Source organism: Antechinus flavipes, chromosome 2 (assembly GCF_016432865.1).
Source record: "Antechinus flavipes isolate AdamAnt ecotype Samford, QLD, Australia chromosome 2, AdamAnt_v2, whole genome shotgun sequence".
In the NCBI taxonomy this organism is placed as follows: domain Eukaryota; kingdom Metazoa; phylum Chordata; class Mammalia; order Dasyuromorphia; family Dasyuridae; genus Antechinus; species Antechinus flavipes.
In genome coordinates this window covers 522,918,184-522,990,272 of record NC_067399.1, presented here as the reverse complement: position 1 = coordinate 522,990,272, position 72,089 = coordinate 522,918,184, and the positions used below count along the sequence as shown (strand labels likewise).

The 72,089-nt window shown below is 36.2% G+C and overlaps 1 protein-coding gene across 5 annotated transcripts; it reads left to right on the top strand.

The window, feature by feature from the left end:
• The first annotated feature begins 27,043 nt into the window (after positions 1–27,043).
• On the top strand, positions 27,044–55,234 carry TNFAIP8L3 (TNF alpha induced protein 8 like 3). 5 transcript variants are annotated; one of them, XM_051980652.1, is made up of 4 exons: positions 27,044–28,119; positions 43,551–43,646; positions 45,219–46,175; positions 53,466–55,234. In XM_051980652.1, the coding sequence occupies exons 3-4, from the start codon at positions 46,148–46,150 to the stop codon at positions 54,026–54,028; spliced, it is 591 nt and encodes a 196-aa protein (XP_051836612.1). In that variant the 5' UTR covers positions 27,044–28,119; positions 43,551–43,646; positions 45,219–46,147; the 3' UTR covers positions 54,029–55,234. The 5 variants fall into 5 exon arrangements, with proteins under 5 accessions (XP_051836612.1, XP_051836611.1, XP_051836614.1 ...); XM_051980651.1 differs by having other exon boundaries at positions 43,548–43,646; XM_051980654.1 differs by lacking the exon at positions 43,551–43,646 and adding an exon at positions 35,488–35,549.
• Positions 55,235–72,089: the final 16,855 nt, after the last annotated feature.

Below are 72,089 nucleotides of genomic sequence, written 5' to 3'. Positions count from 1 at the left end.
AAAGTGAGCAAACAAAAGAAGACTCTAATGATGAAGAAATCTTATGGATTCAGTGACACTCAAGGCAGCAAACCAGAAGAAGAAAATAATTCCATAATACTTACAGCCAAAGCTTCAAACAAAAATACAGATTAACCACAAAATCTACTAGAGTTATTAGTAGAAATGAAGTAAAAGTTGATATTATAAATGAAATGAGAACTCATAAGGAAAGAAATGGAAATGAAATAAGATTTTAAGAACTGAGAGGAGAATGTGTTTAGTAAAAGTAGATATAAAACTTTACTTAATTAATAGCTTACCTGAAAATTAGAATGAACCAGAAAGAATTCAGTGATTCCATGAGACAAGAAATACAAAAATAAAATCAAGATTTTTAAAAAAAGAAAATTAGTGTATTTCCTATCAAAAACAACTAACCTGAAAAACAGATCAAGGATTGAGAATCTAAAATTAACAGGTTATCAGAAAACCACAAATTTTTCAATAAAACTTTTTATTTTCAAAACACATGCATGCATAGTTTTCAACATTCATCCTTGTGAAATCTTGTATTTCAAATATTTTTTCTCCTTCCTTTTCCCCTACTCCCTCCCCTAAATGGCAAATAATCCAATATATGTTAAACATATACAATTCTCCTATACATATTTTCACAATTATCATGCTGCACAAGAAAAATCAGATCAAAAAGGGAAAAATAGAAAGAAACAAAATGCAAGAAAACAACAACAACAACAATAGTGAAAATACTATGTTGTGATCCACACTCAGTCCCCACCATCCTCTCCCTGGGTACAGATGGCTCTCTTCATTACAGGACCATTGAAACTGGCCTGAATCACCTTGCTGTTGAAAAGAGCCACGTTCATCAGAATTGATCATCATATAATCTTATTGTTGCTGTAAAACAACAATTTAAAAATATTCATAGGTGCTAGATGGCATATTTTCAAAAATTATAAATAAAAATTTCTCAGCCCATGAAAATAGACATAATTCACTGATTGCTTCCTTATTTAAAAAAAAAAACTCAAAAGTAAAACTACCAGAAAAGTCAGTCTAAAATATAGGGTTTCCAGATTAAGAGAAAAAGAAAGATAATGAAAACAGACAGGAAAATACAAGTACCAAGAAGTTAGTCAGAATAACAAAATCCTGGGCAGCTTCAAATATAAAAGAGAGAAGGATTGGAAATATGAACTATTCAAAAAGGCAAAAGATAAAGACTTATAAACAAGAATAACATATCCAGGAAAGCTAAATATAATCTTGTGAGGAGATGAGGAAGAGAGGGGTATAATGGGAATTTAGTGAAACAAAGCATTTCTAAGTATTCCTGGTGAACATATCAGAGCTGAATAGAAAAATGCTTACATAGGAGTACAAAAAGCAAAGAACTGTAATCTAAGGGGATAACAACAGTTAAAGAAGTGCTAAAGAAATTACAACATATAAGTAAAATGGAATATTAATGTGCCATAAAATTTTTTGAAAGGGATGATTTCAGTAAATGTGAATGAAATTATGTAGAATGAATTGACTGAGCAGAAAAAAACATTTAATATTATAACAACAGTTTTGTAAAGAAAAATCATTTTGAAAGACTTTAAAACTCCAATTAAAGCAATTACCAGTCAAACTCTAGAAGATCAGAGAGGCCAGTGTGCGGATTCATTTTTGTTTGACTGTTCATATTCCAAGGGCTTTGGTTTTCTTTTTTTCAATTCAAGCAGGGTGGATTTGGAGGAGAGATAATGTTGCCAGAAAAGAAAAGGATCATTGGAGCATATAAAAGAAAATGAACAGAAGAGAACATAAGAAATTTCATTTTATATATGGAACTTGCTCTTTTTTAGGTTTTATAGAGTGAAAAATAAAAGAAAATTTTAAAAGAATTTTTTTAAAAGAATAGGTTTAAGAGGAATGAGACAAAGAAAGTGAAGTACAAGTAAGAGATGATGACAATGGAAAAGAATGTCTGTGTTCACAATCATAGAGGTAGCATAATAATAGGTGATGGTGAGAATATATATTATATTATCTTATAGGCATCTAAGTGATCCAATGGATAATCCACTGGACATGTAGTTCAGGAAGACCTGAGTTCAAATCCAACCTAGGACACTTACTAGTTATTATAACCTTGGGCAACTCACTTAACTCCTCTTTGCCTCATTTTCCTCATCTATAAAATGGGAATAATAATATCATCTACCTCCTATGGTTGTTGTGAAGCTACATAAAACAATATTTGCAAAGTACTATATAAATGCTATTTATCTTGATTATAGAATATGTATGCACATGCACATAAATATATTTATATACATACACAACAAATGAACAATGACTTAAGCCTAGAATTAATTAGGAAAAGAAAAACAAATTGAATTTACTTTGAAAAATTGTAAAAACCTTTGATGACATCAAACTTCTCCCAGAAATAAAGGCTCATTTTATATATATATATATATATATATATCCTACAGAAATTATTCTATGGTTATTAGTCATGGAACACAATAGCCTCTGAAGAACTGAAAATGAACATCAGTCATAATGAAAAGATATCTGGTGGGTATAGGGTTACCCTATACCCACATAATATGGAATGACAAAAGAGAACAGGAGTAAAGGGTATCATCAGAGAAATTCTTAATCCAGATAATAATAATAAAAGTTTGTTGGCCATGAATAAGAGTGAGGGATGCTTCTCTCCTATGTGCTCCATTAATAAATATCCTTATGAGTTAACAGAAATCTAAGATAGCCACCAGCTCATTTCATATCCATGAGAACACAGAATCATTTTGAATATTTGAATAATATCATTCCCTTATTGGATAAAAGATCAGGAAGTAACAAAAGAAGACTTAATCATTGCAAAAATTGTTCTAACTCATTAATACTCCAAGAGTTGCAAACTAACTTTGAGGTTTCACCTCACACAAAACGAATAGGCAAAGATAGTTAAAAAACAAAACGGTGAAATTCAGTTTTTAGTGTGATTATGAAAAAAAAAACTACATTGTTGATGGAGTTGTTAATTGGTACAAACATTTTGTAAAACAACCTGGCAATATACAATAAGACCCATAAAATTTCTCACATCCTTTGACCTAACTGCCAAGACTACATTCTAAAGGTGTTGTTTGAAGGGAGGAAAAAAAGCGAATGGAGCAAAAAATATTCATAGGTGCTATTTCATTTTGTATTTATATCCCCAGCATCTAACACAGTGTCTTGCACATTGTAAGTACTGAATAACTGCTTGTTGAATTGAATCAAATTAAACTGAATTGAGAGTGATTTTATTGTAATAATGAAAAATCAGGAACAATTTCTATGATTGGGAAATGGCTGAAAAAATATATTGTTAGAGCAATATAATAAAATATCATCATGCTATTAAAATAACAAATATGAAAAATGCAGAGAAATATAGAAAGTTGTGATACAAAGCAAAGAAATAAGAAATTGGTGTCATATATATTAAGAATATAAAATCTTGATCAAAAGGAACACATAAGTAAAAGAAATGCTATTATTTTTGTCAAATTATAAATCATTTAACATTCGTTTTATGTATCGGTTTTTCTTATTTTGTTTATCTTTATTCATGGATATTGAGTTCATATTTTGAGACTTTAAGGCTCCACAATTTTGTTGGTGCACGTACTTCCTGTTAACACAGATAATATATGCATGTATGAACAGACCGATACACACAAATATGTAGAATAACTATGAAGACACATGTATTTATATATATACATATACATATATATATGTACACACACACACACACACACACACATATGTGTATAGATGGTATATGTAGGTATCCTTGACAAGTTGGTGGTAATCTCTGAGTATAGCTGTGGCCAAAAAAATCATTAAATTGTAATGAGAATATTTTTTACCATGTTTAACATATATTGGATTACTTGTCATCTAGGGGAGGGGTGGGGGAAAGCAGTAAAAAAATTGGAACACAAGGTTTTACAAGGGTTAATGTTGAAAAATTATCCATGCATTTATTTTGAAAATTAAAAAGCTTTAATAAAAAAAGAAAAGAATAATAACTGAAAAAAAGAATTCAATAAAGTGATCTTAGCAACTGTCAAAAAAATTTTGTAATAAAAGTCTTCAGACCCAGCTAGTTGGTCCTCTGATGATAAGTACAGATTCTATTGCACAATACATACTCTTAGCCTCTTTACCTTAATAAGAAACTGTCATACAAGACCAGAAGAAAGCTGTGCCTCATGGAGACTACATAAATGGCAGATAATTAATTGTGTTTTAATCTAAAAAAATAAATACTTTAGTTGGGGCTTGTGAGTTATGGTTTTGGAGTGGATGTGGGCTCACAGAATATCTTTAACTTGAAGTAACCTTGTCTTGAGATTCCACAAGCAACAGAAAGCATAACACCAGGTGCTGCTGTTGTTGTTGTTGCTGCTGCTGCTACTGCTACTACTACTACCACTACTACCACTACTACTACTACTGCTACTGCTACTATACTACTATTATTACCACCATCATCATCACCTACTACTACTGCTACACTACTACTACTATGACTATTACTACTTCTACTATTAGTACCATTACTACTACTACTACTTCTACTACCAGTACTATACACACATACATGCACACATGTCTAGAGAGAGGGAGAGGGAGAGAGGAAAAGAGGGAGAGAAAGGAGATAGGAGGAAGAGAGACAAACATAGGGAGGAGGGAGAAACAGAGAGAGAGACAGAGAGAGAAAGAGAGAGAGACAGAGAGACAGAGACAGAGAGAAAGAGAGAGAGACAGAGAGATGGAGAGAGACACAGAGAGAGAGAGAAACAGAGACAGAGAGAAAAAAGAGAAGAGAGGAAAGGAAGGGAGAGAGAGAGGGAGGGAGGGAGGGAGGAAGGGAAGAAGGAAGAGAGGAAGGGAGGGAAAGGGAAAGAGAGAATTTTTTAAATGTTTTAAAGAGAAGAGACAGATTTTAAATCAACTTAAAAGATAAATTTCCACAAAGAAAAGAAATTACACTCAGGAAGAAGGAATGAGAAGAACAAAGTCCTTTTCAAAAAAAAAAAAAAAAAAAGGAAAGATCTATATATAAGAAAACTAATGCAATTGGCATAGATTCATAAAAAGACCTGTGTTGGCTATTATGAAATGCAGTTGTAAAACTGAGAGTATAAACAATTGATTTTTTAAAAAATTAGATACCAGGCCAATGATTTTAGAAGTACAGTATTTTTGCCTCAGAAGATACTTTAGGGATCATTCATTTCAACACTCTCATCTTATAAAGGAATGAGGCAATTGGCCCAAGATTACAGAACAAATTAATGGCAAGCCTAATCTTAGAAGCTAAGTCTTCTGACTTTCAGTTCAATGATTCTCCATAATAAAAAAAAACAATATATGATAAGCTATAGGAAGCCATTATAGGTTTCCAGGAAAAAATAATAATATGGTAATAATATTTCAGGAAGATTTTACTAACAGCGGTGGCTGAAGGATGAGTTGGAATAAGAGATTTGTGGTAAAAAGACAAGCTCAGCAGAACTTGTTGCAATAATCTAGATTCAAGGTAATAAAAACCTTGGACAGCATTATGACCGTGAGTATGGAAGAAAGAGGAAAAATGAAGAGAAGAAGAATTAGTGAGACTTGATGATTAACTGACTGGGGAAGGAGAGTAGATAAGTAAAAAATAATTCCAAGCCTGTGAATTTGAAGGATTAGGAGAATATTAGTGTTGCAGACAGTAACAAAGAGCTTAAAAGGCATAGACCCCAACTTCTCCCTTTCAATCCTTAGTGGGCAGGGTGTAATGACAACAGGAAAAGTTGTTTCTAATTCCTAAAGTCATTCCCTTTCCCTGTCAGTATCTTTTACTTTCTTGCATATCATAATTTCCAACAATAACATCTATATTGGAATACAACTTAGATGCCCCACACTTCAGTATAGTGGGAAGAGAACCTCAATACAATTGGAATGAGAACAATTCGGCCCATGGATTATAAAGTCATTAAGGAAAATGAAAAGTGTGGATGATAGACTGTTGGAATCCTTACTAACTACTAACTAATTAGAGTTGATCTAATCTTACAAGAAGATGTTTTGGCCAGAACCTGAAACAAGGTACTAAGTAGAACTAATCAAGACAAGGCTTGTGTTCACACCTTTACTCATTGGAGTTCAATGAGTTCATACCTCCCTTGAAGCTCTTTGGGCCAGAGAGCACTATGGGAGAAAACCCATAATCCCTCTCTCTGGAAGGAGCATAAATAGGCCAATGGGCCAGTCGAAGAAGTTCTTCAGAGTGAAGACGCCACAAGTCTGGATTTCAGCAGAATTACGCCAGAAGCCCTCTCTTCAAGGCAAGACAGATTCAACTTGGTACTGGCTCTGGAGGCTGAAGAAAGCAGAGGCAGAAGCAAAGGACAAAGCGGCAAGAGCTCTTGGAACCAAGCAGAGAGTTAGGCCTCTAAGCTAACCGGGCTATATTGGAGATAATAAAAGATCTGAACTTTGATCACCTGGCTGAGTTTTGAGAAGAAAAAGCTCACCACATTTTGGTGCCCGAACAGGGACCGATTCAGATCCATCTGAACTAGATCACAACATTAAGTTATAGAATATATCCCTTTATTGGCTGAAGGAATTCAGAGGAGAGAGAGATAAGGAAAGGTTAGGGCGATCAAGAATGCTGCTTATAAGAGGTAGCTTTTGACTTGGGCCATGAAGCATGAACAGAATTTGGGTAAGGGGAAAGCAGTATAGGTAAGAGAGAAAAAAAGTGTGCAATTATAAAAGTGGAATCCACAATATATTTGTAGAACTGGATTTTCTCTGGTCTGACTAGGATAGAGTATAGCATGTTCATTGGATATGAATGACAAATAAGGACAGTCATATAGAAAAGGAACTATGTCTGTTTGGATCCAGAGAATAGAATTAAGGGAATGAATTGGTAGAAATTGCAACCAGGTAGAATTTAATTTGGCATTAGCTTCTGAACAGTGAAAGCTATTGAATGGAATGGGTTCGCTTAAGGAATAGTGAATTCTTCAATATTCAAAGTCTTCAAATGAGTTTCCCATCATTGGACAACTACACACAAGGGCTATTTTAAGAGAACGTTTTCAATTTAGTCATGGGGTGGTCTAAAGTATGATGACCGCATATTTAAAATCAGCCAGAGTCAGGAATTCAGGTTAAGGGAAAAATCTTCAATCTTTATTGAAGTGAAGAGGTGAAAAAAGATTGCGATAGCAATATGGGCAGCTGCGACAGGAAGCCAGCTAGCAGAGCCTTCGCAATTGCAAAAATAGACCATTAAAGAATCTATAGGGGATTGGGATTCTTGGTAATTATGAAATGGCAACAATTTTGGGAAGAGAGCAACTGAAAACTTGGAAGGATAAAAGAATGCAATTCTGCTAAAAGGAAATATGATAATGATGTATCTTGTCTTGAAAAGCCAAAAGATCATCCTGTCAGACTCACTGAGACTCAAAACACTGTTTTGCAATGAAAATATCAAAAAAGGGACTTGAATAAAGTCAAGGATCAGGGAGAATCTAGATATCATGCAATGAAAAAGATGTAAATATCGGCTACAACTCTGACTGGAAGTCAATAGCATTAGTATTAGAGAAGGTGAGAATTGTCCTCTGAAATAATATCAGAATGATCGATCTAAAATAAATTTTGGGTTTAGGGTCTTGAAAAAGTCTTTTATGTTTAAGAATTATTGGAATTTGGGAGGTTAGATCAGCAAACTCTTATACTCATTTTCATAGCCAATTCTAAAAGAAATAAAAGGATCTGTATGAAAGTACTTAACATAGTCACCTGTTCCACAAGAGTAGTCTAGGTTAGCCAATTCTGTGGATAAGCTCCTATCTGAAAAGACAGTTTTCTCATAGGGTATGATATGCTCAATCAGGGTCCTTCAGTAAGAAGCAGCTTTATTCTTTTTTATGATTATTGTGAACCTTAATATCAACAAAATCAATTTACAATAATATATTTGAGTATATGAATTTAAACATATAAAAGTGCATAATAACTTGCTAATTACTCCCTCTGACTCATTTAACTACATTTTTGTCCATCCCTATTTATGTGTGTGTGTATATTTATATATATATGTATATATATATATATATGTACACATATACATATAGCTATATATTGACATACATAGTCATAGGATACAGTGTTGGTTTTCTTCTCTACTTCACGTTATTCCATACAGGTCTTTCTAGATTTCTGATCCAAATCTTCCTTTCCTTCCTCAAATCTCCCATGTTACTCTTTCCCCCATCTTCTTAGAGAACTTCATGTCATTCTTTTTAAAGAAAATACAGCCCATTCATCTGTGAAGTCTTCTTATCTCTTGATGTCATTTCCTATTTTTTCTCCCTTTACTTCAAGTCTCTAATGAAGAGGTGGGTGGCCTTTTGATGCCCCTCATCTTTTACTCTTGATCCCATCCCTTTTCTTCTCTTTTACTATCCTCTCTCTCAATCTTCCATCTACCTATTAACTATTTAACAACAAATGTGTCTGCATCTCCCCATTCTTAAAAAAAAATTAAAACTCTCAATTGGCCCTATCATCACCTAAAACTATCATTGTCTATCTCTCCTGCCAAACTCCTTTTAAAAATCTGTTTATATTTATTATACCTACTTTCTATTCTCTCACTTTTCATCTTTTTAATATGGCTTCTAATTTCAGTACTCTATTGAAACTGCTTTACAAAGTTAATAATGATATTTTTTCAAACAAAAAAATTGAAATATTTTATTTTTACATCACCTATATTGCCAAATATATCCCTCCTTTCTCTTCTAGAGAACCATCCCTTATACTAAAGGATAACTCAAGTTCCAAAGTCTGGGGATGTGTTCTGCTCATTGGGACAGATTTAGCTAGGGACTGGAAAGGGAAATCTTGTCAGTTTTTTGTCAATCATTTGAGTCTCTTAGGATTCTATCCTGGCTTTGGGCACTTCTCATTTCTGATTTTAAGAGAAAAGATAAAAAATGCCAACCCCTCTTCAGGTGACTTACAAAAGAGACAGGGAAGAAGGGAACATGAGAGAAGCTAGAAGTCTCCATTATGTCTGTAACCACAGGTGACCCTCTTGATTGAGCTGAGTCACCTTGCTCCTAATGGGAGAGCTGCTATATTCAGTATTACCTCTGATTTTTCTTTTGCTCTAATTTGGATAAATTAGTTTCTTTGCTGCTTCCTAGGTGTGTTCATTGTGGAAATGGTGGGAAGGGAATCAAGTCAAATATATATAGCTTCAGTTATCTTTCTCCCAAATAATAAAACAGCAATCTGAAGTTTAGCATGATGCTGAAAACTACATCTTCTAAACTAATAATATTAAAAATATCAGGCAGATATAATTATAGCTCTATACCTCTCTCTCTGAGGAGAGCAGAGTGGCCTCCCATTTCCCTCTCTTCTAGCTTGAAGAAGCATGGGGATACGAGGAAGAAGTTAAAAATGACCATTTTGCTTCCTTTTGAGTCACACAATATCTCCATGCTACATGTGAGGAGAAACCTTTACTACAGAAGAATTTTTAAAAGAGGAGGAGGTGAGAAAGATAGTTCAGCAAAACTAACCAACACTTTGAGAAAGTTTGACATTATGGGCAATGTCCACACCCATTCTCCCCCTTTGAAGTGAGGGAGGTTCATATTCCTTTTTTTTTTTTTTTTTTTTTTTTGAGATCAAGCCTGCTAGTCATCATTTCGTAGCATTTAGTTTCAGTCATTTTGTTGTTGTTCTTTCCATTCACATTGTGGAGTCACTGCATATATCATTTTCCTGACTTGGTTTATTTCATTTTGCATAAGTTCATATATCTGTCCATTTATCCTATACCCCACAGAGATCAAAGACAAAAAGGTCTAATATGAATAAAAATATTTATAGAGTCAATTTTGGTTAGAGGAATACTTTGGAAATTAAGATCTCCAATAACTGGGAAATGGATAAAAACGATTGTGTGTGTATATACATACACATACATAAATATACACAGAATATATAATGGAATATGACTGTGCTATAAGAAATAGGTTTCAGACAAACCTAAGAACATGTGTGAACTGATGAAAACTGAAGAAAAACCAGGAAAACAATTTCTACTATAACAGCAACACTGTAAAGAAAAATAGCTATGAAAAATTTAAGAATTCTGATCAATGCAGTGACCAACCTTGATTCCAGAGGATTATTGATGAAGCTACTATTACTTTTGACAGAGAAGTGACAAATTCAAGGTGCAGAATTTGACATACATTTTCAGACATATTAAAGGTGAAAATTTACCTCAGCCTAACTATGCATATTTGCTACAAATAATTTTTTCCACTGGAGGAAGGAAACTAGAAGAGGGACAAACTACAGAATTGCCCACCCCCAAAGAAAGAAAATATGATCATTGAAATATTTTTCAGAGAAGAGAACAGAAGAAAGTCCAGAAGGAAACACAGGCAAGTAGGACAGCTCTGAAAGTTACGGGCTGAATTTATTCTTAAAAGGATAACCAAGCTGTACATGACATAGTATAAATATATAAGTAAAATTCTATTTTTCTGTTTGAATATGGAAGTGCTCGTTTAGCTTTGGTGTTTGTTAAGTTCAGAATAAAACTATAAAATCAAAATTGCGCTTTAAAAAAGCAATCTGTAAATGTACATTCCATGCTTCTTTGTATTTATTTCTCATAAAGCCATCATATTCCATTACATTCATGTGCCACCATTGTTTAGACATTCCTCAAGAGATAACTACTTTGTTTCCAGTTCTTTGTTACTTTAAAAAACTGTTGTCATAAATACTTTGATATATATGAGACATTTCTTTTTGATCTTGTACTTCCTTTGGGTGTTGGCTTAGGAGAAGAATCTCTAAGTAAAAGGACATACATTTTAGTCACCTTATTAGGACTATTCAAAATGCTTTCCAAACTAGTTGTACCAGTTTAGAGTCCCACTAATAGTGCATTTGTGGACATGTTTTTCTGCTACCTTTCCAATGTTAACTAATCCCATTATTTATCATTTTTGCCAATTTGTTGGTATAAAATGAAAGCTCAGATTTGTTTTGATGTGTATTTCTCTTATCGTGAGTTATTTAAAGCATTCTTTCATATGGTCGTTATTAGTTTTCAATTATTCTCTTAAAAACTATTTATACCCTTTGCCCAATTATCTTTTGGAGAATAGCTTTTGGTCTTAGATACTTTCAAACATGAATTATATAAGATTTGTTATCAGTTATATTTGACATTTTCTCATCACTAGACTACTTCCCTTTTTATCCCAATTGTACCAAGTTTATTGGTGCAAAAGCTTTTCAAATTTCATTTTCTCAAAATTATCTACTTAATCTTTTGTGATCACCTCTGTCCCTTGTTGACTGAGAAATCTTAAATCCAATATGTGCAAAACAAAATTCATTATCTTTCTCCCAAAACTCAGACCTCTTTTGAACTTCCCTGCTTCTGTTGAATCACCACCATCCTTCTAGTCACCCAAATTCATAACATTTGTGTCATCTTAGACTGCTTACTCTCTATCAGCCTTTATGTTCAAAACTCTCCCCTTTCCAATCCATCATCCACATTGTTGTCAGTGACCAAGTCACCCCACTGCTTCCAGTGGCTCCCTATCATTCTAAAGTCAGCCCCACTATTTAACATGTGAGAAATCATATTCTAGTTCCAACCTTCCTTTTTAGGCTTATTTGTTACTGTTGTTCAACTTTTCATGATTATTGAGAATTTTCTTAGCAAAAATACTAGAACAAACTGTTCTAGTTCTAGACAAACTCTCTAAAACAGTTTGTCATTTCTTCCTCCAGATCATTTTACAGATTAGGAAATTGAGGCAAACAGAAATAAGTGACAAGCCTAGGGGTCTCACAGCTAGTAAGTATCTGAGGCTGGATTTGAATTCAGGTTTTCCTGACTCCAGGCCTGGAACCCCACCCACTGCCTATTATACGTTACTGCCCTTCAAGAACTATAGGAGTAATATAAACTGTCTTTGCTATTCCTTAAACATGACATTTCCTCTTCCACCTTTGTACCTCTGTCTGGGTACTTCATGCCAGGAATACTCTCAGTCCTCTTTTTTCTTACAATCTTTAGTTCCCCCTTCAGAGCTCAGCTCAAATATCACCTCTTGTACAAAGCCTTTTCTGATTTCCCCAACTACTAATGTCTCCTCCTGACTTTATTTTGCATGTACTTTTGTATTTTGCACATACAAGGAATATAAAGTTCTTGAAGTCAGGGACTGTTTCATATTTGTCTTTGCATCTCTAGTGCCTAGAAAGTGGTAGCATGTAATAGGTATTTAATAATGTCTTTTTAATTGATTGAATCTTCACATTTATCACTATGTATATATTTTTATAGTATTATAGTATATATCTATAGTGTAATATTTAGTGTCACATCATATATGTAGTATCTTATATATTACTATATGTCATCTCATATAATAGATAGTATATATAATGTTATGTGTATTATGTATTAATAGATAAACTGTGTTGCTATGCCACAATCTATTTAGCTCTTACTCAATTATTGAAAGTTGCTGTTATTTTCAATGTTTTTCAATAACAAATAATGCTATTATAAATATCTTTGAGCACACTGCAACAATTCAATCATCCTTGATGTCACTGATGTGTGTTCTCTAATGGCACAAATTGTGCTACATATATGCTTGCTCACCCCATGACATTATCACATCCTTTCACAAATCTTCCTCACAAATAATCTTCCCCACATGCTGGAAGCCCACCTTGAGGTTTTTTTTTTTAATGAATCGTGGATTATCACTGTAGTAGTTCTGCTGTTGATTTATCCTTCACTCAGGCTACATGGGCTATTAGCCTCCTTTTTATAAGCATGCATTTCTTTGACAATATCTTGTATCAGAATTGTGCTGGTAAAGTTTAACAACCAATTCTCAAAAAAAAAAAAAAACCACACCCTCAACATAATACACTTTTGAATTTTATTTGCATTATTAACATTTTTCCCATCACTTTCTTTATACAATCAACAAATAAATCAAGCCCTGATTTGGATTGTTTTTTTTTTTTTTAATTTCTGAAATTTTAACAGCCATCTCTCACTGGAAGTATATGCTGGCTCCAGCACACCTGTTCCTTTTATGCCATTTTTTTTTTATGTGGAATTCTCTACAAGTATATATATATATACACTATAGATTCTTAAAATCTACTATATGTATCTCCACTACCCTTTGGGTCACTTATAATTTGGATTCTTCGGAGACCATGTTTACTTTCATGGTCTGTGGCTTTATAGTGTTATCAGAAAAAATCCATGTATTAAAAAAGAATCAAGGGATTTCTATGACAAGAAGTTTAGAATCAATGAAAGTACTGCATAATTTCCTGAATGCAACATAGTCGACTTTCTTATTAATCTAGATCCCAGCTCATCATCTGTCTGTAATGCCTATCGATGACATTTGTTCTGATTAATTCAATAGTCTGCTCGATTTATTGCATCCTATAATCTAGACAATATGGTTCATCCATTTTGTTTTTCTGAGTGAATTTTAGGGCAATCTCTTTAGGCCGTGGATGTTCTTGAGGAGTTCACAGAGTATTATGGGATTAGATGCAATTAGCACAATGTTATCTGCAAACAGATCTCTCTATGGAACCTCACCATTTATAGGAGATCTCTGTTCCATTTTCTGTCTGCAAACTATTCTTTGAACATAGATATGAACATATGTATGGGATAAATGTATATATGGATAGCATAGGCTATACTGGCCCCCACTGTCTGAAGGCCATGTATGTCCCATTTCATTCCTCCTTCAGAATTTGCAGGTACCCTTAAGGAAGTTGGTTGTCTAGGTTATCTGCAAATGGCTCCAATCTCCAATTGTAGGAAGAAGACACCCCCCTCCCCCACCTTGCATCTCAGTTCCATTCAGCCACTAACAGCTGAAGTGGCTTTTACAATGAAAGGTATAATCACAGATATTCAAATTCACTGCCCTAATACAGGTACAATGTCCCTGTCCCTTTTGTATCCCCTCAATCTCTAGGAAGGGACGGGGATTAGATTCATAGTTTAGCCCAATTCCTGTGGAGCATTGTCCCAGTTTCAATTCCCAAAGTTTCTTCATTTCCACTCCCAGGCACCCTAGCTTCTCAGGGATTCCATGCTAGATTGTCTGACTTCACCATTCCAGCTGCAATTCTGGCTTCAGGATCCTTATCATGGCTCAAATTCTCATACCCAGTGGAGTTTGTTGCTTGCACCTGAATCTGAGAAAGAAAAATAAAACAGAACAGAAACAAATGCTCCCAGTCCCATTTCTGAGCTGACAGAAGTGAGAAGTCCTTCTCCTTTTACCCAGCATGATGCCCATGCTAGGGGTGAACTGGGATCTTCCATCTTTGAATGCTGCAGGAAAAACAGGCAAAAAGAACAATTGTCCCATTCTTGCCAGTTAAAGACCCTGCCTGTTGCAGTTACACAGTCAATCAAAGGAAGCTCCTCCCACCCACTCATCTGGTAGGGGAAAAAGAGCATGATGAGAGATCTGAGCATGCAAAGTACTTTATAATTATTATCTCATTTAATCCTCACAACAACCTTCAGAGATAAGTGCTATTATCACCAGTTTATAAATGGGGAAACTGAGGTGGAGAATGATTAGGTGAATTGCCCAGAATCACACAAATTAGTATCTGAAGCCATATTTGATCTCAGGTCTTCCTTATTCCAAAACCAATATTTCATTGGTTGTATCACCTAAAAGCTTCAATATCTTTAACATTGTTTAAATATCACAATGGAGATTGTTACTTATTGCCATGTTTACATTACTATATTATTGCTTTTTAGCAACTGAATCAATCTGTTAGCCTACATTAAACACTTTTATTCAACTAAAACTCCTAAGTTTTTCACACTTCAACTGCTGCTAAGTCATTTTGTCCACACCCTGCACTTATGGAATTCATTTGTCAGCAAATGAACTATATATTTGTCCCTGACAAATTTTGTTTTGTTCAGCCTATCAAGATAATTTTGTATCTTAATGTTTGCAATTTATCACATTAGGTGTTAGATGATATAATAGATGGAACACTCAGAATCAGGAAATCCTATGTATGAATCCTGCCTCAGATATTTATTTGTTGTATCTTGCTGGGCAAATTAACCTATCTCCATTTCTACATCTATTAAATGGGCTTGATAATATCTTATAGGGCAGTTTGTGAGGAGCAAATGAGATAATATATGTAAAGTATTTTTTGCAAACTTTAAGCCGCAGTTTCTTATATCTTAAGATATAAGATATTTATATCTTTCTTATACCAAACATAACACAAGAAAAGGAGTTGATTGCCTTATCTAACAGTTACTATTATTCCCATTTAGTGTCATTATTATTCCTTTGTATATTATTTGTATATTGTATATTATTGTATATTATTCCTTTGTATATTATTATTCCTACTTTGTATCATTGGCAGATTTGGTAAGAAGGCCATCAAAATCTTTCATTTAAGTCAGATATAAAAATGTTGAACATTAAAAGAGTTAAAGATAGAACTCTATAGTTCTCCAAAAGACTTGGCCTCCAGGTTAATTGACCATTATTGAATGAAATTTTTGAAAAGTTAATATTTGTAAAATGTATAATATGTATACAAGCATCTAAAAGCTGCTTAATAAATACTTGTTTCCTTTTCTCTTCCCCTATTAACCTCAATTAATACTAACCTTTTAGTATAGTTGCTCATCCAGGTATATAATCCAACTAAAAAGTATGATCAATCCAACTAAAAAGTGTGGACAATTAAAAAGCAGTCCATATTTTGCCATCTTTTCAATACGAATATTGTGGATGACTTTGTCATATACACTGTTGAAATCAAAATAGGCCAAGGGTCTTTTTTTAATAAATAGTATTTTATTTTTTCCAATTACATGCAAAAATAGTTCTTAACATTTATTTTTTATAAGATTTTGAATTCCAAATTTTGCAATCTGATATAGGTTATACATATGCAATTATGTTAAACATATTTCCATATTATTCATATTGTGAAAGAAGAAATGGAAGAAAAAATTAAAAAAAAAAAACAAAAGAAAACAACCCAAAAAAGGAGGAAACAGCACATCTTCATTCATATTCCAAAGTTCTTTCTCTGGACAAGGATGACATTGTCCATCACAAATCTTTTGGAATTGTAGTAGATCATCATAGGTGATCCATCATAGAAGAGCAAAGTCTATAGTAGTTGGTCATCAACTATTTTACTGTTCCTGTGTACAATATTCTCCTGGTCTCTTCTCTGCTCACTTCACTCAGCATTAGTTCATGTAAGTCTTTCCAGGCTTTTCTGAAATGCCCCCCCTGCTCAGTATTTCTTATAACACAATTGTTTTCCATTACATTCATATAGCACAACTTGTTCAACCATTCCCCAATTGATGGACATCTCAATTTCCAATTCTTTGCCATCAGAAAAGAGCTGTTTTAGGGGGAAAAAATTTTTTTTAATCCACAGGCACCATTTTATAAGACAGTGCAGTGGAAGAGATGTACTTTTTGTGGGTCTTCCTAGTAGTCTCAGATATATTCTGGTCCAGGGATTTTGATGGTTTCTTATTGTGATACTCATTTGACACAGAGATTGGTTTCTGAGTAGCAAAATTTCAGGAAAAAACCAAACTAAAACAAAACATCATGTTTCAGCTCAGTAGCTGAGATAAGGTTTTTAGTGTACTTGGAAATGAACTAACTTCAGGCAGTTTTCTAAATGCCTTGAGAGAAATATGAAATGCTATGAAAAAACAAATCATTGTCTCATCCTAAGTCATCCAACTTAGGGATTCCAAATAAACATTACCAAAAATTCAAGATCTGTGGTCAGCAAAATTCTATATAAAACAAATAGCCCATTGAGAAAAATTGTTAATGTAAATTTCACCCATAGAATTGTGTAGAATTTCCCCTAATGTTAAGTATTAAAATCAAGGCCAAAGGTTGCTAGAGATTCAACAATCAGTTTCTGAGGTAAAATGTGATCTAACCTTAAAAAACAAAATCAATAAAATGACTGTCATAGTTTATTAAGATTAAAAACTTTGAGCTACCAAAAGTGATAACCTAAGACTAGTGCCACTTGACTCTTAAATCACATTAATTATTTAGGAACTTTTTCTTTTAAAACCTTATACAGAACAATTTGTTTTGAGAACAACTTTAAACTGTACATAAGTTCAGTGTGCTAGTGTGTGTACTTCTTTGGTTTACTACTTTGTTATCTTTCAAAATTTAATGTTGATATTGAAATAGTATAGAAAGCATGAAATATATTTGCCTTATTTCTGAATAAATATGCAGGAAAAACAGATGTGTTAACATTGGTTACATTGCTATTTTGCAGAAATGTAATCAGCCTTTAGTAGGAAAAAAGTTAAACATTAAAAAGATTCAAAGATATTTAATGGTGTTAATAAGTACAGAGTGAACAATCAAGCACATTTCAAGATTTTATTTAAGTGCCACATGTTAACTGTTCATTAATAGGCCATAAATTATCACTTCATATAGTGTGATGTTACATGAAGGTTGGTTATGACTTAAATAATAAACCTGGAACAATCATTAAAAGTAGCTAAGGAAATAGTTGAATATGTGTGTATCGTTGGATGTTTGTATTTATATGGTCAGTTATAATTGCAAAATTTAAAAAATTGTGGGGTACATATCACAGAATTTACACCCCATGTAAAATACCATTTTGATTTTTGACTTATTGATATTCATGAGTACTGAGTACTACAAAATTTATTAATAAAATGCACAAATTGCTACAAAAAAAAGAAAAGAAAAGAGCTGTTTTAAATATGTTTGTACATGTAGATCCTTAGATGATGAGTCTTAACTGAATTTGTATCATGGATCCCTTTGACAGTCTGTTGATGCCCATGGTTCCCTTCTCAGAATAAGCTTTTTAAATTTACAAAATAAAACACATTAGAATATTTTTAATTGACAATAGCTTTTTTATTTTCAACATACATGCAAAAATAATTTTCAACATTTACCTTTGCAAAATCTTCTGTTTCAAAAGTTTCTTCCTCCCTTCCCTCCAACTGCCCTCCCCTAGACAGCAAGTGATCCAATATATGTTAAACAAATACATTAGATTAAAAGGTAAAACAATTATAATGAAATACAGTTATCAAAATATTTTAAGCTAAATTCACAGGAGCAGCTAAGTGATGCAGTGGATAGAATACTGGTCCTGGAATCAAGAGGACCTGAGTTCAAATCCAGTATTAGATATTTGACAGATATTAGCTATATGACCCTAGAAAAGTCACTTAACTCTAATTGCATCACCAAAAAACAAAAAACAAAATGTAAGATAGGAACAAATCATAAGATAAGAACTCCTGAAAGATGTTATTCCCCTGATAAATATGTAGGTAATCTAGTATAATATTTTTAGTATTTATATCCCAATATAGTTGTAGAACTCAACTAAGACAATAATCATTAAGAGTTTACCTGTGGACTATCACCATCTTATCCAGCCATGGTCTCTAACTCTTCAAATCTTCACTGCTATAGGGCTTCAGCTTTGTTTCTCAGTGTGTTCTCCTTATCCCAGGCTTTAATCTTAGATGCTGGGGGTACTATTCAGGTTCAAGCAGCAGTCTGGTGTTGTCTTCAATGGATTTAACATGCACAAGTTTTATTAATCTAATCAGATCAGATTTTAATAGAATTAGAAATAAAATTAGTAACGCTAGAATTTTAAAAATATCTTTTATACTTATGTGTGTATGTATAATATGTATGTATACATATTGTGCATTTGGACTGGGCTTTAGATTCATTGATAAAGGGAACCTTTCCTCTTGATGAGGACATTCCTCATTAACTAGCTCTGCAACTTAAAGAATTAGAGAGTATATAAATATAGCTCCAAAGCTACCATTGATCTTTTCATCTCAAATCTAATGGATTCTTCTAGATACTGATTCTTCTGGGTTTCTCTGTTACAATCTGAAATCGTCAATCATGCTCTTTTCTTGGATATTCTCTACTCCTTTTTGTGAAACTTTTCTCCAGCACTTCTGTCTGACTGATCCTTCCCAGTCTCCTTTTTAGAATCTTCTCCCAGATTCCACCCACTAACCAAAGGTATCCCCTAAAGGATTATCATAAGATGTCTTCTCTTCTATCTTTTTATGTTATCCCATCTTTCTTGGCAATTTTATCAGTTCCCATGGGTTCAATTATCATCTCTATGCAGATGATTCTCAAATTTGTATAGCCCATCCTTCGACATCCACCCTTGCATCACAAATTGCCTTTTAGAAATTTCAAACAGAATGATCCAGTAGACATCTTGATCTTAAAATATAAGAGAGGAATATAATACCACCCACAGAGGGATAAAGCGAGCCTCTTTAGAGATTGCTTCAATCATGCACAACCAGTTTGCAGCAGTCAAAAAGAAAACATACAAGTACTCTCTCAATGAAGGTGCACCATGTCTTCAAACAATAGTTCCTTTGTTTGACTTTTGAACCAACATTAGTGTTTTTGAAACAAAGACATAAAAGCAAAAATGGCCAGCTGTGGAACATGTTCTGGACAGCATCTTAGGCCCACTGTGCTAATTCAGAGCTAATTTAACTGTATTATCCACTTTGAAAGCTATCTGTGTCTCTAGAAGAACATATTGACTTTTTGGGGAGTGGTTGGAACAACTCTATCTCTTCCTCTCCTACTAAATATGATGATATTGAACATGATATCAGGAAGTATATGGGGAGATTTCCATCCATTCAATGAAATCAGTAAATATCTATCCAGCACTTATTATGTTCAAGGCATTGTGCAAGGCATTGAAAGTATAAAGAAAAATGCAGCAGTATTTGCTCTCACTCTAGAAGCTCCCATTTGATGGAGGCAAATATATTATGTACACATATAAAGATAGTATGGTGGTGGTAGAAGAGAATTAAGATTAGAAATCATTGATAACAGCAGGATCTGAAGAGATTCCACAGGGGAGAGAACAATTTAGCTCAGGCTTGAAGCAAAACAATGCTTCTGAGAGGCAGAGTTGAGAAGGGTAGATCCTATAAAACATGGAAGTCAATCTCTGTGAATCCACAGAGGCAGGAAGTGGAGTTTTAAGAGTATGAGGAACAGTTAGCAAAAAGTTCAGTTTGGCTGGAACATAGGGTTCTCAAAAGGACCATATAAATTTATATCCTTCTCTGTTAACTTATGTAAGCCCCCTCCCTGACTAGTGGGTCACAGAATAGGGCTTATTTTTGAAAAACCTATCATTAACATAAATGTCGTCACTTATATAACAATGACCTTGTTGGATGCTAATCCTTTTCTAGGCTTTCTCTGGAGAAAGAAGAATGAGTTCAGTTTTTTTCTATCACATTAAGCAACATATTCTCTAAGAAAAGAGAGGGAGGGAGAACCTATCTCTGTGCCCTGTCTCCAAGACTGTCTCCTGGATACTATTATCCCTTTGGAATCAGCATAAAGTGGAGAAATGTTGTAACTATACAAAAAAAAAAAAAAATAATGCTTCCAGATTTTTCTTCAACTACTTTCAGAGACTGGAATCTGGTGTAGAAGCAGGGACAGTTTTGTCAAGGTAAAAACAAAAAAAGCTGCGCATCAATAGGTTGTCAAAAATGAGGACTATCCTAGTTAAACTGGCTTCTCCTTAGATTTGTACTTCACCGTGGTGCTGGATCTGGTTAGGTAAAGCTGGGTTCCAAACTGCCTTCAGACACTTAATAGCTGTGGGCCTGTTCAAGTCACTTAACTTCTGCCTGCCTCATCTGGAAAAGCAGGGCAGTAATAGCACTTCCCTCCCAGGTTTGTTGTGAGGATTAAAAGTTATTTGTAAAGTGTCTAGCATTGTTTCCACAGTGTAGGGTAGAGGATCATAGATCTTAAATTGGAAGGGACTTCAGTCCATATAATCCAATATAATCCAATACTTGCCTTTTACAAATGAAGAAAAGGACACGTAGGGATATCAAGTGATTTGCCCAGTGTTCTGAATTAAGCATCGGCTACATGATTGGTAAATCAGCTCTTCTGACTCAAAAGCCCATATTCTCTCCACTATATTCAGTAAGCTGCCCTCTTTCTAGTATGTAAATCCTCTTCCTAGGATTAATGGATCCTAGGAATAGACTAATTGTAAAAAGAAAAAAGAAACCTCTTTTACATATATGCAACTTCTGAAACTGTTGATGAATCATAACAACCACCTTTCTATGCCACAAGTGGAAGAGATAGGGCAAGTTAAAATGGAGATGATTTGGATAAATTAGATATTATTATGTTAGGAAGATTGGTTCTTGTTTATTATTGTGTTTTTAAATACAGACATATTTACAAAAGACATTTCTCTTGCTTGGTTGCTGTTTTCCTTTAGAATATGATTTAGTCTCGGTTTAAAAAAGTAATATTTAGAAATATGAGTGCTTCTATTAGTGAATTGTGAACTGATACAACCATCCTGGATAACAATTTAGAACTTTGCTTCCAGGGCTACAAAACTGTGCAATACTTTGAATCAACAATACAACTACCAGCTCTGTATCCCAAAAAGAGGAAAGAAAAAGGATCTATCCATTCAAAAATACTTATAGTAACTCTTGGTGTGGGAGCAAAAAATTGGAAATTGAGGGGATACCCATTAATTGGGGAGTGGCTAAAGAAGTTGCAATATAGATTATGAAGAAATTACTAGAGCTGTAAGATGGCAAGGGGAATCATTTTAGAAAAGCCTGCGAAGACCTACATGAATTGATGCAAAATAAAGTGAGCAGAATCAGGAGAACATTGTACACAATAACAACAATGTTGTAATGAAAACCAAATGTGAAAGACTTAGATGTTCTGTTCAATACAATGATCCAACACAACTGTAAATGACTCATGATGAAAAATACTGTCCACCTCTAGAGAGAGAACTGATAAACTCTTGAGTGCAAATTAAAGCATACTTTTTTTCATGTTCTTTATTTTTCTTTTTGTATGCCTGTATATTTATTTTGAAACATAGCTAATATAGGAATGTTTTATATGATTTTACATATATAATTAATATCATATTGTTTTCTTTCTCAAGAGGTAAGAGAAGAGTAGGAAGGAAAAAATTTGTAACATAACATTTTTTAAAGTGAATGTTAATTAATTTTAATCCAATTGGGAAATATTTAAAGAAATGAAAATATTTTTAAAATTAAAAATAACATCTTAGGATTTAAAGATCTAGGATCTAAAGAGACCTCACCACCTGGACTTGAGCAGTTTTCAGAAGGATGTTGACTGTTATCTCACTCAGTGATTCTTGCACACTAATTCAATTTATTGCACACAGATTTTTCCATGGTGAGGGTACTGATAAAGTATTTTCTTCTAATGTTTCTTGTCCCTTTGCATAATTGAAACACACATACACATGTCAATGACTATTTCCTTTTTGCCTAGCTCTCTCAGGACAACAGACTGTGAAAGTCACATAGAAAACTCCATTAACAGCCTTATGTGGCTAGGATTTGGGTTCTTAGCTCAGTTCTGGTTGTCATTATGCCTCTACCCAGTTACACTGAAATTAGTGATTATAGCATTTACAAATTGAGGGGGAAAATGGGCATAAATTAACTAAAGACTCACTTATTAGATTTCTCAAGATCCCTTGGCCAAGTTCCACAGTGCCTAGCACAGTGTCTTACACCATAATAAGTGCTCAGTAAATATACAATGATTGATTTCTATTTCAGTAAATATGCTCTTCTATTATTTTCTTTACCTTGGTATGCATTCCAGTAAATGTGATTCCCTGTTGGTTCATTCACTGCTACATTTTAAATTAATGTCTCTATGACATTTCTGAATCTCCTACACCCTTCAGCTCAGATTAACATGTTCTTTTCTGAAATGCAACAAAATCCACAAAAGGTTAGGGGAAAGGGTCTCAACAATAAAAGAAAGTTTTGTGAGCTGACAAATATTTGAGGAACGCTAGTGAAAAGTGCTTTGCAAATTATAAAGTATTTGCATGTTTTCTTAATGATTAGTACTATGAACCTGACACATAACAAGGGTTTCATAAATGCTTGGTGACTGAATAATGTACTCTACAGGTGTATTGAAGCTGAAAGCCCCATGTGCAATCAAGCTACCTAGAAAGCCATAATCAAAACAATCTGGGTTCAAATCCTTTTTTGGCTGTGTGAGTTTGGATTATCAGAGCTTTAGTTTCTTTATCTGTAAAAAGTGAATAACTGAATGAAAAAGCATTTATTGAGTACTTATATGCAAAGCACAGTGCTAAACATAAAAGTATTTGCTTTAAAGAAACTTCTTTTCTAAAAGGGAAGACCACGAATATTAGCTATTTTGTTTAGGAAGGATGATCAATGAAGTCACTGGGAATAGAATGACACCCCTTTTCCAAGAGTAGTATTAAGGAGATTCTGGTAAACAAGAGGATCAGACAGTATTCTAAGCATGGAGATAACAGGGGAGGGAGCAAGAATAAAATAAAGCTTAGAGTAGAAGGGAGGGTGAACCACAGTAAACCAACAATAAAGAACTAGGTAAGGTATTCACCAATGGTTGATGGAGGGAGAAAGTAAGTGGGGGGAGGATATTTATAAAGCAAAAATGATATAATATATGTCCCAGGCATATAAATATCTATTTACTGTGTAGTTGAGGCACAAATGAGATGTTTGTAGAGCATTCTGTCAACTTTAAAATGCTATAATAAATGACAGTTAATATTATTATCCGAGTTGGGACTGTCTTTTACCTCTCTTTTTATCCCCAGTACTTATCATAGTGTTGAAGTTGGGAAGAGAAGACCCCAAAAGTTTGGGATCATAGATTGGTGTTGCAAGGTGTCTCAAAAGAATTTGCAGACTTGAATCCATCTTTTAGTCAAGAGGCAAAGTTTATTGTAATTGTAACGCCATTACAAAAGCAGGCTTGAATTTCCAAAAGAAATTAGCAGAGAAACAGAAGCAAAAAGACACTTTATCCAGCTTTTTATCATAGATATGCTAATTCTATGGCTCATAGGTAGAAGTGGTCTCCAGAATTTGGTTGTGATTGATCAGATTATTATTTATCAGATTATCAATCAGCAATGAATTGAGAAGTGGTTTTATGAGTTTGATCTATGGGACTATCCTGAGGCCAGAAGCTATCTGACTAAGGAGTGATCAGAACTCCTGACAGATTGAGTATGGAAGTTTCCTGAGGCAGACTCCAAAGCCAAAACGATCTAGAATCATTGACTTTATCGCCAGAATAGAAGCCCCTCCCTAAAATCAGGGGACTTCAAAATCATATTACATCGATAGTGCCCAGCATAGGGTGGCTACTAAATATTTATTGATGGTCTGATAGATGGAAAACAAATTTCAATTATTTGAAAATTCACCTAATAGAGCCTTTAACTAGCAATTCTGGCAATCTAAACAATTTACAATTTACAATTTACAAAACATGCCATCAAATTAATAAATTTAGTTATTGAAAGATAAGAGTCTAGGATGCCAACCCCCAAGAGAAAAACACAGTGACACAGCAAGACTGGAAAGATTAGTGAGAGATTGGGGAGTGGGACAAAGCAATATATCTGAGAAATTCCTATTTTAATTAATTATTCAAGCTAATTAAATTATTGTATTCAAAGTTCAGTAGATTCTACCCAAAGGAGAGTTATGAGGCCTGGGCAGGACTCCAATTATCCTATCTTAGTTTCTTACTTTATCTTTCCTAACTCTTTTCACATTCAGACACTTCTGAAAAATGATTCCTTTCTGAGGCCAGGAAGAGTGATGAGATTTGAGGGAAACCTGAAACCTTCCCTTCCAAATTATCACAGTGATTAAAATTTGTTGGCTTACAATATTAAAGACTCTTTTAAAAATATACTTCTTTTTTCAGCACTGGCAATACTTTGTTTTCATATTCCAGGATCACCATGTTGAGGATTTGTTTGTTAAATTACCTAGGAAATTTCACAACAAGACTTTGGCATCAAGTGAATTTTAATGAAGGGAAAGGGAGCAGGAAAGGCCTGGCGGAAGTTTCAAGGAAAAAGACTTCCTTAAATTAAGGAAGAACTTTCTAATAATTGGAGCTGTCCAAAGAGAGATGGATTGAAGGATGAGGTATTTAAATACAGGATGAGTCAATTAGGGGTGTTTTCCAAGATATTTCAGCATAAGATAAGAGATTGGACTAAAGTTATAAAATCATTTTCAATTTTATAATCCTGTGATACTGATGATGATAATAATAAATAGCATTAAGTAGTACTTTAAGTTTGCAAAGCATTTTAAGTGGAGAAGCAAGGCAGTAAGTATTTACTAAGCACCTAAGCCAGGGCAGACACTGGGCTAAATAATATCATCTCATTTGATCTGTAACAACAAATTTTATACAATGATTACCTCCATATTATATTTGAGTAAACAAAGGCTAGGTGATTTGCTAAGGTTCACCCAGATAGAAAGTACCAGAGGCTAGATTCCAACCTAGATATTACTTTTTTAAAAATAAGGTTTTTTTTAATTTTTCAAAATACATGTAAAGATAGTTTTCAACATTCACCCCTGCAAAATCTTATATTACAAATTTTTCTTCTTCTCTACCTCTTCCACCTTCCCCTAGACAGCAAGTAATCCAATATAGGGTAAACATATGCAATTCTTCTAAACATATTTCCACATTTATGAAATATAAGTTCACATATTATCTCATTTAGTCTTCACAACTATCCTGTGAAGCAGGTGCTATTACTATCATTTTGTGGATGAGGAAACTGATGATGATGAGAAAGTTTAAAGAATATGTCCAGCATCGCAGAGCTTTTAAGTATCTGAAGTAGGATTTATTTCCACAGATTGAGGAGAAATGGTGCAAATAATTTGAAAGAGGAAAATATAAAAGTCATTTGTTTGGCTTTGGGGTGCATTATATGTTTCCATTTTCTAATTACATTTTTGTTAAGGTCAATAAACAATTTAGTTTGCATCCCTAAGCATACTGATAGCCATTTGCAATTTTCAGGCTCTAAGCAATCAGCAAATAATTTTTTTACTATGCTGACATAGACTCTCTTGCAAAATGTGTTCGGTTCAAAAAACAGTGTGGTGCACACTTTTAGAAATATCCTTTAAGAAGAACATTTCAAAAGCAAACTTTGTTTTCTCTCACCATAGAGTCCCCAAGAAAAAAATTGCACTTGGCTCTGGACTAGTGTTTAGTTAGTACTGGAAAACAGACCAGAACTTATGTAAATACCGAACCAATCAGAAGTCCGCTACAAAAATATTTGTTGAATTGAATTAAATTGAATTAAATTAAATAATTCAGTAGAATAGAAGTTCCCTGCGAGGAGGAATCTTTTCATTGTCTTTGCATATCCTGAGCTTAGCACCGAAAGCACATAGTATGCTTTCTTTTTTTAACAGTTTAGTGGAGAGGGCTCTAGCATTAGTCAGAAAGACCTGCCTCCTATATTTAGGATCAGTGTGGCCTTGGATAAGTCATGTAACCTCTATGTCTCAGTTTCCTCATGCCTAATATGAAGGGATCTGACTCGACAATCTTAAATTTCGTTTCAGTTCTAAATAGGATCCTATTCAAAAAAAAGCTTCTTGAGGATGGGGCTATTTCGTTTTTGCCTTTTTATCTCTCCAAGGTCTTTGGATCTCCAACTTCTGGTACACAGCAAGCGTTTAATAAATGAATACGTCCTTGTTGCCTCCCACAAGACACTCCACCTTCCTACTCTGGTCGTTTTCACTATCACCCCCCACCCCCTTCAAAGTTGCAATGCTCTCCCTTCCCCCCACCTCTTTTTTTTTTTTTTTTTTTTTTTTCTGGCTGAGGATGAAAAAAAGAAAGACAGCCAAGCTTTTAGAACACAGCAGTTACTGACTGCATTAATCATTTATTCGCAAAAATCCGGTGCTGTCTTGGTCAACTTTTGTCCCCAGGTATAAGAAACTTCTCTTTTCCCCTAAGTAAGGACTCTCAGTTCGGAGCTGGGAGCTGTTAAGTTACTTATTTGCTTCCACTTCGAAAACCAGAAGGAGCCTGGCATCCAAATTGCCGGCTTCGCCGCCTCATTCACCCAGCTATTCCCGGGCCCACAGACCTCTAACTGGGAGTGGGAGCGGGGGAGAGGGTGGGGAGGGGGGTGGAAAGAGGGACGCGACGGGTCGAAGAAAGAAGTGTATTTTCCATAAGAGCCTCTTACCGACCTGGCTCAAAAATTGGGAAGCAGCGGTTTCGGCAGCAGCCACCGCACCACCCTGCCAAGCAGAAACTTCAGCTAAAAGCAGCGGGCAGGCGCGAGGAGGGGCCCGGGAGGAGGGCAGCGCTTCTGGGATATTTAATGTAAGTCTTGCAACAGGCTTCAAAGAACATTGCTCTCAACTCCCCGCCTCCCAACCTCCCCTTCGCATCCCCCCCCCCCATCATTCCCCGAGCCCCAACCCCTTTCTCTCTTTTCCTGTTGCGTCCCAACCCTCCGCCCCACGTTCTTCTTTTGCTGGCACATACTGACCCAGAGCAGTTCAGCTCTGCTCAGCCGTGCCGTGCAGTGTTGTGCGCTGCGCAGCTCCGCTCAGCTTCGCAGAGCCCAACGGCAAGGGCGCGGAGCCGGGGAGCCCCATCCTTGCGCTCCCTTGGATTCCGGGGCCGCTCCCCTCCTAAGCCGCAGGCGCTGCCGCCTCCGCCTCCGCCGTCTCCTCCTCCTCGGGAGTTGCGCGCACAGCGGAGGCACCCCTCGGGACTCCCGCAGCCAGCCAGACGGTCTGCAGAGTGGACCGACAGACGGGAGCCCCCGCATCAGGGTAAGCGGCCGAAGAGCGCGCTTAGAGACCGCCCCGCAGCATGGATTCGGATTCTGGGGAGCTGAGCGAGGGAGAGCCGGTCTCCGCTGCAGGTAAGGCTGAAGTGGCAGGGGTTGCTAAGGGGAGGAGGGGATAGAAGAAGAGGATAGGAGGCGGGGAGAGAAATCGCAGGGATTTCTCTAGCAGAAGGACTGGCTCACAGAAGGCAGAATTAGTTCTGTAAGAGAATTGTTTTAACCAGCTGGCTGCGGGTATGTGCGTGCGCGTGTGCGGGTATTCATCCTTCTTGGCGCCCAACCAACTTATTTAGTTGCAGAATGTGTCAAAGGGTGCCAGTATAGAGAGGTGTGCACTGGGCTAAGGATAACCCAAGTCTTGTATTGGACTCTTCTTCTCCTGGAAGCAGGGTGGGGGCAATGTTTGGGAAATACTTATAGTGTGCCGCATCAAGGATTGCAAAATATCTGCCTTTGAATTTTATTTCCAAATGCTGGCTTAAAGAGTCCCTAAGCAGAAGGGTTAGTTGAGATGTATAGCAGGTGACTCAGTCTAAAGTCCGGAAAGCTAAAAAGGTGGAGTTTAGAGTAATTCCGTGGGAAATGACATGACGAGAAATCCAATACCTTATGTATTGTGGTTTCTAGAAATTATCATTTTTTTCCCCTCTCAGAACTATAGTTGGGTATATCCCAAAGCTCCAAGCTGGAGCAGAAGGTATAAGTGAGCATCTTAGAAGACAGGAAGACATGGAAGAGAGAGGAGTGCCCTGTAGGAATGGAGGGTGGGGGGAAGGGGATAAAACGGGAGGCTTTTTTTTTTTTTAACATTGACTGATCGATGTAAAGACTGAGGATGGATTGTTATCCATCTCTTCACTCCTCCCTAGGTTCTAAACAGGAAGAATTAGAAAGTAACCAGCATCCTTTGGTGATCTGCTGACCCCTCACCCTCTCCTGTCCACCCACAATCGGAATCAGCCAAGCATCATCTCACTCTTTTAAATCACCTCCCTCTTCTTCCCATCTCCATGACCATTCACCCACGCTCTAAGTCACCAAATCATGCTCTCTCTCACCTACTCTTCCCACGTATTCTTTTGAGTGTGAGGATACATGTAGAGATCTTCAGTCCTAGCGACTGGGAGTTGGGGAAGAAAGACTGAGAATAAAAAAATCAGAGACTTCCATAAGCCCAACCTCCAAATGTCATTGATTGATGTGTTCCAGGAAGGAGCGGCAGGCAATCAGAGGACTCACATTAGTGAACTTGGAGTAACCAAAAACTATCCCAACACAAAACCTTAAACTCTCATTCCCATAGAAAACGAAATCCTGTACTGTAGCAGATCCCCTGAAGTCCCTTCTGTCACAGATAAAGTCCTGTACTGGTTCAAACTAAAGTTAAACTAGTGTCCAGAAGTATAAAGCAGAAGAGAAAAGATGTCTACTAACCTCTTAGAGTGGCTCTAGTAAGCATACATCTGACAGGTGGAATGGAGCAGCAGACTTCCCTGGTATCTTGAGTGCCACTTGCTTATATATTTGATCTATATTTGTGCTCTTGTGCATGACTATAAATTGAGACCCATGTTCATATTCAGTTTACTTTGACTTCATAGTCACCTTATATTTGAGCATATCTATGTGTAGAGCTATATGTTAGGGGATGTAGTTATTTTAAGAATTTGGGAGGAAGTAGAGAGAGGAGAGACAGAGCAACACTTAGAATGTTCTTCCAACCAGAGGAAAAGTAGAAAAAAGCACTGTTTTTGGAGTCAGGTTTGTTTCAGAGCTCTGTTCTTACTATTTAGGCATATTACTTTACATCTATTGGATTTTAGTTTCTTCTTCTATAAAAGGGGGATGGGGACGGATGATTACATGGTGTCTGGGGTCCCATCCAGCTCTAAAAATCCTGTGACTTCATCAACAAAATCTGATATCCTTCCTGCAATCCATTAAATACTGGCTTTTTTGGCAGAAGAGGGAGAGAAAGAAAAGGAAAGGGAGGAGGATCAGAGAATGGAAAGGGGAAAAGAAAATAGATGAAAGGATTTGAAAGGATTGGAAGAAGGTAGTCTAAGGTAGTTTGTATCTTCTTGGATGAGGGAAAGAAGCAGATTTAAAATATCCACTCCCTTGTGCCTATAGCAATAGCCCTACCTCCCTTTTCATTAAAGCAATACTACTTCTGTATATCTATGAATAATGATCAAGGGCTCCCTGAAAAGCTACCAGCCATTAATTAGAAAACTCATTTGGGGATCTTGAGTTACATTTTTTTCTGTCAATCATATTAATCATTTGCTTCTATTGTCTACAGTAATTGAAAATATGCTATACCTCCCAAGTGAAGCAAGTATGTCCTAGAATCTAAGAAGTGGAAGGTACCTCAGAGGTCATCTCATGATTCCCATGTATAACATCCCTGATACATAAATGGTAATCCACTAGTGACAAGGAACTCCCTCTTAAAGAATCCTATTTTACTTTTGGACAGCTCTAATTCCTTTTTTTTTTTTTTTTAATTTGGGGAAAAAATGCCTCCTGGAAACCTCTGTCCACTGGTCCTCTGGAGTCATAAAAAAACAACAACAACAACAACAACAACTAATTTTTATTTCACATGATAACCTTTCACAAATTTATGAACATAGTAATCATATCTTCCCCCAATTAGTCTCTTCTTTAGGTTAAATATCCCCAGTTCTTATACAAGAATATCCTGTGACAAAAATTCAAGTCATCCTTTAGCTTGATTGTAAATCTCCTCATTCCTTAAGGACAGGAACTATCTTCTGCTTCTTTGAATCCTCATTGAATAGTTTAGTGTGATTGACTGGCCCTTCTGAATGAGAGATTTTGTGGTATATTTAGTAGAAAGGACCTTGGAAGCAAGTTCCTGGGTTTAAATCCTGTCTCCACCAAGTACAAATCACTTAACCTGTTGGTGCCCCAGGCACATAACTTTCTACAACCCTCAATTACCAATGATTTGTCAATCCCCATATGTGGAAGGAATTTCCATTCTGGGAATTGCCCCACCCTTTTTCTTCTCCCCCTCAGCTCCTTTCCCCCACATACACATGAAACAAATGTCTGTCAAACAAACAAACCATAAAACAAATATTTGAACTGCTCACATATAATGTTGAGGACAGTTTTCATGAAAGCAGACTTATGATTTAACAAATGACTATCCTTTAAATTTAATTACAGAATACTAATTAATTAATTAGAATAATTGTTCCCTGTTTACAAAGCACAGAATCATACATTTAAAGCTGAGAGGAACCTTAGAGTTCATTTAGTTTAACTTCTTCCTTTTGTAGATGAAGAAACTAGCCCTGATTATTATTTTTTTAGGTATATGAACCTTACTGTATTGATCTTAAACATTTATCTGTATCATCTATGTCACTGATTGGGTATGCATGATAGAGTATGGTATCTTCCAGAGTGCATTCACCTGCATATGTGTGTGTGTGTGTGTGTGTGTGTGTATTACATTCTATGTCAGTAGCTTTCAGATTTGACCATGAAGACCACCTTCCTTTAATCCATAATCCTATCCCTTTTAGGACCATGTTAAGTTGTTCTTAGATAGCTTCCTATCCTTCCTTTTTTAGTCTTTTTTGGGGCGGCAGGGGAGGGATATCTTGTTGGCATATCACCTTCATTTCTGGAGATAACTCTCCCTCCTTCAACCCCTCTAACCATCAGGCCTTGTAACAAAAAGTTGGGAGGGGGACAGAAGAAAAAACAGTTCAACAAAACCAAACAATAGATTGACAGTGTGGGACAGTATATGCACTATTTTACACTCAGAATCACCATTTCTGCAGAAAAGGAAGAAGGGTGCTTCTCTAAATATTTACAAAGGTGAGTAAGAGCATCTATGGATGCTCTGAACTCTCTGACTCTGATCCCTCTTCTCTGAGTATCTTTTATCCCCAGCAAATGTTATACAAATTTCATATACTAGATCTCCCTGCAACTTTGGAGAGGGGCTTAAAATTTTAATTTGTTATTATTTACTATTTATCCTTCTGGAAACATGATATTCCACAGGATTGTAAATTTTAAGAATGGCTAAGAGGCCATCCCTCTTTATATAGGGATATGTACCCCTGTACACATATCTCTTATTATATTGATGTGGAAATTGAGGCTCAGAGAAAAAAGTGGCTTGCCCTGGATTACATATCTAATATTGTCTGAAACAGGATTAGAATTCAAATCTTTAAGTGCAGAGCTCTATCCCTTGTGCTTCTCATCCTGCTTCTTTTAGAGCACTTTTGTATATTTCTGAAGTTTTATAGTTTCCATGATTAGGAAAAAGCCAGGGTTTATGGAACACTGGATTACTTCCAGAGACCCAACTTGGCAGTCTTTCCACCAGCAAACCCACCATTAACCTCTCAGACATGCTAGAGAGTTTTAGTTTCAGGATGATTGAGAATTTTTCCTGAGAAGCAACTGGAGAATCAATAATAATGATCTCAGTCCTCCTTTTCTGGCTCACAAAGATGCTATGATATACCCCACCCTTCACTAAGGGAAAAAGAGTGTCTCCTCAAGCAGTTCCTCCCAGATTTTTCGAGTAATCAAATGTATGGTCTATTGGCACTGCACTGTCTGCCCTCCTATATAGTGGCTGAGATGAGCAATTTTTACACATTCCCCTCTGTCCCTCCCCTACTCAAGAACCCCTAAAGGATTCCTTTTGCCCATCATATCAAATCCAAATTCCTCTGCCAGGTTCCAACTTTCTAAGCATATTATACCTAACTTTTCTTTCTTGCTTATTCCTCATGTATGATGTTCTATCCCCTTCCTTTGAATATTTGTACAAAGGCTGCCCTGGTGCTTAGAATAAGGGCAACTAGATGCACTGTGGATAAAAGGCAGGTCCTGGACGCAAGAATATTTCAGTTTAAATTTGGTCACATACCTGGCTGTGTGACCCTGGGCAAGTCATTTAACCCTGTTGCCAGTTTCCATTATTTATTTTTAAAAAGTTATATTTCCATATTTATGAAATTTATAAAATAAAATTATAGAGAAGGAAATGGAAAATTGCCCTGATACCTTTGCCAAGAGAACCCAAATGGGGTCACAAAGAATCCAGCATGATTAAAATGACTGATTAACAACAAAGCCTAGAATGTACTATACCCCTGCCTTCACTTGTGCCTTTTAGATTCCTTTCAAACCTCAGCTTAGACTCTATTCCTTATAAGAGATCCCTCTGAAATTACCTTGTATATTTCTTTCGATACTTTTTATCCATAAACATTTTGTTTCCTCTAATAGAATGTTTCACCCATTCTAGGCCTTTGGACAAAGGTTCAAAGAAAGGAGATAGAATGTTGCATATGAGGAACAAGCAAGCAAGTCAGGTATAATAAGCCTAGAAAGCTGGAACCTGGCAGAGGAATTTGGATTTGATGTAGCAGCAAAAGGAATCCAATGGGGGTTGTTGAGCAGGGAAGGACATGGTGGAAGTGTTTTAGGAAGACTAGTCTGGCGGCAGTGAAGAGGAGTAGGGGACAGACGGAAAACAAGCTCAGCTGTAAAACTGTTGCGATAATCCAAGCATGAGATGACGAGGGACTGAGCCACAGAGATAGCAGTGGGACAGAGAAGAAAAGATAGATTTCAAAGGAAGAGGTTTCAAAGGATTGGTTGTCAGGATACAGTGACAAATTGGATGTAGGGCATGATGGAGATGGAAGAACCAAAGGTGATTTTGAAGCTTTCTAGCCTGGGAGGATGACAATGCTTCTGACAGCAATGGGGAACGATAAAATCCATTTCAGTTGTGTTAAGCTTCTGGTGATAGCAAAACATCTGAGGTGGAGGTGTCTTGTAGGCAGTTGGGAAAAAAAATACAAAGTGCAGCTGAGATGTCTGGCCAGAATCTCAATGTTGGTAGGAGGTAAAGTCATCCACTAAGACTGGGGTGTGGGTGGAGTGTGTGTGGTAGGGAGAGGGGTGTAATCAGCCCCCATACTTCCATAGCACTCTAAGGTTTACAAAGCATTCTTCCCACAACAATCCCAAAAGGAAGAGCAGCATTATTTTCTCCATTTTGAAAGTAGGCAAACTAAAGCCCAGAGAAATAAAATTTACAGAGAGAGCAATGGAAAATTTAATGAGAGAAGCCTATAATAATGCTCACAGTGAATGCTGTTAGGAAGAGAAAAAATTTTCACACTCAGGGTCAGCTTTACTTTCCCAGTCTTTACTACACATTACTCCATTTTACATATTCAAAGCCCAACTAATTATTATTCCTCACACATTACTCAGCTTGTCAGCAGGTATTGTTTTTTTGGTTTTGTATCCCCCCAACACCCACCACATAAAGAATAGGTGCTAAGTAAAATGTAGTAGTTGCCTAATAAAAGTATGAGTTTTTGATTTATCTTCATTATTTGTGCAGGCTGTCCCTTTTACCTGGAATGGAATGTATTCTCTTTTCACCTCTGCCTTTTAGATTTTCTCATTTCCTTCCCCGCTCAGCCCAAGTGATACCTCCTATTGGAAGTCTTTCCTAATCTTTCCAGATGTTCATGCTTTTCCATTCTCAATTACTTTGAAATTCTTTCTTGATACAGGTTGTCCCAAAAGTCTTAATGGAGTTTTAAGTTTTTGCTTTTTCAGCATGTATTTTCTATTGGAAATGGAATTTGGATGCTCCCTTATGATAGGGCCTTTTTGGATTTGCTTTTGTATCATGATGCCTACCTAGTTCTTAGTAGCTTAATAAAAGTGTTCAACCCATTGAAAATAAAGAAGAAGAAAGACTGAGAGCAACAGCGGGGGCCAGGAAGAAGTTGGATATCTTGAATTTGTGATGGCCTATGTATGGCTCTGTCTTTTCCTACAAGAATGTTATAGACAAGAGAAAAAGCAATCAGTGGGGATGATGGGCACCATGGTTCCTTAAAAGGTTAGGAAGGTAAGAGAGTTTAGAAATCCTGAGAAGGCAACATTCATTAGATAGTTGACAAAGAAGTCTTAAGTGGGGTGTAGGTCTAGGTTCAGTGTAGGGAATAAGTGAGGAATAATGGGAGATGCTGAATGATGGATTGAAAGCCTAAGTGAAGAAATTAGGTAGATACTGAGCAAGAATGTGAGAGAATAGGGAAGGAGGTTTTGGTAGAAAGGATGTGTACTGACTTAAGTGATCTCAGATTGAGGGCAGGGTTTGTGTTATCTTGTGTCAAACCTTTGGAGTTCTCAGAATGTTTTAAAGTGCATAAAATAAAATATAGAGTAATACAAAGGAAACCAATTATACTGAAGTATAGTTATCAAAATCCTTTTTTTAATTTTTAATAGCTTTTTATTTACAAGTTATATGCATGGGTAATTTTACAGCATTGACAATTGCTAAACCTTTTGTTCCAATTTTTCCCCTCCTTCCCTCAAAATCTTTTTTTTTTTTTTAAGTTTCAAGATCCCACATTAAGAACACTACCCTAGAGAGGGTGGGAGAGTTATAGTGATTGCTGGTGAGTAATTTAGATTTGTAGAAATGGAGAACTACTGTCTTTACTGCCTTGCTCATGCTATTCCTCCAGCTTGGATATTTTCCTCTTTTCTCCATCTCTTCACAATCCTACTCAATCATTGAGGCCTCAATCTAGCCAAGTTTGTCTCACTCTTAAATATGCCATTCTTTTTTCTACTTTCTATTTACTCATTCTACTCACCCATCCCACCCCTAACGCATGTGCTTTCTTTCTGCAGCATCATCCCCAATCATTCAAGGTCTAAACCAAGCCTTTGTGTCATAGTAGAAAGTTTGCTGAGTTCAAATCCAGGCTCTTGAGCTATGTGACCATACCTCTCTAAACCTTATTTTTTCATTCATAAAATGAAAGTGTTGGATTCTATGACTTCTAAAAACCTTCCATGTCTAGATTTATGATCCTCTGATAAATTCTATCTCTTCTCTAAAGCCTTAAACACTTTTCCAGCCTATGTTGGTCTTCTTCCCATGCCAGATTCAGATTTCTTAGAATTTAGATGGCTTATTTTTACATAAAGAATGGTTGATTCAGAGAATTGTTCGGTTCTGCAAACATATATTGTATCTAGGATATACTGCAACATATCCAACATATAAAGGACTGCTTGCCATCTAGGGGAGGGGGTGGAGGGAGGGAGGGAAAAAAAAATCGGAACAGAAACGAGTGTCAATATAAAGTAATTATTAAATAAAAATTAAAAAAAAAAAAAGAATGGTTGATTCAATATAACTAATTCAATGATCCTAAAGAGGCCAGATTTGAAACCACTTTTCTGTTCTGATAGGTGGCTCAGCAATCATCCTATGAATGGATGATCTGATTATACATATAGAAGAATCCTTTGTCCCCCTCAATTCCCCACAGAATTTTGGAAGCTAGGAGAACAAACTGTGAAGACTTCAAAACTATATTAATATCTTTTGAACAATAATCTTCATGGATGGTTTCCAGGGGAAAAAAATAAAGCAAAAGAATTAGACTATTTTTTTTTTTTTGCTTTCCACATTATATATTGGCTTATATATGACTTTCAAGTGTAAATCCAAAGGGAAGAGCAAGGCAGAAGGAGCATTCATTCCATTTTAGGTGCAACCTTTGAACATTTCCTATGTGCATATCGCTATGGGAATTATAGAAGGAAAGGCATGATTCTTGGTCCCCACTGAGCTTTTGGACTAGTTGGGGAGAAAAGGCAAGCCCATAATGGTATAGATAGTGTTATAGATAGAAAAAAAGAGAAATCACTTCTCAATCAAGGAAGACTTCCTGGATATCATATCAGTTTACAGATAATATATTAAGTCAAGCTAAATCAATGCCTTCCCTAATTTCCCAGCCACTTCCAAACCTCTCTCTCTTTTCTATTTAATCTAATTGTACTACCTCCTTGTAAAGCATTAATTGATTATTATCTTCTGTCAAGAAAGGTCATAGATTTGGACCCACAAGGGATTTTAGAAGCCATAATAATCCAAACTATTCATTTTTTGGGAGATATGGAAACTGAGGTCTAGAGAAGGATCAGGCAGGTAGTAGGTGTCATACCCAGGATTTGAACACAATCTTCCTTGACTTTGTGTTGCTGAATATTCTACCTTGTCATGAGAGATCACACATTTCTCTTGGTTCTCCTAAGCTCTCTAACCATTCTTAGTCCTTTCTCCAATTTTTCTAAGTATGTCTTTATCATTTTGTCTCTGGCCTTTTTTCAACATATTCTCTACTGTGGCAAGCTCATTTACTATCCTTCAATTGTTCCTGAATGACATCTTCCAAATTAAACTTTCAAGAAGACAGACATTTATTATGTGCTGTTAGCAGTTTGTAAAGATTCCAACAATGTGCATTAAGTGCAAGATGTTTTTCTGGGTACTAGAAACACAAAGACAAATATAAGACCTTTAAAGGACTTAATTTCAAAACCTGCATTTCTGAATCAACTTCAGGATATTGTCACATGAATGTTCTATTAGCACCTGAAACTCAACATTATCCAAAACAAAACTCTTCCCTCCTTAATCTTTTCCTTCTCCTGTCAAAGACACTTCCTACTGTTGGAAAAGTTAAGATTTCCTTTAATTCTTCCTTCTCATATTCAAAAGGGGATTTTATCTCCATAACATCTCTTCTACCCCTCTACCTTTATTACCGAGACTATTTGAGGCCCTAATTACCAATAGCCTGCACTTACAATAGTTTTCTAGTAGGTCTCCTACCTTCTTTTCCTCCCTTCATGACAGTGCTTGATAAATAATATTTTCCTCCCCTTCTCTTTCCCTCCCACTGCAACAATAAAAACAGCAAAAATGTAAAAACCAAATAAAAATACCCTCACAACAACCAAACCTAGTCCACAAAACAAATTTCTGCATTGGCCATGCCCAGAAATACATAGCTTATTGGATTTTTAAGTCCATCACCTCTCTGGTAGGAGGTGTGGGTGGTGTGATTCATTTTCAGTGATGTTCTATGCTTTTCTACTTTATTGTCTTTGTTCACTCTTATGTCTTGAAATGTTCTCCCTCCCCCTCTTTACCTGTTGAATTCTTACCCATTCTTTAAAGCTCAACCCACACACTCCCTCCTTCTTGAAGCCTTCCATGATTCCAAAGTAGTAATGAGTTTCCCTCTCAGATTTCATGTTACTCTTTGTTGAGTATGTACCTTTTATGATATAGTTTATATTATAATGATCTATATGCCTCGGCGTCCTCAGATTTAAAACTGGAAAGGACTACCCGATAGTTTCTTGTCATTAGAGCCAACATATTTCTTGGTTCTCCCAAACCATTCCTTCTCATTTCCCCCCCCCCCAATTCTTTATCATATGTATTTTTTGTAATTCTGCCTTTAGCCCTCTTTCTATATATTCTCTCTTGTAGCAAACTCATTTGCTTTCATTTGATTGTTCTATAAGAATAGCTTCCCAATTAAACTCTGCTTCAAAATGTTCTTTCCACTCTACTATGTTATCACTCTTACTAAACTATAAGCCCCATCAAGGCAGGACAGAGTGTCTAAACTTCCTATTTCCTTTAGCACTAACCATAGTGGTTTCCATAGAAAATGGATGGATGAATGAATGAAGATGGCACATACAAGGGCTAGTGAAGAGGGAGGTTTATTTGGTGTGAGGGGTTAGTATTAAAGGATAGTAGAAGATAAGAGTAATCACAGTTAAAAAGCAGATAAAAACATATCTAGAGCAATGATTTTTTTGGTGTCATGGAACCCCTTTGGCAGTCTGATGGAACCTATGGATCTCTTCTGAACAGAATAAAATTAATGGAATTACAAAGGAAGTCAATTATATTGAAATATAGGCAGGGATGTGCTAGTAGATGTTTAATATGTGTGTATGTTTATATATGTGTGTGTGTATATATATATATATATATATTATATATATATATATGCATGGTATACCTTTAAGTTTAATTTGCATTATTAATATTTTCTCCATCATTTTCTTAAGTCTAGATGGTAACTAAAACAGCAGATCAAGCCTTGTTTTATAGTTGTTACTGATTTCTGAATTGTAAATTGTTAACTGAAAATTTAACAATGAGCTCCAGCACACTCCTGGATATAGCTATCAAAAATATATTTTTTAATTGGTTCAGGTTAGGAACCCTCAGGTTAGGAAACTCCTGGTATAGAACTAGAAGGAACCTCAAAGGCCATCTTGTCCAATCCCTTCATTTTGCAGGTGATGAAAATGATTTCCTGAGGGAGGTCACTCATGTAGTAAATAGCTCAGATGGGATTTGAATCCAGACTCAGACTTCAAAACCAATGTTCTTTCTACTGCACCACAGCCATTATCATTATGGTTAATACAATTCACCATATAGGCTTTGCTGTGATTTGTTATATATGTTGTTTTTATTTCGTCCTTGTACTTTTCATTCCCTTTAAAAAAAATTAAAAAACCTAGCACCTGCTTTTAAACTACATCATCATTGCTTTTCACTGTACTCTCCCTTCATGCAATCATTTATTTTTTTGTTGGGTTACTATTAGCTCCTATTCGATTCTCTTGCAAATCTCAGTAAAGGTACCTTGCAGCTGATTTTATTTGATTTTTCAGTCTCTTGCCTTCTCTTCCCCTCTATGTAAAAATACTCGTGTAGGTGGGTGTTTGGTCTGTTTTCCATACCAGTATAGAAGTGAAAATGATGAAGATCCTAGAAAACATGTTTCCCTCAACAACCCAATTAAAGAGGCTTCCAAAGGCAAATTAAAGTCCTTTCCCCACATATATTGAAGTATGCTAGATTAAAAATACCTTTCTTTAAATTTGTACATGAAATGCTCTTTTTAGGCAACCGCATGCCATAAATCCTGAGGCCTCTTTAGGAAAATGTAAAGTACTTCTTGAGTTTCTCCAGCATCACAGCCTGGGAATAAATTTGAGCTTGTTAATGGAAAATCTACTAGTGTGTGGACTGTTTAAAAAAAAAAAAAAAAGGACCAACTTGGCAGCACAAAAAGTGCCAGACACACCCTAATACAAACCAGCATTTTGTAACTCAGTTCTCACTCAAGAAAAAAAAATCCATACTTCAATTGTGTCCAAATTTTTTAAAGTTGCTGAAAAGCCACGGAGACAGCCACTAGCTTCTGGGTTATATTTTCATCAGTAAAATATGCTTGTTCTATTAAGTTCTCTTTTAGCCCTTTGGGAAAACAATTTAGTTAGTTTCTCTTATAAAGATATACCAGCAATGGTAGCAGCTTGTATTTACGTGGTAGGGGAGTCAGATTGATACCTTTGACTTCTTAAAGTGCAGTCCTTAGAAATCTATTTAGTTGAACCTCTGGTTCTCACAGTCTGTAACTAATAGATTATAATTGCAGGATAAATTTCTTTTTTAATAGAAAAAAGAAAGCAGATTGGGTTCCCTGAGAGAAAGAAAGCTAAGCAACTCTGGGTTCTGCTCCATGCTTTGCTAATCCTTGACCGTCACCCTTACCTTGCTCTGATTCCCTTTCTGCTTAGACAGAAATAAGGAAGTCTGGGAGCAGAAGCAAGGGTGAGGTTTGTATGAACTTGGGAAGTTGGAGAAGAGCAGGAAGGACTGATCAAGTAGTAACGGGAAAGCCAGGGAAGCAGAAGACCTAGACTCTTGTCTTAACTTTGCTATTAACTAGTAAACTAATGACCTTAGACAAATCTCAATACTAGTTTTAGTTTAATTCCAGTTTAGAGTTGAAGTTTGTAGTTTTTTTTTCTCAGTCTCCATTCTCCTGTTTCTGTTGCCCTAAGGAAGGAAAGGCAGGCAGTGTGATATAGTGGAAAGAGTGAGAAAACTTAGTTTCAAAGGCATTTCTGTAGTCAGGAATACCAGCACCAGCTGGACTGGAGGCCTTAGCAATGCAAGCAGAGGTAGGCAGGGTACTGCAGGGAGTGGCAGTCCTAGCCCTGGCCCTGGTTCCTACAACTGTGGCAGCCAAGTATGGCTTTTGGACAGAACTCCAGTCTGCAAGAGTCACGATGGACCAGAGTCTCTGATGCATTTCCATGGGCAAGTCATTTAAATCTCCCTAGTTCTCAGTTTCTTTATTATAAAATAAAAGAGGTGGTCTAGATCAGAGGTCAAACAAGCAGACCACAACACTCCTGAGTGTGTTTAGAACCAGATTAAAGTATAATTGGGAAATATTTAATATAATAAATAAAATATAGAAAACATTGCTAAATCAATAAATGACTGCAGGGATCCTTATGTATGGATTAATATGGCCCCCAATTTCCATTTGAGTTTAACAACACTGGTCTGAAACAGTTATCTGAAAGCTTTCAAAAGCTTTCAGCTCCAAATCTATGATGACCTCTACTGAGAGTGAACTCACATTGGACTAAAGCAACCTGATTTTTTAACTATATCTAATCTAGAAGTCTTAACCTGTTTTGTGTCATAGATCTCATTGGCAGTCTGGTAAAGTCAGTGGGTCCCTTCACAGAATAATATTTTTAAGACATAAAATACAGAAGATTACAAAGGAAACCCATTATTTTAAATAAATATGTACTTTCCCCCCATCTAAATTCATAGACTTTTCTCCTGAAATTTCTCCTTAGTCCCTTTGGAGGTCTAGAACCAGGTTAAGAACCTTTGCTCCAACCATTAGGAAGATATATCTGACATGGATCTCAAATCTGTTTCTCTACAACTTTCAGTCACTGGTTCTGCCTTCTGGGGCCAAACAAAACAAATGTAGTCTCTCTTCATCTCAGAATGCTTCGGGTGATCCTAACTTTTAAGTACAGGAAAACTTCTAGTTCCATTTCTTCTACTAACATCTCCTGGCCTCATTTGTAAAATGAGATTGTTGCACTGGGTGGTTTCTAAGGTCTCTTCTGGTATTAACACTTTGTGAGTTCTATGAGATAGGAATGTATAATCAAAACCTCTAAGACACAGAAGATATTTACTTGCTGAGAAATTTAAAAGACTGAGCTTAATATTTCTTTTATATGTAGTTCACTGAGCCTGTGGATAGGACTCCCAGTAAGGTCTAGAAACTCAATTGAAGAGACCCTAGAATTACTCTGGGAATAAAAACTTCAGATGTTTTCTACTTCAAATTTTCTGCTTCTCATTTCACAGTCAAAACCTCTATAAGCAAAGGCCCTCATTACTTGTCACTCCATTGTGCTGGACAATATGGGTGAGAGATCCATGGGCATACAGATTATTGTTCTCTCCTTCTAAACTGCTTCAGCAAAGTTTGGATCTCCTGTCAATGAAGAAAATGAATTACTACAGAGGATACGTAATAGGTGCTATAAACAACATATTACACATTCATCCCTTTCCTGCTCTTTGGAATTCAAATTGATTGGGATCCAAAAATGTCATCATAAAATTCAAATTTCAATAAGAAACATTAAATGGAACATTCAGTAACACATAATGCCGTCTGCTCAATTGTCTCTCATCCAGAAACACCTTCTGGCTTCCTTTTCATCATTTGTTCAGCTCAGGAAAATGATAATAGCTAATAATTTGTCTTTCCTTCTAGTAAAATTAACTAAAGTGAGAGGTTAATTTATTTTGTTTTGTTGTTGTTTTGGGGGGAAGAGGATCCTAACCTGTGATTTCATTCCATGAACTTTGAATATGGAAACTTTTCCCCTACTTCAAATCAGTTAATTATTCTATGACTTGGGGAGTAGTTGTCTGCTTTCAAGAATTAAATGATTTGCCTATGATCATAGCATATATAGTATATATATCAGAGGCAGAATTAGAATCCAGACCTTTTTTATTCAAGAGAAGGCTTTTCATTATCTTTGCCTACATTACCTCTCCACTATTATGTAATGGTTTAAAATTAGAAAATGATATAGCTTTCTATGTCAATAAATCTTCTGTGCCTGCAAGTACATACCCTATTTTGAAAGATTTTTTTTTTCTTTTTTGTAATAAAAGACAGGCATTGGTCCACTTAACTGTTTAAAATTTCATATCCTGAATCCATATATAAGAGACTATTAAAGGCAAACTACTTTGTCATTTTTGTTGAATTAATCCATTTGCCAAAGTGGGTACATTAACAAGTTTCTATCTCTGCTACTAATACAAGGCCCAGAATTTGTTAACTTTCTGACTGAGACTGGATTTTTAAACAGTATTTAAGCAGAGAATCACATGGGAATTGCCACAAAGAAGATGGTACACTTCAGAGAATCAGAAATATCTCTTTATTGCCTGCTTCTCCCAGGTCCTGAAATATCATAGGAGTGAATGAACAAGTGAATAAACAAGCTGTGAAGGAGGTGAACTACTGCTGAATTGCTTTTGGAATTAGAGATTAATAATAATATGGGTTAATGAAATCCCTAGCCCATTAAATCTCTAGCACAGTAAATGATTGATGCTGCTTGTTGGGACTAGAATAGGCAGGATAGAATCTGGGGTGAAGTAGAGAAATGGTTTAAAGTCAGAAGAGCTTTCTCTTGCTTGTTAGCAGGCTTGTTGAAGCTGCCTAGAAGAAAACGTTTGTGCTCAGAGAGGTGTTTGTGTATGCCTTAGACAGATGGAAGATAGACTTCAAAGAAGAAGAAAGGTAGGAAACAGTCTTTGCTTTTAAGGAAGTTTTAAGGATAGACCAGAAAGTGGTGATCAGGAAAACAGAAAGAGTATTTGATTTTTTTTTATTAGGGTAAATTTATATTGGATTTCATTATAGGAGACAGAGACAATTTGATTTCTCTTGAGGGACAGAAAGGAAATATAGGATGCTACTTCTAATCTCCAGTAGGAAAATACTTTTGCCTTTGTGTCAAGTTTTGAAGCATGTTCACCTGAATGGATGGAAGTGACCTCTCTATCCTAGAATTTGTGTGATAGAGAAAAAGAAACTGGGAATTATCTTTCCCTAGATTTGAAAGAGCAGATTTCAAAGTGTTAAAAGAATAGATAATCTCCTATGGATTAAAATTCCGCTGAGGAAATCAGCACAAGATGAATGGGGAAAATCTCAAGAAGCAAATTATAAAGCCACAGAAAAAGAACTATTTCAAAGAGAAAGGAAAGGAGGAGTGATCCTAAGGGATGTTTTTTAAAACATATACAAAAGATAAAAACAAGAATGCATGAAGGAGAATAAATACAAAAGTCTGAGAAATATGTCAAAAGTTCTAAAATTAAGAACGAGATGAGGTAGGGGAAACTAAAAAGGTTTCATAAGCTATGTTGGAGGGAAAAGGAGAATAAGAAAGATATAGCACCACTGCTTAGATGGTTGGAATGATAATCCATGACAAAGATCTGAGCTGTTAAACTCTATTTCGTTTCTTTTTTGTCCACCAAAAAGAATGATCTTGGTTAGTATTGAAAAGAATAGAATAAAAATTGTTATCAGGGGATTGATAATGAAATGGTTGCAGAATAAGATAATACCTAACTTTACATAGAACTTAAAGTTTTGCAAAGCATTTTAACTATTATCTCATTCTTTCCTCACAACAACCCTGGAAGGTAGCTATTACGAGGAAACTGAGGCAGGCAGAGGTTGTAACTTACTTAGGATCCTACAACTAGCAAGACACTTAAGGAAAGGTTTGAAATAAATTCTTCCTTACTCCAAATCCATCATTCCAGCCATTGTGTCACCTGATCCATTAGGCCAAATCAATAATTTAGTTGAAGGAAAAGAGAGGTAGTAGGGATGCAGAGGAGGCTATATGAACTCTACATTCTTGTTGTAAATCCTGACTCAGGCTGATCCTCTGGTATATTAAATCCAATATTAGAATCAAATAAACTATTCGTAGGTCATTCAGCAAGTAATAAAAGGAGGTTTTCTTAGTCAAAACATAGAAAAGATTCTTAACAAAGACACAGTATAGCATTCAACTCAGGTAGACCCCCACACACCTTTGCTCTCATATGAAAGGAGTTAATAGAGCAGGATATGGTGCCTCCTTGAACCTTGGGAACCGGGCCAAGTCCAAAGGACCACTGTTCCATGTTGTCAGCTCTTTTTATGCTTTCCTTGCCTTGCACTTAGTAAGGGTTTAATAAATACTTGTTAACTTTGGTGAACAGGATCTTTTCATGGGCTTCAACAGCTAGGAGCCTTGAGTCTTAATCTCTCAGCCCAATCAAGTCTTGAGGACACTTTCTTATCTTCTAGGAAAAGAACTAACCCACCAACATCACAAGAGAAAAAACACTGGTCCCTCAAACTTGGATACTGAAACAACAGTGATTTCTGAGAAATCATCATGATTTTGAAAAATCGTGGAAGTCAAAAGAAGTGCTGAAGGAATAAAGAATTGCACATTCCCGATTTGCTAAAAAATAAATACTTAAGTCTTCAAGTCACAAACTAGTGAACCAGATTTTATTTCCAGAAAAAATTTTATATTATACTATGAAAGATTTAGTTTGTGAACGTTCAGAAGAGGAAATGATGATTATAAACAATATGCCAGGCCAACTTCATTTTCTTTTGACAAGGTTAACTAAACTAGTCGATAAAGGGAGTAGGGTAGGGTAGCTCTATTTTATCGGGATTTTAGTGAACCATTAAATTTTTGTGTAAAGAGATGAAGAGATATGGGATAGACTAGTGGTGTCAAATTCAAATAGAAAGGAGAGCCACTAATTCATAAAGCTCCCCATGGGCCACATGATGACTTAATTTTGTAATAAAATGTTATCTATGTTATATTATATTTTTCATTTAGTTAAATATTTCACAGCTCTAGGCCAGTGCATTTAATTAGGTGGGTTTAGAATAATTTGGATGGCAAGACCCAAAGGAATAGTCATTAATAGTTGTTCTGAGTTATCTTGAAAGAAGGTTTTTACTAGGATGCTAGATCCTTTGTTGTTTACATTTTTGTCAGTGAATAATGTACAGATGGCACGTTTATCAAATTTATAGGTGATTCAAAGCTTAGAGGAATAGCTAACACATTGAATTGTCAGAAGAAAGAAAAGAGAAAGAGAAGGGAGGGAAGGAAGGAAAGAAGGGAAAAAAGAAAGGAAGGGGTAGAGGAAGACAGGAGAGACGAAGGGAAGGAAAAAAGCAAAGAGGAAGGGAGGGAGGAAGTATAGATGGATAAACTGTGTGCTAGTCCTTTTGGTAAGTACTTTACAAATACTATCTCATTTGATCCTCACAACAACCCTGTGAGATAGACACTGTTACTAATCCCATTTTATAGTTGAGGAAACTGAGGCAGGAAGAAGTTAAATGACTTGTTCAAGGTCACAGAGCTAGTAAGTGTCTGGGTTTTGAACTCATGTCTTCTTAACTTCAAATTCAACACTTGATCTCCTGTGCTCCCTCGCTGCTTCATTAGTCAAATTAAATTATATGATTTGGTTGCAGGAAGAGGAGGGCATTGAGGTGGCAAAGGAGGATCCAACCCTGTGACTATCGGTGTGAGGAAATCTCTGAGTAGAAATTCCTTCCCCTCATTCAGATCAACAGTTCAGCTCTATCTACATTTACAAAAGGTGTTCAGGGCACTGAGAGGTTAGTTTCTGTCCCCATGGTCACATAACCAGTATGTGTCAGAATTAGTACTTGAACCTGGACTTTCCAGGTTTATGATGAAATTTAATAGTGTTAAATGTAAAAAAGTCAACTTGACTTGTACAAGCTGGAGGAATTGTGGCTAAATAGAAGTTTTTCTGAAAAATGGGTGGGTTTTCGTGAACTGATACTACAGTATCAGTCAAAAGTGTGATATAGCACCCTAAAAAGTTAATGCAATTTTAGGCTGTATTAAGAGAGACATAACATCAAGAATGAGAAAGGTAGTGATCTTATAGTAGTCATTCCCTCTGTTCATACCATAACTACAGATTATGATCATTTCTTGGTATAACATTTTAAGAAGGAAATTGATATACCAGAAAGAAGGTAACCAGATTGACAAAAATCCTCATAATCATACTTTATAAGGATTAATTGAAGAAACAAAAAATGTAATTTCCAGGACTTCTCTTACTTATCAACCCTCAAGAATTCTTTCAAAACCATAATTTATGAGCTCCCAAATTTTATTTTTTCCTAATTAGCCAGAAAACATGGTTAAAAGCAAAGCACAAAAAAAAAAAAAAAGAAGAAATGAAAATGACCACAGAACATCTCTCATAAACTTGTAACTCATTTCCCCTTGTACACACATCCCCTTCTTAGTGGAAAGAGTAGATATATATAGGAATCATTCACAGGGCATGTACATATGGAACACACATATGACAAATAATGACACCTCTGATCAGAATTAGCAATATCTGGTGATATGCTATTATCTATTAGGAATTACATCTTTATTTCAAGCAATTTTCAGGGGTATCTGATCATCTCTCTCCTTTTCTGGAAAATGCTATGGTTAGTAAGCCTCTCTCCTGCAGAAAAGGGATAAAGTACTTTTATCCAGCACTTTCTATCTCTTAACTACTTCCTAAGCCCCATTTGTAGTCTTCAGCTGAGGCCCTATCTTCAAGATCACCTGTTACTCTATCTACCATCCACTGGGAAGTGCAGCAAAGGTTGCTTTGTACTTGATCATCCTGCATGCCAGGATTACACTTCTTTCTCACTTTCATCTTTTATTACCTCATAGAATCTCTCTTTTCCTTTAAGATGCAGCTCAAGCATCACTTTCTACCCAGATCCTTTGCTTAACCCTCCATTAACTACTAATGCCTTCTCTCCCAAACTACTTTGCAAGAAACTATCTGTTTATTCTCTTTATTTTTATTATATTATATACTTACATTTTCTTGTTGCCTCATAATATAAATTCACCATGTATAGAAATTGGTTCATCATACTTAGATTCTCATGCAGTAACTAGCATATAGTAGATACTTAATAAATATCTGTTGATTAATAATTTATGCCCAACTTGATCTCTCTGTTGATCCAGCTTCTTCTTCTCTGTTTATAGAGAAGAGACAGTTCATATTTCACAGTAACCAAAAGGGTAGGAGCTCCATTCAACTGGTGCTGTGCTATTTTTTCTTCTTTTTTTTCTAAATAGCTTTTTATTTTTCCAAACACATGTGGAGATAGTTCAACATTCACCTCTGCAAAATCTTGTGTTCCAATTTTTTCTCCCTCCCTCTCCCTAACCCCTCCCACAGACAGCAAGCAATCCAATATAGTTTAAATATGTGCAATTCTTCTAAACAGATTTCCGTATTTGTCATGCTACACAAGAAAAATCAGATCAAAAGATGAAAGAAAAAAATACAAGAAAAAATGAGCAAACAACAATAACAAAGTGAAAATACTATATGCTTTGATCTACATTCCCAATAGTTTTCTCTCTGGATGTGAATAGTTCTTTCAATCACAAATCTATTGGAATTGCCTGAAATCACCTCATTGAAAAGAGCCATGTCCATCAGAGTTAATCATCACATAATCTTGTTGTTGCCATGTACAATATTCTTTTGGTTCTGCTCACTTCACTTAGCATCATTTCATGTTAGTTTCTCCAGGCCTCTCTGAAATCATCCTACTGATCTTTTTTTATAGAACAATAATATTCCATAATATTCATATATCATAACTTATTCAGCCATTCTCCAACTGATAGGTGTCCACTCAGTTTCCAGTTCTTTGCCCACTGAAAAAAAGGGCTCTACAAACATTTTTGCATATGTGGGTCCATTTCCCTTTTTTATGCTCTCTTTGGGATACAGACCCAGTAGAAACACTATTAAATTCACAGTTCAATAGCCCTTTGCTGCCCTCTGCTATTGCTAGCAAATTCCCAATTTCTTCCTCTGCTGATCCTTATAAACTACAAAAGAAGAGTCTCCATTTTTCCCAGCTACTATTCCTCACTGTCCAATTCTCATTCAATTCAACCCTCTTTTTGTACGTTCACTTTCAGTGTGCCCTTTGAGTACTCCTATTTTAGCATTAATAAATTCCTCTTGATTCTTGATCCTCTTTTTCTTGAAGTTTTTACATTTTCTTGTACTCTAAGACACTACATCCTCTGGCTAACTTTCTCCAATACAGGGTGCTCTGTGATAGAATGGACCAGATATATATATCCTTTGTTCCTCACTGCTACTTCTCAATTCTCTGCCACCATGATTCAGCTATCTCTCCTCCTTTAAGATTCTTCCATCTGCATTATACTGGCTATATCCTTATTAAAATTATCTATTCACTCCCAGTTTCTTTTCAGTGCTTCTCCATGGAATTCAATACCAATTCTATCTTGTAATGCTCTTATCCATCTCAACTCCCACATTTATACTTGGGAACTTCAGTATATAAATAAATGTCCCTCAAACACCTTATTTTCACAATTCATCAACCTCTACAATTCTCATAACCTGTTCACTCCTCCATAACCACCCAATGAGATGGTCTTAGTCAAAATTCACCCATCACTCATTACTCTTATACTTTTGAATTCTGAAAATCCTTTCTTTCTGCTATCATAATTTTCTAACCTTCCATCTCTCTCACTGCCTTAGCCCTTATAAACCTATACTTTGGTTTCATTGCAAATTTTAGAGTAAAGATTCTTAACTTTATTCGTTTATATATATTTTTAGTATCATGAAAGCCTTGGCATTTTGGTGAAGCCTATTGATCTCCTTTCTGATAATGTTTTAAAATACAAAAGACTACATATGAAACCAGTTATACTGAAATGTGATTTTCAAGTTATTTTTTAAAAAAACAAGTTCACAGGCCCCAGGTTAAGAACTACTATTTCCACCCTGAATTATCTTTACTTTCTTTCCATCAGAGCCCTGATCCTATTGCTAATTCACCGATATACTGTTTTCTCCCTTTGCCATCTTATCCTATTGTTGTTCACTCTTACTTAATCTTATCCAAGGGTTACCCTCACCTTCTGTTTCCTCTGCTCCAGTTTAATAGCTGCTGAACATTGCTGGAGGATATAACGCTATTGTGCTGTTTGGATCCAATCCATATTGATACTGACAAATCTCAAAACTGGCTTACCACAGCTAGATGGCAAATAGTGTAACCATGGAAAAATAACTTAACCTCATTGAGTCTCAGCTTTCAATATCTGTAAAATGGAGACAATAATAATTGCTCTAACTACTCTACAGAGTTGTTATGTGGGTCCATTTCCCTTTTTTTTTAAGGCTCTTATCCATCTCACATGGAGATGTGGAGAACACTTTAAAGTTTATAAAGTATAAATATGAGCTATTATTGTTTACTATCTTCTCAAGGTCACATTGGTCCAAGTCAGCTAGGAATGGAATCTGGATCTCCTTTTTCCAATACCTTGATGACTTCCTCTCCTTTCACCCTCTCTGTCCACTCCAAAAGCATCGAGGATAAGAAATCATTCCTAGAAATGACAAGCCTGGTTCTCTTTTGTCATTGAATTTTTGTTGTGTTTTCTAATACCGTAAAGGAAACGGTCATTGTGGGAGTCATTTGCTGTGAGATCAATAGAAGATGTGTTTGTATCTATTGTTCCTTTGTTTCTGGGGACTTCAGAACTAAAGAGTTGACAAACCCCTCAGAAAGAATATTCAGTGCTGAAGAAGGATTGTGACTTTGAGTGTTTGTGAGGAAGTGTGTCCTGATCAGGGTACAGATGGGTTTGTCTTTGAGTTGTACTTGAGTGTTTATTGAGTCTGTGTCTGGAAGCTTGGACAGGCACTTATCTGGGTGAGTCAGAGGGACTAAGGAGGGGATAAATGAGGAAGAGAGATCTGAATTCTGACCAGAAAAGTTCTAAAGGTACAGGGAACAGATTGTGGGGTGGAGAGGATGGGAAAGAGGAGGGGAACTTTCACTTTTTACGCAGAACTGCAGTTAATGATACTTAATTCCATAGAAACTTTAGTATAACTAAAATCTGTATCCTAGTGTTGAGTTAATCAAAATACAGAATCAGGTGGGAAAGTATCACAATTAGCCTTAAACTGAGAATTCAAGGGCAAGCCTAGTCCAGGAATAGCACTTGTACACTTTAGGTGTCATGTTATCACCCACACAAAATAACCTGAGGAGAATAGGTTTTTTCCCTCCACAAACAAAAGTGTCTGAGGTTTGAAGAACAACAAGACTCAGAGGTGAGGCTTTCAGGGCAATGTAAGATAGTGTCTTCTCCAGCAGGCTGTACCCAGATTATACCTTCAAGGGAAGAGCACATGAAGGGCAGACAGAACCAAGTGGGAAAATCAATAATTAGGTGTGGAGACAGCTAGCTGGATCTTGAATGATAGTAAGAGACACTTCGTGACTTGCTTGCCTAAGTACAAATATAGCAAACTTGGTCATGAGGGTTGGAAGGATGGAGTCAGTAATCAAAGGACATGGGGGAAGGACCAATGATAAATGGAATTTCTGGAGGACAATACACTAGGAGGCATAACATCCAGGGCCACTCAGGTGGTATTCTGAAATCTTATTAGCTTCACACTCGTGACCTAAGAGGCAGAGCTCTGGAGACTAAATGTGTGTTTAAATCAGGGATACAAGGAAAGTGTTGTAGACTGAGTCATAGGAATTAGCTGCCAGATGTTGTAATCTTTGGGGGCTAGGCAGAGCCTATAAAGAAAAGATAGACACACACACACACACACACACACACACACACACACACACACACACACACACACTTTTTAAATTTTAAAATGTAGTAAAAGTGATTGTGAAAGAGCACAAACAGGAAGTTTGTAAAAACTCACTCAAATGGTCAGGAGGTAATTTAGAAGCATAATTGAGGAGCCAACAAAAAAGCCACACTGAACCTAACAGACCCCTTTCTTTTTCTTCCCTGTCCCCCATGTGGGACAGAAAGAGGAAGCACTAAAATAAGAACTAAAATACTTGCATCCCTCTTTTTAGAAACTAATAGCAAATAAAGATTGGTATAAATGGCATTGCAGAATTGTGACCAATATGTGACCATTTATGAATAAATGGGACACTGCCTCCAGAGCAGAGTGATTACTAAGTCACGGTAGCATAGCAGATAAGTGCTGGACTTGGCATTAGTTAGATCTGAGTTTCAATCCTACTTCAGGCTCTTAGAAATGGTCTGACTCCAGGCAAGTTGTTTGACTCCTCTGAGATTTTTCTGTAAAGGGGAAGGTTGGTGCTGATGACATATCAAGCCCTTCCAGCTCTAAATTTATAGTTAGGAAGGAGATACTATGATAAACCATGGTAATAATATAAAAAGATCTTATTTGAATAAGAGTTGTAAAAGTTAGAGGCAAGAAAGCATAGCAGAAAGAGCTGGACGTCAAGTTACCTGAGTTCTTTCCCCCCATAACCACTGGATGAGCTTGAGCAATTCACCTCCTAGACCTGTTTCCTCACTTATAAAATTAACTACCATCTCTCATATCTGCTATATAATATGGTGAACTCCTACAAAATTTCATTTTTCTCATTTCTTTCTATCTGTGTTATGTGTATTTGTGTATCATCTCTCTTCAAATAATTTTAAGTTCCTTGAAGCCGAGGACCGTACCTTCTTCATCCTTATTTTTTCACTGCTCTTTATCCTTTATAGGTGCTCAGTAAATATTTTGAATCCAATTAAAATGAAAATTGATCTCCAACAATGACTCCCAAAGCACTGCAAGATCCCAAAGTGCTTTCTGAATTACAAAGAAAGAATTGATTCATGTTCAATAAACCACTTGAATATAAGGACATATTTTACCCTATTACTCTTAAGTGATTTTCAATGATTTAGAAATTCCTGGTCACCAGGAAGGCATCAGGCATTTATTAAGCACATGTTGTCTCCAGACACACCATGAGGTATCAATGGCCAGTGAAAATTGGTGAGGTATCATTTGGCCAATACTTATTTTTTGAACATTTGTTCAGTATCCAACTCTGTGCTAGGTTTTCAATGGCTATAAAAGGAGTAAAAATAAATAAATAAAGAAACCCTGCTCTCAAGGACCTAATCTCTTTAGAGAAATAAAGATAATACAGATGAACAATTATAGGCCTAAGTCAAAAATATTGTGAACCCAACTGGAGGTCATAGAACTTCAGTATAAGCTGGAGTGATGCAGAAAGGCTAGCTGGAGGAGGTGGGATGTGAGCTGGGCCTTGAGGGTTAGGATTTGAGTAGGCAGAAGGGAATGTTCCAAATATGATTAGGATGGAAAACAGTATGAGCAAAGTTTGGAAGGCTTAGAGATATACTATATGTGAGGGACAGTGAGAAGACAGAATTGAACAGAATTTGCACTGGAAAGTATTAAGTAATAAAGGGAGAGGTTTTCATTTTTCACGAACATCCCACCCACCCTCTTTCACTTCATAAAACTGGCATCATTGCTGGAAGCAAAAGAGTTGGATTAGCATATATTGTTACTATTGCAGAAAGCATGTTATTCTAATTTAATTTTTTCCTTTTCCCTCTAGGCCCTGACTTATTTAGCTCAAAGAACCTTGCTCTTCAAGCACAGAAGAAAATTCTGAGCAAACTAGCTAGTAAAACCATGGCCAATATGCTTATCGATGACACCAGCAGTGAGATCTTTGATGAGCTCTACAGAGTCACCAAAGAACACACTCACAACAAGAAGGAAGCCCACAAGATAATGAAAGACTTAATTAAAGTGGCTATCAAAATCGGGATTCTCTACCGAAACAATCAGTTCAACCAAGAGGAAATGGAGATTGTGGAGAAACTCAGGAAGAAACTAAATCAGACAGCCATGACCATTGTGAGCTTCTATGAGGTAGAGTACACTTTTGATAAGAACGTGCTTTCCCAGCTACTAAATGAGTGTAAAGATCTGGTGCATGAACTGGTGGGGAGACACCTGACTCCCAGGACCCATGGACGAATCAACCATGTCTTCAATCACTTTGCAGATGTGGAATTCCTCTCTGCTCTCTATAGCCTGGATGGAGAGTGCCGGCCCAACCTCAAAAAGATCTGTGATGGAGTCAACAAATTGCTGGAGGAAAAAATTCTTTAAATTTTTTCCCTCCATTTCCTCTTCCTTGATTTAAAAAGTCAGTCACCGAGTGTCTTTGATGAGAAACAGCAGCAACAATAACAACAAAACAAAAATCCTATAAAATGTATCAGTTTTCTGTCTCATTCATCTAGCAGATGCTATTTTATTTGAGTCCAGGTATACTCTTGGACCTCCTTGATGTTGGATTTTTAATGTATGTCTGTTTGTTTGCAAGTACTTGACATAGATGGCACCTCAGAGACTTGTTAAGGATAAATGATAACATATCCCAAGCAGGGAAACTAGTCCGTAGAACTACAACAAAATGAAGGGAGACCACCAACTCAGCTTTTCTGAGTGTGAGAGGGGTGATTAATTCAGGAGGTAAAGAGGAAAAGAACAACAAAATGCAAACAACTGGCTTTTAAATTAAATGTCTTCTTCCAGGTGTTCAGATTGTTAAAAATAATAACAACCTAGAAATTTAAGGAAATACAGCCTCCCAACACAAGAAAATATATTCCCCACTCTTCTAGCATCATTAAGAAATATGCTTTAGTTATTTTGGGATGGGATGATAAGAGGTCATGAAGAGTTTTTCTATTTCAGATGTTATGATGCTTCATGGGAGATAATTTCCTGGGCATATGTCCCTAGTCCGTAATGAGAGGTAATGTCCCTTCTATAGCTGCCCTAGAAACATACATACATCTCATATATGTGTGTGGGTAATCAGCTATGGTTCAAGGAAACTCTATCTGACCCAGGCACACACAATCAATAAGGATTTATTATACTAATGCACGGATGAAAATCAAGCAGGAGGTATATCTTTCCTTCATTTTTGACTTTCCCAAGTTTCACAGCCCCATTTTTGGTGCCTATGAACAAAGGAGGAGCTTGTGATTATGATTCAGAAACAAAAACCACCTGCCACGAGATGCTTCCCTATAATAAGAACAGTGGAAATGACAGGAGAGAAATCCAGATGTCAGAACACATGCCCCACTCTATTCTCCGGAACAAAAATGATCATATTGTCTCAGATTATGGTCCAAACTGGCCCTGTAGTCTGTCTCTGACAGCAGTGCCCATACATGGATGGATGACTTGTGGGAGGTCATGGTTGCAACATCAGCCAAAACAGCAATGGCCCAGATGCCAACTAGTCAGACTTGAATTGCTCCCTTTGTCAAAGTCTATTAAACACTTCAGTGAAAAATAGCATTGTGCAGGTGTTGAATTTTTTTCTTAACCAAGAGAGATTTTCAGCCTCTACAATATCATTTTTTTAAACTGAAATGGAGTGGGGAGGGAGAGAGGTAATGGAATTGTTGATGAATCCTTCTTGCCCCTATGTTCTCAAGAATTGTCCTGGCCTTTAATCACAAAGGAGGGGCACATAACAGGTATTGGGAGTGGTTCTGTTTCATGTTATGAGCAGGGAGCAAAGATCAGTAAATCCAGCCAACCTGACATCCATGCTTCTATTCTTCTGGATATCTGGGACTGTCCCCTTTGAATGGCACATAAGTAGCTAGGTGATCTTGGCCAAATTATGGCCCCTGGGCCTCAACTTTTATGATCTGTAAACTGAAGGCTTGAACTAAAGTTCTCTTCTAGCTTTTAAACATTCTATTATTAACAATTGCACCCTCTGCACCATTTTTCATTGAAAAAGCATTTGCAAAAGACATTAGTCCTTGCTTTAAAAAAAGGCCTATGTCTAAGCCTTGGTTCATTATTTAAAACTATGAGAACTGGCAAAGCTAAGTCACAGGTTAGGACATCTGCTTTCAGTTTTCACTTAGCAATGGGGTCAGACCATCTAAAGTCACATATAAAGTACAGGATAGCTCCCTGGAGGGCCTCGGGATCAACCAGAGTCAGGATAAATCAAAGTCCTTGGTCTTTAGGGGAGAAGTGAAGGAAGCAGGCAAGCTGCCACATGGCTTACCAAAGATGTATCCTCATTTCTGGAGTCCAGAGTCTCCAGCCTCTCTCCTCCTCGTTCTGCCACCAAGTGACTCTGACTTCTCTCCCTCCGCTCCCCAATCCTTGCCTAAGTTTATCTCACTACCACACATTCAGCAAGCACTAATGGTGAGGAGAGCCATCATCTAAATATATGCTAATAGGGCTATTATCTCACATGGAATAGGTAGCCTTAAGTGCTCTCTTGTCTGATTCAGAGTTTCAGCCCTCTACAGTCACAGAACTATTTTCTTGGTTCTTCATAGGCTTCTTACTTTTTTTATAAAGACAAAAATCAAAACCAAAAAGAGCTAACAAATGAAGAATTGATTTTATTTTTGTTTTTTTGTGTGCTTTTGTTTGTTTTTTTTGTTTGAATCTGTAATTTCTTTAGTATAGGAACTCCATTTATTTGTTGTTGAGACATTTCAGCCATGGCCAATTCTTCATGACCCCTTTTGGGGGTTTTCTTGACAAAGATCCTGGAGTGCATTACCATTTCCTTCTCCAACTCATTTTACAAATGAGGAATTGAGGCAAACAGTGACTTGCCTAGCATCATACAGCTGTGTCTGAAATTAAATTTGAATTCATGAAAATGAATCTTCTTGATTCCAAGCCTAGTTCTCTATTCCACAACCTAGCTGCCACCCTCCATTTATACACTTAGGCAATTTTTAGGTCTTTATGGTACTTAGATCATGGAAGGGCTCCAGAAGGCTATGTAGCTCTCTATGACTCATTTTACAGATAAGAAAACAAAAGCCCAAAAAGCTTAAGTGAGTTGTCTGTGGAAAGTTTTAAAGGCCAAATTTGAACCCATATACCCTTACTCTAGAAGCACGTGAACCACTTTCCTCCCTACCATTCTGCCTAATCTCAAAGAATTACCTGAAGAGGGTAAATAATCACCAAGTTGTCACATATCAACAAGCATGGCTTAAAAACCCCGGCCTATCTGGTTGCAAGACTATTCCACACATTATCTCAGGAGAATTATTTTTTTTAAATAGAAAGTCAAGAGAACCAACTTTTAAATTAAATAACCCTACATAGAGTTTCCTTCTGGAGGTTTTCGACAACCTAATCTCTTACATTCAGATCAGAAAACTAAGTTAATTGACAAGATTCTTCTTTTTATTAAGGGAGGGGTAGGAACGCAAGATGCCCTCATTATTAGGAAACAAATGTTATTCTCTTTTCCCTAGGGATGCATCTCTGGACTCATTTAAAAATGTTGAAAATCATCACTTATATTAAGACTTTGGAATGATTTGAATGTATAGATATATCATTACTTCTGTCTAGGGAATATCTGGCTCCTTATCAATTATGATAATCCCACATTTCTGTGATGCTTTAAGGCAGACATGTCAAATTTGGGCAACAGCAGCAGGAATACTCAACCAGAATTGGATTAAAATGTAATTGAGAAATATTTTTAAAAATACATAAAAATATTAATTTGTGGTTTTTTAAGTTAATATGCAACTTCCAAGGATCCATTTCTATTTGTTTGACATCACCACTTTAAGATAATTTATTGTACTAGAAAGAGAATTGACATTCAGGAAGTCTGAGTTCAGGTGATGGCCCAAGGAAGTAGTACTAGTTATTCAATGATCTAAGACATGGTTCTTAATCTTTTTTGGACTTCTTGGAATGTGTTTAAATATATAAAATAAACTACATAGGGTACCAATTATATTAAAAGACATTAATTAAAATTCTAAAAAGAAACAAACCATAAAGACCCCACTAAGTTAAGACCTGATAATTGAGGATCTTGAATCAGGAATCCAAAACCATGAATTTTAAGGGAGAAACTTTGAAATTCAAAATGCAAGGTGGAATTAAAAAATAATATGACGTACAGCAAGACTTTTCTTAAAAAGATCTCACAACTGTCTAAATTAAGCAATATCTATGAGTCCATCAATACACTGAATACCAGAACCTACACGAACACTAGAACAGGTCTTTTAACAAACCCGAAATTGTCTGGTCTAAAAGAAAATTTCCATTGATTTGGTTGCATTTAATAGATGAATCTGGGGCAAATATTAACATAATAAAAACAACATGATTACAAAGTAATTCTTTATGGTTACAAAGTAATTTACCATACATGCTATCTCTGAATATTCCACTTTTAAATGAAATCCAATGACAGACAACAACTTTCACCTCCACCTCATCTTTATTGGGGAAAAAAAGCAGATATTTTTATTTTTTATTATTTTAGGCACATCCATCCATCATCACTGAGTTGAGTCAAAAATTGTGTAAAAGAGAATTATGCATAAGAGAATAACTTCGGGGAAATATTTTCTTATTCTAAGGAATAGGCCATTTTCATAGTGACTTCTGACCTTTCAACACTACAAGAATTCATAGGTCTGATTGCATAAACCAATAACAGAAAACAAGATGGTCTCTCAATAAGTCTAGCTTTATATAGAGCAAGAGAATCCCAATTATCCCCAAATATCAAAGTGCCAGTCTCTGATAGTATTCTTCCTAATAGCATTCCAAGGTGACAGTATCTTTTTGTACTTCATGACTTTTTCCATTTCCACATTCTGGATTTGTGTTTCATACTCCGAATAGAAGTTCATGGTATCCCTAAGTTAGAAAGCACATAGTAAATTATGTCCCACTATTATGTATGAAGAATAAGCTTTTGCCTTTTCCTACTTGGAGACTGACTCCATCCTATTATCCTCCTTGTGTTCTTCTCTCCTTATGTGCCAATTCCCCTGCTCACTTGTAGCTCTCCTATCCTGAGGCATCTGAAGGTTACACTTCTATATTCATTCATCTTTTGGGGGATCACACTAAGGTCTTCTGTGACCAGTCTAATAGATCACTTAAATATAGATGCTTTTATTGCAATAGGTTCAACCAACTAAATTCAATAACTGCAGGTCGAGGCACCAATAGATATCCCAGACTTGCTTACACAGGAGAACTGGCTTTAAACATCTTTGTAGCTCCCTGGGCCCCTGGTTCAGGTTAGTCAGCTGTTTGGTGACCTGGAAATGCTTTGGCATTTCCCCAAACTAAATAAAACAGTTGCCTGGGACACAATATACAGTTTTTCAGTTGCTGGATTTTTTTTTTTCCATTTTCAGCTTTCAAATATTTAAAAGATAACTAAATTAACTATTTAGATATTATCCACTAAGATTAATGAATTGCTTTGGTTAAACATGCTAAATATATTATGTTGGATTTCCTAGAACCTATAATAAATAGTCACATCCAGCTACAGAGTACATAAAATTTTATCTCTTATAAGCATTTTTAATATCCTATGCCTCAGCCCCTAGAACATTACTCCAGTTTTAAGTGTTGGGCACTATGCTTGATACTGGAGAAATGACATCCTCCTTTCCCCCATTCCCTCCCCAAATCACCCAGCTCTTGCTCTAAAGGAGCTTATATTCCATCAGGAGAAGACAACATGGAACTTGGCCTTATAAAGATATTTGATACTCATTGCTATAATTAAGCTGGTCAGCTACATTGTACACTGGCCTCTGGGGGAAGGGGAAGGTGCTGCACTGCAAGTTACAGACCTCAGTTTCAGTTTCTTGAGGTCTTCCATTGGCTTGTACCAGTGGAATAAAGAAGGAGCACTGAGAAAGTTAGGAATTAGGATAGCAGAGATCAGAAGATAAGGACAGGATGGAGATGGGGGTGTATTTCAGGGCTGAAAGGTCTCCTGGGAATAAGAGTTATATTTCTTTGGGGGACAGGAATGGGGAGCAGGCGAAAGATTTACTCAAGTAAAGAGAAGGGTGGTATAGCTCTCCATCACCCCAAGAACAAATAGCATGTAGAAATGTGATGTTCTAGGGAAAGGTAGCTTAGGATCAGTTCCTAGTGAAGAGGGGGAAGGACAGAGTATTTGGGAGGAATATCAAAAAAGGATTTCCCATGAATTAGGGTATAGATTTAAGTGCAAGACTGAACCAGGTGCTGAACTTAAAGGATGAAAAATTGCTTGAGGACACGTAGATAACAGCATCCAGGATATAGATAGAGTGATGAAGGAAGAGTGAACTTCCAAGGAGAAGTTACTAAGTGATGGTGTTATAGAAAGGGTCAAAAAGTAGTAATGAATAGCAAGAAATAGATCTCATCCTAGTTTATTGTCAGAAATATGAAAGAAGGCTCACTTAGTACTACATAGAACAGTCAGAAATTTAGCTATTCCTGAGAGGAGCCACCTTTCTCTGAGTACAAGAAATGATATAATGAATATATTTAAGACAAAGGGAAATTTAAAAGTAGAATTGGGGGTCTACAAGAGAAAACCCATAAAGAAATCATGATATACAGAAGTAAAGTGGATGAGAATGGAGACTTGGTAAGAGATAGCAGGGAAAAGGAATTTTCACCTAGTCTAAAAGAGAAAACCTCATCTTTGGAGGATGGATTTTTCTCCACTCTCTCCCCCATTTTTCTTTTTTTTTAAAATAACTTTTTATTGACAGAACCCATGCCAGGGTAATTTTTTACAACATTATCCCTTGCACTCACTTTTGTTCGGATTTTTCCCTCCCTCCCTCTACCCCCTCCCCCAGATGGCAAGCAGTCCTTTACATGTTAAATAGGTTACAGTATATCCTAGATACAATATATGTGTGCAGAACCGAACAGTTCTCTTGTTGCACAGGGAAAATTGGATTCAGAAGGTATAAATAACCAAATGCAAGCAGTTTGTATTCATTTTCCAGTGTTCTTTCTTTGGGTGTAGCTGCTTCTGTCCATCCTTGATCAATTGAAACTGAATTAGCTCTCTTTATTAAAGAAATCCACTTCCATCAGAATACATCCTCATACAGTATCGTTGTTGAGGTATATAATGATCTCCTGGTTCTACTCATTTCACTTAGCATCAGTTCATGTAAGTCTCACCAGTCCTCTCTATATTCATCCTGCTGGCCATTTCTTACAGAACAATAATATTCCATAATGTTCATATACCACAATTTACTCAACCATTCTCCAATTGATGTATCCCCTATTTTTCAATAAACAATTTGCCCCAAAGAACTCCTAGTTATAACTCATTTAAGCCCTCACTGCCATGGAAACAGAAAATTATTGGGGATAATAACTGTATTCAGTGCCCTTTACAGACCTCTTCAGAGCCAGAGGAAGGAATGACCAGTCCCAGAAATCACTACCTGTTTCTCTGTCAAAGATCACATCATTGGCTACAGGGTGCTGGGACCTTGGGAGTCAGATGCTACCCCTGGTTGTCAGGAAATGTTGCTCTATCATCCTAGACAGGGAGATTTGTTACATACCTCAGAAATGTTCCACTTTCACTTATATGAAATCAGTACTGGGCCCTAGATCAAGTTAACCAGCTGTACAATGACCTGGAAATCATTGGGAATTTTACCAAATTGAACAAAACAGTTACCTGGAACACAAAGATGGCCTTTTTCATCTGTGTGAACAGTTATCAACAGTGGTCTCTCTATAAAACACACACACACACACACACACACCAAACTGCCAAATGAATATGTTCAGGAAATTGAGAGAAGGAAAGATGTTTTTCTTCATTAGCTGCTGAACCTAAGGGATGTATCTGCCTTCTCAATCATATCCATGTTGTGATATATGGCTAAATCTAGCCTCAATTTCCTTATAATGTCATGGATCTCTTTGGCAGTCTATGAACTTCTCAGAATAATATTTTTAAATACATAAAATAAAAAAGATAAAATTACAAAAGAAATTAATTATATTCAAATAGTTATCAAAACACTATAGAAATCCCCATTGTGTTATTTTAGAGTTAACATCAATAAAGAAGGGCTTTTAAACTTCCTCTCTTCTGCCTCTTAGCATCTTTCAAGTCTCAATTCTCAGCAAGAATCATTTCCCGATCCAAAGTAATGTTTGTGCATTCCCCCTGGGGTAATCTCCAATTTATCCTATACATATTTCATTTGTACATAGTTGTTTGTATGTTGACTCCCGTATTAGAACATAAATGCTGGAAGAATTTAGTTTTATCTTTCTTTTTACCCACCATGTTTAGCATAGTGATTGGCATGGTTGGTACTTGATAAATGCTTATTGAAAACTCAACTTGACAAATTCTTCCATTTCCTGGGATTGGTCAGAATCTCCTTCCAAAAATCACAAATTCAATTCTCCATTTATTAAAAGCACCTATTACATGAAGAGCACACAAAGTGACAGTCAGAATGATGTAAAGTTGATAAGATTAGTCCCTCCATCCTGAAGAGGGAGGTGGAAGGGGAAAGCACCAAGAGTGACTGGGGAATATCCATGTTTGTAGCCTCTGGTTTCCAAAAGAACTCTTTCCTCCACTAGGATTGGTTTTATGAGTGAGGATGACTAAAATCATTCACATTTTACAGATTAGAAAACTGAGGTTTTAGAGTTTAAGTGACTTGACCAGGGTGACACAGCTATTAATTGTCTGACACCATATTTGAACTCAGATCTTCCTGACAACCCAATGTTCTCTATACATTGACTTGCCTAGGTTACAAAGATAAAAACTGATACAATCTTGCCCCCAAGAAGCTTACAATCTAGGAGAGATGATACAATACTATACAAATAAACCCAATATAAGGTAGAATAAAAGAAAGCAACAGAGAAATCAAGAAGTTCTTCAGTGGAAGAGAACAGGCAGGGCTTTCAAATAAGGTGATTCATTTCCCAGAAAAAAAAAAAAAAGCATACATTCTCAGAATTGACTTTTAAGGATTTGTCACACTCTATAGCTTTAGGTTTGATTTTCTACCACCTCTATTAACTTACCTCTAATCTACACACACACACACACACACACACACAGAGGATTGGGAGGCACAGAGTGAGGGCAGAATAATGCTGATAAAAATAGAAATACAGATAGAAATAGATGATGGACACAAAGAACTAGCTAGATGAGAGGGGGAAAAGAGAGAAAGAGGGAAGAAGGAAAGAGGGAGGGAGAAAGAGGAGAGAGAGAGAGAAAAATAGAGAGAGAGAGAAGAGAGAGAGAGAGAGAGAGAGAGAGAGAGAGAGAGAGAGAGAGAGAGAGAGAGAGAGAGAGAGAAGATATAGGACATAGATATCACTAATTCTGACCTTTCCATATCTCAGGAGACAATTTAATGAGTTACTATGGCCAACAATATTCATCATGTGATGTCCATCTCTCTGATTTTAAGCTGCGCTAAGTTTAGCTAATGGGTCCTTAGATGAAAGTCTCTTGCCTGGCTTGTTTTCAAAGCTTTTTCAGCTTGATAAGACCTGCCATAATTTATGTGACATAATGACTGTATCTTGGAATGTGAAGTCTGGATTTGAATCTGCCTCAACTACTTACTAGCAAAATGATGGGCAAGCCAATTAAGTATTCTGAGGCTGTTTCCTCAATAAAATGGGAATAAAAACTTGGATTATTTCTCTCACAAATTTGTTGTGAGGGAAGTGTTGAAGATCTTAAAAGTGTTACATAAATGTTATGTCACTAGTTTTATTTGTCATTATTTTTTGTTTTGACTCATATGTACTGGTCTTAATACTGAAGGTATCTTAATATCATTGGTTTGGTCCATCTTGGATTCACCCAAGGAAAATGTGGGAATATTCGGCAATGAGATGCCATAGTGATAAACTGCTGGACTTGGAATCATGAATACCTGAATTCCTATCTAGCTTCATGCTTAGTAACTGTATGGCCCTTAGCTACTACCTTATCCTTTCAGTCTTAATTTTCCTCATCTATAAAGACAGGATAATAATAGTACTTAGAGATCATTTCTGTAAAGTGCTCTTCAAATTTTAAAGCATTATATAAATGTTAGCTATTATCATCATAGTCTCAGAGTCCTCCCAGCCTCTTAAAAGCACTCTATACAAAATTTTCAACAGGTTTATTAAAAACTTTCATTTGAATTAAGTTTTATTACTATGAAAATTTGGCTTTATTATTACATACTTACTAGCTGTGTGACCCTGGGCAAGTTATTTAACCTCTATTTGCAAGTTTTCTTTTCTGTAAAATGAGGATAATAATAGTACCTATTTCTGCAGATTGATATAAGAAAATAAGATAATAATTGTAAAGTGCTTAATACAGTATTTTTAATATAAGTATTCTATAAATATTAGCTATTATTTATTATTATAATTACTTTTAGTAGTAATAATAATAATAAAAGGAATAATACTGGCTCTTCTCTCAATAAGTACCTATTTCTTCTCTCAAGGTCTGCTCTCCCAAATTCATGGCACCAATTAGTCAAGTTCCTGCCTTGTACACAGTTCCTAGAATAGGTCAAGTAACCATTATTCTTTGCCTTCCCCACTCCCTGTTTCATTCATTGCTCATTTCCTTGCTTCAAAATCAGTTGCCAAAATCTTGGCTCTATGTTACCATCACCTCGTCTTAGCTAAGGTCCCCCCATCCTCCTAGTTCCAACAGCTCCCAAGTTGTCCCAGGTCCCCCATCGGCACTCTTCTCAGCAATGAGCATCATCACTGACTCCCATCCTGCACTGAGGGCTCAAGCCCTGTTCTGGCCAGTACAGCCAGGAAGGGAGGAGTTGACCCAATTCCTTTAAGATCTTTTTTTGGCATGCATCCTCCTGGCACATGTCTCCTACATAATGGTAATAATAGCTAACATTTACGTGGCATTTTAAAGTTTGCAAAGACATTGATTATCTCATCCGGGCCACCCAACCAGCCTAGGAAGTAGGTACTACAGACATTAGTGTCATCTCTTTTATTGGTGAGTATGGAAACTCATGGAAACACACTGGCAAATATCAATACTATCCACCAAGAACAATTTTTGCAATCCCAATGTGACAATAAAGCATTGGAATAGGTTTTTAGTAGAGATTTCTACTATAGGACAGTTAGATGTCACAGTGAGGAAGATCTCAATTCAAATCTAGTCTCAGACATTCACCCATTGTGTGATATTAGACAAAGTTCTTTAACCTCTATTTGCCGGTTTCCTCATCTGTAAAATGGAGATAATAATATCACCTGCCTCTCAGGGTTGAATAAATAAACTAAAGCTCTTAGTACAAAGCCTGGCACATAGTAAACTCTATATAAATGTTAGCTATCAGAATTTATTAGTATTACTTTTGGTAACTGAGTCAGCTAATGTAGGTCCCAATATCTCCCTATACACCGTGAGTTTTGATCGCATAAGGCAGAGCTAACAGAATTCCCAATTCATTAGACATTAGGACTTTTTCATCTCTTGGATTATAAAGACAAGAGAAATTCTTGGATTCAAATATTAAATTTAGAAGTTATTTTGTTGTTTCTCTTACCTTCCTCACCTCCAAAGACTTGTTTATGTGTTAATGATCTTTCAGCCTAAGGGAGGTTAGTTGGATATTTGATGATTGAGTATCATAGATAAGCATTGGACTTGGGGTCATAAAGACCTTAGTTCAAACCCTACCTCAGACACTTAGTAGCTATATGACCTTGAGCAAGTCATTTTACATCTCTCAATCTGTTTCCTCATCTATAAAATGTAGTGAATACCTAAATTTCAGAGTTATTGTGAGAATCAAGTGAGATAATTGAGCAAGTCATTTTACATCTCTCAATCTGTTTCCTCATCTATAAAATGTAGTGAATACCTAAATTTCAGAGGTATTGTGAGAATCAAGTGAGATAATCTATATAAAATGCTTTGTAAACTTAAAATACTACATTAATATTATTGTTGCTGTTATTAAGCTACTAAGAATTGCTAGCTTTAAGAGTGTTAGAAGGAAATAGTCCTTAATTAAGTATTCCTCTTGAGCCTTCCCTCCCTACCTTGCAAAGCCCAGAGTAAAACTTCTAATTGAGGAATAGGATTTCCCATCCCAGTCCCAGCTGAAATACAAACAAGTCGATTCTCACTCTCTCACTTTATTTCTATCATGGGAGACTTTGGACTCCTCCACTAGAAAGCTTTGGTCTATTTCCAAGTCTCTTGCCTCAGCACAATAACTGCAGGACCTCAGTTCAATGTGTTTAGAAAAGCAGTGTGTTTGTGGCATGTGAATAAGGGTGCTGGCCTTGGGAATAGTTTTAGGTCCTCATTACTCAGAGTCAACTCTTCTTCCTACTTATACAGGTACCTATATGTCTGCAGTTGGATTTTATAGGTAAAGGGTTTGGACACTTAGATTTGTATTTGTCATTTTATCCTTATGGTATGATCAGCTTCTTGAAGGAAGGCATTATTTCTCCTTCCTCTACAAGCCCACATCCTCCTATGGATCTCTTCACTACAACACAATACTCATCAATTGTTATTGTCTTATATGATTCTTGTCAATGTCTTTCCACAAGTTCTTCAAAAATGATAACTCTTTAAAGCTACAAAGTTCTTTCCTCACAACAATTTTGAGATTAGTTATTATGACATCCACTGCATAAATGAAGAGACTGAAGATTAAGGATCTTAAGTGACTGCTAGTAGTGTCAAAGTTAGAATCCATCCAACACACTAGACGCCTTTCTCTGAGTGTTTTGATATATGGTTACCAGTATGCCCTCAGACAGTTTGTTATCTCTCTCACTAATGATTATCCCATCTCCTTTCCTAGTCATATTTGTCTTTGATGATGGCTCCAGATAGTATTTAGTAAAAATACTAAAGAAGTAGTTCATTTAGTTTCCATTGAGACCGGGACACAGAGAAAATAGGCTCACTGACAGGATTTAGAAAAAAAAAAAAAAACCTACCAGGTCCATTAGCAACACCTGTAATCCCCGCTACTGGGAAGGCTGAGAGTGATGCATCACTTGAGTTCAGGAATTCTGAACTAATTAGGTCTAATGCCAATTGGTGTTAACCCCGTCTGGTATCAACATAGTGAGCTTCTGGATATGGAAAACCACTAGGCTCACCTGAAGCGACCCAGATTCAAAAAAGGGTAGATCAAAACATCCACATTCAGCAGAAGCTGGGCCCATAAAACTGGCCATTGTATGAGATAAGATGACAGACTCTTAAAAAAAAAAAAAAAAAAAAACCAGAAAACAGAATTGCAAATCAATTGAATATATTAAAGTGTGGTTAAAGAGCCTTCTTTTCTGAAAAGGAATGAATTTCCTTTTTATCCATCTGTCTTTTGGTAGAATGGATGGAATGCAGCCTTTCCTACAGATATGAGATAATAGACTAGAATTTTTAACTCCTTAAACTATATTAAAATAAATTCCATATTTTGCTTCTATCAATCCCCCAAAGTAATAAATATGAAGTAACAGAGGAGCAGAGAAAAAGAGAGACTATTATTTGAGGAACAACAGCACAAAATATGATTTGGATTATTAATAGGCAACAATGCCAGCCAAGATCCAGGAAGTTTGGGGTACGAAGGGAAGACATTTTGTTTTATAAATTTTTAAAACGAATTTATGTTTTGAGTCTATACTTTTGATCACAGAATTTCTAAATTGAATATGGCCTCTGAGCCAATGTAATCCAACCAGTACCTGAACATAAATTTTACCACACATTCTATAACATCAAATGCCTGGGACAGACCGTTTATGGTTGGAATGGTATCCTAAGACCCTATCCATGCAGGTAGGCTATTTCCATAAAAGGCATTAAAAGCACCATTAAGACTTAATTTTCCAAGGGGGTAGGACACAAGAAGTCAAAGGAATGTCCCTCAGGTATACTCACCAGAATGGCCAACACAGAGGTAGGGGAAAAATATGATGATTATTATTAAAATTTAGGTTATGGTTCAGGATCTCTCAAAAGAGCAAGCAGAAAGATACTCAATAAAGGACATTTATTACACAAAAGAAATGTTAAGTACACACATGTGTATATGTGTACATGCACACATTTAATAGAAACAAATGGCAGGACTAACTACTGTTTAATGAAAGATTGCTTAAAATCATCTAAACACAGAGTTTATTGGAGTGCTGGTTAGGCATTTAATATTTCACTTCAGCCCCATATTGCTTCTCTTTAAGTCCCTGGCAAGTCAAGCCAGGTTTTGAGCCTTTTCCTGCCCAAGATATCCTCTCTAATACATGGAATATCTCTTTCTAGCAAATCAGATCCATTCAATCTCTGGACCACTAAATCTCTCAAATTCACAAAGCAGCCTCCATGCTCAGACATATCCATTTTGGGAAGAAAGACCAAGGATGGACTCATTCCTTTAAAAAAAATTTATTAATATCTTTTGGCTTTTGATATCACCATAATTTCCCCTCATATCCCTTCTCCTTTTCCCAGAGAGCCATCCCTTAATAAAGAGTATTTTTTTTAAAGGCAAAAAAAGAAGGAAAAAGAAGGATGGGGGAAAATCAGCATAATTGATCAACACATCAAGAAGTCTAAAAATGCATGTGCTATTCTACATCTGTAGATCTCCAACCTCTACAAAGATTGAGGGATAATGCCTTCTCATATCTCTTCTTTAGAGACATATTTGTTCTTTGCAATTTTGCAACATTCATTTTTGGTTGTTTTGTGGTTGTGGTTCTTTCCATTTGCATTATTTTAGTCATATATTGCTTTCTTGGCTCTGCTTACTTCATTCATGCACTATTTCATGTAAGTCTTTCCATACTTCTCTGTATTTGTCACATTTGTCATTTCTCAAGAGAATAGTAACATCACATTAATGTACCATAATTTTAGCCATTCCCTAATAGAGAACTGCCTCATTTCTGATCCTTTGCTATCACACACACACAAAAATGACAATAAATATTTTGTTGTATTTGAGTTCTGTCTTCTTATCAAGAGACTCTTTGAGCTATAAGTCTAATGATGGAATCACTGGGTAAAAAAACAGGGTTGTTTTTTTTTTTTTTTTAGCATATTATGGGAATTATTTCAAATGTTTCCAAAATGGTTGCAATGATTCATAACTTCACCACCAATGCACTCGTATGTTTTTCTTCCCACAAACCCTACAACACAAATCACTCTTAAAAAAGTTTCATAGAGTCATTGGTTCTTCCTGTTCAGTAGTCAAAAGTCAAAAAGGGAAATGCTTCATTGTCTCTGAAGGTCCCAAAGTGCTGAGTCACATGGAGCTGACAGGAAGCATCCAAGTTGTTTGTCATTCTCGAAGCACCTAGTCTCCCCTATGCCAAGTCATACGTGCAAGGTCTGCCAGAAACAGAAACGTCATCTTGGTACATGCTCCATTCAGCCCTGTTCTCTATCCAAGTTGTTTATAAAAATATTAAACAGCACAGAGTCATTAACAGACCCCTGAGGTTCTACTTCTCAGGGACCATCAAACCATTGACAAATATTTTTTTGTATCTAGCCATTCACACAGTTCTGAATCCCAACACACCAAAAATCAAGAAACTCTTACACTGGGCAGGGTCTGGTAGAGGAATAGGAAAAGGAGAAAATTTGATGTCAGAAATAAGATTTGAACACAATATATAGGACTGCTTGCCATCTTGGGGGGGGGGGGATGGAGGGAGGGAAGGGAAAGGATGAAACATAAGCGAGTGCAAGGGATAATGTTGTAAAAGATTACCCTGGCATGGATTCTGTCAATACAAAGTTATTATTAAATAAAATAAAATTTTTTAAAAAAAGATTTGAACACACAACACAATTTTAACATGGTCTATTATCTTAGTGGAGTCAAGCTAAAATAGAAAGGGATCCCTGCAAACTGTATATTGACTTAGAAAATCACAAATTAATGCTGTATTTTATTTTTATTTTATTAAACATTTCCTAAATACATTTTAGTCTGATTCAGCAGCACTCAAGAGGGGGAGTTTGACACCTCTGCTTTATACCACTCAGCCATCCTGACCCTAGTCTGCCTAGATGAACAATACAATCAAGGAGCTGTTTCCTCTTCTTTCTACAATCCCTAAATTCATCTTGTAGCCATAGTCTCAGGGAAAGGGGCACCACAAAATTGAAAATATAGGGATCTCTTTAACCCCATTTATTGGTCTCCTGGCTTTTGTCTTGCCACTGGATTTTGATGACACTGGAAAAAAGTTGACAGCTTTGTGCAACTCTGCCTCTCTTAAATATAATTCAAGCATGAATCAAGATATCATCCTGTGGTATCACTGGTCCTCTTCAAAAATAAAAGATGAGACACAATAAACAAGGGATATAGCAATCTAGTATTTGATAAATCCCCAAACTCCAGCTTCTGGAATAAGAACTCACTAGTTGACAAAAATTGCTGGGGAAATTGGAAAATAATATGTCAGAAAAATAGCACAGACCTACATCTCATATCCCATACCAAAATAAAGTCAAAATGGATACATGATTTGGGCAAAAGGATGATACTATAAACAAATTAGGAGAACAAAGGATAATTTACCTATCAGATCTTTGGAGAAAGGAGGAATTTATGACCAGAGAAGTATTAGAGAACACTAAGAAAGGCAAAATGGACAATTTTGATTACATTAAATTAAAAAGGTTTTGCACAAATAAAACCAACAAAAACAAGATTAAAAGGGAAGTATAAAGCTGGGAAAAAATCTTTACAACCAATATCTCTTATAAAAGTCTCATTTCTAAAATATATAAAGAACTGTGTCAAATTTATAAAAACAAAAGATGAACAATATATTGTACACCTAATCTAAATTTTCCCCCATTGTAAAGTAATAGTAGAGGTTTGGAGCCCAAAGCTGTTTTTAAACAATTAAATACTATACTTTATGAATAATTATGCACCCATTAAAATAAATCTTGCAGCTTATAACAGAACAAGTTTTCAGCTCTCTTGCTGATTTCAATTCTTCTCCTTTGGTTCTTATGTCCCCTTCCTACTGACTTCATTTCTTAAATTTTTATGCATCTTAACTCCCCAAATTTTCCCTTTCAGTAATCTTTTGTTAATCATGCCTCATTATCTAAATGTTTGTATGATTTCTCTTTTTGCCCTTTTATTCTTTGGTAACAAAAGTTATTTATTTGCAAATGAGCTGAGGTATCAATCTTCTATTTCTCTAATGACTTTAACAAATGCCTGGGATAATTGAGTATCCTTGAGCCTGGGGCTGGTAGATAGCTTGAGCTCAGGAATTCTGGGCTGCAATAAAACTAAGCAAATAGGCAATATGAGAAGCCTCCAGGCTTTAATTAGATTTAAATAAGGCAAAATTGCACAAAGTAGTATGTATAGGATACTTTTATGTATATATACATACACACACATATATACATAAAATACACTCATCTATTTGTGTCTAATGGTACCTATTTGAAAGGAATGGCAGATTGTGCATAGTAGATTTGCAGTTTCATGTATAATTATCCATTGTAACGGAAATACTTGTTTTATTCCATAAATTAAAAAAAAAAAAAAGGCACTGATCAACAGTTGATTTCCTTAGCATCTGGGTTTGATGCCCAACCACTTCTTACCTTTCCTCTTACTGGGCTTAACCCTATCTCTTTAGATATGGAAATAGCATTTTTCCTCTCCCACCCTCCTCTTTGGGTAGCCAAACAGAAATCCTATGCAAAAGCCAGACTTCTTTCTTCTGACTGCAGAATGCCGCATCCTTCTGCTTCTTATTTTAAAGCTATCTTCTGATTTCCAGATCTACCTTCTTCCTCAGTCCTGGTTGCCATGTCCTGATGCATGGCAGACTAGGCCACAAGGATGATTGTTAGAGCTCTTCAACTAAGGGAGGAGGCCCACAACCTAGACTGAGGGAGATAGGGAGGGTAACTTGTGAGTGAATGAACCAAAACTGGAAAAGCAACAAAGAAACAGATGGAGAGTAAGTGAAGGGAATAAAGGACGCAAAAATGAATTTAAAAAGCCAGAAGAGAGAGTCTAAGAGATGGAAACTGAAGGAAAAAAAGAACCCTCAAGAAAAGTTAAGAGCTTTATTCTGTCAGTACCCAGAGAAGCATCCAAAGTGAAATGCCAAAGCTAAAATAAACAAATTAGCACAGGAAGGGAGGGGGCAGTTGTTTTGGTTTGGTTTTCATTTTGTTTTATAATTAAGTCCCCCTTTAAAGGCACTATTTCTTTAGGCATTTAGACTCTGTAAGAGAAAAATAGAAACGTTTGAAAATAATTTATGGGGTGAA

Coding starts and splice junctions, on each gene's coding strand:
- TNFAIP8L3 (XM_051980650.1), top strand. CDS start 28,068: ATGGATTCGGATTCTGGGGAGCTGAGCGAGGGAGAGCCGGTCTCCGCT. Junction 28,120..53,465: donor AGAGCCGGTCTCCGCTGCAG/GTAAGGCTGAAG, acceptor TTTTCCCTCTAG/GCCCTGACTTATTTAGCTCA.